The 72,089-nt window shown below is 42.5% G+C and overlaps 1 non-coding gene across 1 annotated transcript; it reads left to right on the top strand.

Annotated features, from left to right (window-relative positions):
• Positions 1–38,706: 38,706 nt before the first annotated feature.
• On the top strand, positions 38,707–38,778 carry TRNAV-CAC (transfer RNA valine (anticodon CAC)). Its single transcript has one exon. It is a non-coding gene; the product is annotated as a tRNA-Val (tRNA).
• Positions 38,779–72,089: the final 33,311 nt, after the last annotated feature.

Genomic DNA, 72,089 nt, shown 5'->3' with positions numbered 1-72,089 from the left:
GTGCGGCCTGGGTGTCGCCTGGGTGTTGCGGCCTGGGTGTGCGGCCTGGGTGTGCGCCTGGGTGTCGCCTGGGTGTGACGGCGGCCTGGGTGTGCGCTGGGGTCGCCTGTGTGTGCAGCCTGGGTGTGCGGCTGGGTGTGCGCCTGGGTGCGCCTGGGTGTGCAGCCTGGGTGTGCGGCCTGGTGTGTGCGCCTGGGGTCGCCTGTGTGTGCAGCCTGGGTGTGCGGCCTGGGTGTGCGTCCTGGGTGTCGCCTGGGTGTGCAGCCTGGGTGTGCGGCCTGGGTGCGGCCTGGGTGTTGCGGCCTGGGTGTGCGGCCTGGGGTGCGGCCTGTGTGTGCAGCCTGGGTGTGCGGCCTGGTGTGCGCCTGGGTGTGCGCCTGGGTCGCTGGGTGTGCAGCCTGGGTGTGCGGCCTGGTGTGTGCGGCCTGGGTGTGCGGCCTGGTGTGTGGCGCCTGTGTGTGCGGCCTGGGTCGCCTGGGTGTCGGCCTGGGTGTGCGGCCTGGGTGTGCGGCCTGGGTGTGCGGTCCTGGGGTCGCCTGTGTGTGAGCCTGGTGTGCAGCCTGGGTGTGCGGCCTGGGTGTCGCCTGGTGTCGGCCTGTGTGTGCGGCCTGGGGTGCTGGTGTGCGGCCTGGGGTGTGCGGCCTGTGTGTGCAGCCTGTGTGTGCAGCCTGGGTGTGCGGCCTGGGGTCGCCTGGGTGTTCGGCCTGGGTGTGCGGCCTGGGTGTGCGGCCTGGGGTCGCCTGTGTGTGTGGCCTGGGTGTGCGGCCTGGGTGTGAGGCCTGTGTGTGCAGCCTGGGTGTGCGGCCTGGGTGTGCGGCCTGGGGTCGCCTGTGTGTGCAGCCTGGGTGTGTGGCCTGGGTGTGCGGCCTGGGTGTGCGGCCTGTGTGTGCAGCCTGGGTGTGCGGCCTGGGGTCGCCTGGGTGTTCGGCCTGGGTGTGCGGCCTGGGTGTGCGGCCTGGGGTCGCCTGGGTGTTCGGCCTGGGTGTGCTGGGTGTTCGGCCTGGGTGTGCGGCCTGGGGTCGCCTGGGTGTTCGGCCTGGTGTGCTGGGTGTTCGGCCTGGGTGTGCGGCCTGGGTGTGCGGCCTGGGGTCGCCTGTGTGTGTGGCCTGGGTGTGCGGCCTGGGTGTGCGGCCTGGGTGTGCGCCTGGTGTGTGCCTGCGGCCTGGGTCGCCTGGGTGTTCGGCCTGGGTGTGCGGCCTGGGTGTGCGGCCTGGGTCGCCTGGGTGTTCGGCCTGGGTGTGCAGCCTGGGTGTGCGGCCTGGGGTCGCCTGGGTGTTCGGCCTGGGTGTGCGGCCTGCGTGTGCAGCCTGGGTGTGCGGCCTGGGGTCGCCTGTGTTTGCAGCCTGGGTGTGCAGCCTGGGTGTGCGGCCTGGGGTCGCCTGGGTGTTCGGCCTGGGTGTGCAGCCTGGGTGTGCGGCCTGGGGTCGCCTGGGTGTTCGGCCTGGGTGTGCGGCCTGCGTGTGCAGCCTGGGTGTGCGGCCTGGGGTCGCCTGTGTTTGCAGCCTGGGTGTGCAGCCTGGGTGTGCGGCCTGGGGTCGCCTGGGTGTTCGGCCTGTGTGTGCGGCCTGTGTGTGCAGCCTGGGTGTGCGGCCTGGGGTCGCCTGTGTGTGCGGCCTGGGTGTGCGGCCTGGGTGTGCAGCCTGGGTGTGCGGCCTGGGTGTGCGGCCTGTGTGTGCGGCCTGGGGTCGCCTGTGTGTGCGGCCTGGGTGTGCGGCCTGGGTGTGCAGCCTGGGTGTGCGGCCTGGGTGTGCGGCCTGGGGTCGCCTGTGTGTGCGGCCTGGGTGTGCGGCCTGGGGTCACCTGTGTGCCTCAGCCTTCAAAAGAACACAAGACTATTGTGAATACCTGAGGGTGGCGGACTCCACATCTACAGCAATATAAATGCAGTGAAGGATGATCCTTGGAGCTATAACGAAGACAGCAGTTGTGGAAGACCGGGAATGTCACTGTATGACAAACGCAGCTGACTAACCATTGGGATTCATTCTGATTCGGTACAGACCAGTAAGTGATCTCGGGAGCTTTATTTTCTGGAGCTGTTAAAGTGCTAAGGATAAGTGCGCATATTGGTCAGAATAAGCAAGACTCTTGACTCTGCCGTCAATTTCTGCGCATGCGCACTGGAGCGTAACCATGGCAACCAAACAGCTGTCAGACCTGCGGAAACTTCAACGCAATCAGCTGGTTAAGATTAATAAAGATGAGTTGATCGACATTATACTGGCGTCTACACCAGCCAACGACGAGTTCCAACAATTAAACCAAAAACTAGAAGATGTAATGAAGGAAATGCAAGCACTTAAGACCACATTGATGTCTCCTGACAGCATCATTAACAAAAACTACACCCAGTTCAAGGCTCGAGTCGATAAGCAAGAAGAAATATTGGTCAAACAACAACAATTCTTAGAAGCTTTAGAGCGCAAGGAATGTGAAGCAAACATCGTTGTCCTGGGCGTACCTGATGAGAACGAAGCATTGGATGGTGCCACAACGGACCAGGAGAAGCTTGACAAGATATGGACCAAATTGGGCATCAGTGACATAGAGGGCACCCATCGTAGGCTGGGAAGGGAGCCACCTACTGGCGATGGTTCTATACAACGGAGGAGCCGCCCCATCTTGCTTACGCTCCGAGACATGGATCAGCGCACGAGCATCCTGAACAACGCCAATCAAATGAAGTCCGCTGGTGACAACTTTAGCCGTATTGACATCAAGAGGGATGTTCACCCGAGCATCAGGAAGGAGTGGAAGCGTTTGAGGGACATGGAAGCTGCTGAGAAGGCTCGCCCAGAGAATGTCGGGTACATCATCAGGCTGGACACCAAGGAGCGTAAGCTATATAAAGATGATGTGGTTATTGATAGTTGGAATGCACAGTTTTTTCTCTAGGTAGACCACAACAAGCAAGGTATGTAAAGATAATATCATGGAATGTTAATGCAGTATGTACAAAATTGGAGAAAGGTAATGTTCAGTCATTATTACTTGAATATGATGTTATTTGCCTTAACGAGGTGAAAACTTCTCTTCCTGTGAGTTTCCCTGGGTATGTTTCCTTTAAGAGTGCAGCAGTTGGTACTGCGGATCGTGGGGGTACAGTTGTGTGTGTGAAGAACTAGTTGGCAGATTTAGTGGCTGAAGTAGATACCAGTAATGGTGATCAGGTTTGGCTGCGTTTTCGTAACATCTAGGATGTTCTATTTGGGTTTTGTTACATACCTCCCTGTGACTCCCAATATTATTCCCATGACTTGTTTGCAGTGATTCAAGGAAAACTCACCACAAGATCTGTTGAAACTAGTTTTGTCATAGTGGGAGATATGAATACACGATTTGGTAAAAGTGTTAGAGATATATTGAATTTATTGGAACCTACTAATGTAGAAGACTTGTCATACCCATATATTCCTGATGATGTTCAGACACCTAGTGACAACGCAGAGCTTTTGTCTACCATTTGTATTGATAACACTTTATTGTAGTTAATAATCTAAAGTATCAAGACAAACATTTTCTTGGAGGAAAGACTTTCCGCAGGCGCGACATATGGGTCTCTGAGGTAGATGCGTGTGTCGTGTCTGCGAGAATACTTAACCTTATTAGAGACTTTGCGGTGTTATAGAGGAATGATCTCCCTTCAGACCACGCCCCCATCACTTTCAGTATTGCCTGTAAAGGTGTGGACCTTACCAGCTTGCTGGCCAGGGCAGAAATGTTGGGAGATCATGCCGTTCTTCAAGGTGATACCAGTAAAATGAGACTATGTAAGAAAACTATCAAGTTCAGCAGTATAAGAAAAGATCTGTTTGTAGAAAATATCCCTCATATAGATCCATTTGGAAGGTAATTTGGATATAGACAATATTGTGCAGGATTTATCCAACATGGTATATGCTTGTGCACAGAGTAGTGTGCGACAGGACGAATCAACAGTTAACAATACCAGTTTAGGCAGATGGGAAAGATTACTGAATGATGCAGATGACGCTCGAGTGTGGAGAGCAATTAATTGGAAGGGTGATTTCAGTATGGATGATTGCCAGGATAGCTCGTGTCTCAGTGACCAGGATTTTAAGACACACTTCGAGACAGTACTGAACCCTAATAATGAGACAGACATTGACGGAAACAACGAGACAACTGACGTCACTATTCCTATCCTTGATGAGCCAATTACACCTGCAGAGATACACGAACAGTCCAGGAGGATGAAGCCTGATAAAGCCAGCGGGCCTGACGGAGTTTCCCCTGGCGTATTCTCTTTGTTGCCAGTTCAGTGGTTGTGCAGTTTGGCTACTTTGTTTAATAGCGTTCTCTTACCAGGCATTTACCCTCCCTCATGGATGAGAGCCAAAGTCTTTACAGTGTTTAAGAAAAGACCCAAGTAATTACCGAGGTATAAGTGTAATCAACACTTTAGCCAAACTGTATGATATGGTTCTGTGCCGGAGGTTAAGCCTGTGGTTCAAACCTTACAGGGAACAGGCTGGATCACAGAAGCAGCGTAGCTGTATCAAACATATTGTTACACTTCGTATTCTTTCTCACACGGCCACACGTAAGAAAGTTAAATTATTTATAACCTTTATTGACTTTTCCAAAGCTTATGACTTAGTCCCGAGGCAGAAGTTGTTTACAGTGTTGCGGCATATTGGGTGTGGCGTGGTGATGTTAGCGGCGTTGAAGGCCATGTATCGTGTTACGGAGAGCCTGGTGGGTGGGGCTGTGGTAACAGCTACGCGTGGGGTTAGGCAGAGATCACCTACATCTTGTTTATTGTTCATAATATTTGTCAATGAACTCATTCGCCTAATGAAAGAAAGATGTCAACCTGAGCAACTCATAGAGTGGTTACATGTTATGGTTCTTATGGATGACACTGTGTTGTTATTAACTAGTAGACAGAATATGGTAAAAAGTTAGAAATATTACAACAATTTTGTGAAGAGTTTGGCATGGTGATCAACTGCTCTAAAACTAATTTTTTTGTAATTAACGGCAATGAGAGAGATAAGGAGCCGTTTCAGATGAATGATTTAGTCGTAGAACACTGCGTGAACTATGTCTACCTGGGGTCACCCTTCACCTGTGACGGCTCTGTGTCCTCGCTGTACGGACTCACGCTAAAAGAAAATTGTCCCATGTGTTAAAGTATGTATCATTCCTCAAGATGAATAACGACATCCCATTTATTGTTAAACGACGAGTCCTTGATGCTGCCATGATGTCGTCCTTACTGTATGGATGCGAGTCTTGGGTAGGTGCTGATATCAAACCTGTTATTAAACTGTACAATTGGGCCATAAAACAACTACTGAGGGTCAGGAAGACTACATCAAATTCGGTATGCTATGCGGAAGCTGGATATCCTTCACTCCCAGATTTGATTAAGTTTAAACAGCACAAGTTTTTCAACAGTATGTGGTCCCAAAGATCAGATATGCCAGATGATCCCCTAACACTTTCCATCCGTGTTATAACCAATACACACATGGGGAAACATATTCAAAATTTCATTGATAACCGCCCTCCTGACCTAACTTCCTTAATTAAAAATGTACATAACGCAATTGAAAATTCCAGCTCCTCAAGGTGTATTATATATAAAGAGCTCAACCCAGGTTTGTCTGTACATGACGTATACACTAAAAAACATCTGATACCAGAGTCCAACCGCATTGCATTTACGCGCTTCCGTGTAAGCGGCCACAGTTTAAGTGTTGAAACAGGTCGCTGGAATAGAAGGGGACGTGGCCGCATACCTTTTGAAGAACGTGTGTGTATTTGTGGTGGAGGTGTACAAACTGAGAGGCATATGATTGAAAATTGTTCTTTGACACAGAACATCAGACATATGTATAACTTCATAAGATTAGAGGACCTTTTTGCACCTGATTTTCCCCATGACACATGTTGTGAAATAATTTTTAAGATATTAGAAATGTATGATTAAATAACTTTAAGATAATATTCTGTGGACTACATTATCAACATTAAAAGTGGATTTAGTGATTATTGTTACTTTAGATTTAACGTTTAATTGTATTTATGTATGCTTAATGTCAATCTTATCTTGTGGTCAATAAACTATCAATCTATTTATCTATCTATCTATGTAACGTCACCTTGGCTATATTAGCAATGTGATATTTTTTTAGGTGCTATATTGTCATTTTTAATGATGCATATTTTGTCATAAGTGATACATTATCATGATAAATATAATATTCCGGTGACTATATATTGGCCTTGTGACTATATTGTTATCATGACTATAATCTCATGTTGGATATCTTGCCAAGATAACTATATTGTATTATTTACTCATAAATCTCTAAGTTCTAATAACCCAAAATTTTTTAAGTAGATAGGGTAGAAACTGATGGAAGCCATTTCTAACATTCTTGCATAACCTGACCTCTCGCCTTCCCAAAACATAGCCATCCCAGCTTGGATATTGTACTGCTGTGGTCGTCAACTAATTTGAAAAGGAAGCCATTGAATGGAGAAATTACTGAGGTAATCTCTAAAGATGATTACTGGTCTGAGAAACAAATTCAGAGAGCACTTTAGGGAAAAGAAGTTTAAGAGATCCTATACAGGTATATAAAGTTATTGTAATGGCATCCCTTTAAGCTTGATATTTTTACTTCCTGTAACTAGTTCCAACAATCAAAACAATATTCAGCATTGTGATTTAAGTGACCGACTTTAGGATGCATTTGCATCTGTCAAAAATTGTATTTAGCAAATACTTCAACTTTCAACTGACCCATTCTATATTTTTATTCATTTCATCTCAGTTTTATCACCTTTCTGTTACTGTTTAATATCAACAGTAGCCCGTCTACGTAGTTGGGGCTCTGAAGCAAAGGAAACTTTTTCTAGCCTAGGTTAGGGTAGCATCTAAACCAAACCTAAATGACCTTACCTTAGAAATATGTTCAGACAGTACCTTCTGAAAATATTTCTTAAGGTAAGGTCGTGGGGATTAGTTTAGGTGCTAACTAAACCTTGGCTAGAAAAAGTTTGCTTTAAAGCCACAACTACTTGAAAGGCCTACTTTAAGTGGTGATATTGAAATCCATTTGCTCCAGTGTGCCCCTCCGTCCGTTTGTTTTATATCCATCTAAAGATACATACATTCAATTTTTGATGTAGATTGATTTCCTATCTTAGTTTCGTCTACGGAATTCTACATCTTCAGTTCAGCACAACATTGTAGTAATAAAGGGAAAGTCACCACATTCATAAGCCGAGTACACGTAGCTTATCCCTCCTCGTTAGAGAGAAAACTTACCTGTATTTGAATTAATGAACGGGAACAGAGAAGAGAAAATTTTAATACACATTTATTATACAACTATATAACTTATATACATTGCCACATTTCCTGCACTTTCCATTACAAATTTGCTGAGGTCATAGCCTTGAAGTTACCATTACCTTACAACCTTAAGGATGGTGGCCTACAACACCTCTAGATTGATGGAGAAAACGAAAAGTTTCGTTTTACTATTAAGACCACAGAAATACGGTAATTCCACTTCACTACCACTAACTACTAGTTATTTTACTTGTTGATTTTCATGGCTAAGATCTTCATAACCTGAGCGAAGCCATACAATAATCGTCCTTATCTACTCTGAGTATTGGATAGCCACCTGATGATCAAGATTGCTGTTTTGGTTGTCCGTTTCCCTTGTTACTGCTGCGCCTCACTGCACACCTTACATGAGTGCCTTCCACAGTATTAGGGACAGCTGCCGGGCCTCACTGTAGCTACTTCTGGGACGGTTGCCAATCTTCCTCGTATTCCCTCATGACCACAGCGCCAAACCGACTCCCGCCATCAGGCCGAAACGCACAAACATTTCTGACATAATTGAAACAACCGCTTTCGCGTCAGTTTTGACACCAGGTGAATTTATACGACAATTACGTTCAAGATGCTTGGTTTTTCGTTCATGGATTGAACAGAAGCAACCAACGATGGTTGCTACTGCCCAATCCATGAAGTCCCCCCCACCACGGAAAGGTAACCAAGCTTCGGGGGGGATGGGTGTTTACCCTGACGCCAACGGAGAAACTCAGTACAATATTTTTATTATAACTTTCCTTAATCTTGAAAAATGAATCAATCAGAGGGAACAATAGCCCCAGTCATATGAAGATTGGCTAACCGAATCCTTGCGCATTGTGTAGAAAGTGATTTCTTTGAGGGTTGCTTTATGGAAGGCACGGTAGCCTCGGAAGAGTTTCATTTTTTCTTTGAAGACGAAGGAAATTATCCCCGTGAATTTATGTATGTCTTTTTGGGCGGGATAATGTTCCCATTTTTCTTCTTTCTTTGTTTTTCAACGTCCCTACGTAGATATTATGTGTCATCCACTACTGGGAGAAAGCCAGACTTCCGCCAGATTAACGTAATCCTTGGCGAGGCGAAACTAAAGTTGTCTTGGTGTTGGTTCCTCAGTGATAACCCAAACACAAACACAAACACACCTCCAGTGTCCACTCTAGGGCCGTGTTCTCCTGCAGCACCAGCAGGAAGAAAGAACTCAGGTTCCTCACCAACTGAATCTTTTGGCACGGGGAGCGTGTGTCATCTCGACACGCCTTTTAACGCCCGTACGTGGTGCGGAGTGCAGTCGGTCTGTAACGTAGGGCATGTCATGTGTTATTGGTCCCAGTCGGTCTAGAACGCTGGGCGTGACATGTTTTGGGGGTCGGTCTTGAATGGTGGGCCTGACATGTGTTGGGGGACCAAGTCGGTCTTGAATGGTGGGCCTGACGTGTGTTGGTGGGCCAAGTCGGTCTTGAATGGTGGGCCTGACAGGTCTTGAGACCTGCCATGTCTCCCTGAAGGTGGGCCTGACAAGTGGGGTGGGCTGCATTTCCTCATGGATGGTGGGTCTGGTAGTGAGTGTGGGCTGCAGTGCCACTTGAGTGGGCGAGGTCACTTGGTCAGCAGCATCAGTGGGACGGTGAGGTTTCACTTTTGAACAGCGACCGTTGACGGAGAGTGGTGTCACGTCGGCAAGAAGTGCCTTCTTGTAGGAGGCATAGCAGGAGTACTGGATGACGGCAATCCCGCGGTGGTTCTCGTAGGTCGTGTAGGACTGCATGTCGAAGCGAACGATGTCGCCGAACTGCTTGAAGAATTCCCAGACGTTCGACCTTGAGATTTTGTATGGAACGTTGACGACCCTGATGGTATACCTCTGCAGGACGGTTTTGAGAACCCCTTGCAACTGCTCGTTGGTGGGCACGATGACATGTATGTCGTCATCATCGCAGCCCAACTCATCTATATGTGGGAGTCGGGTCTCGTGTGGTGGACGGTCCAGCAAATCATCCTCATCGTGGAAAGGCAGGTAGGCCTGGTCAAGGAGGGCGACCCAGAGCACCTCCTGGTGCTCGACCACCTCCACAACTGAGCTTTTTGCAAAAACTTCCATGTTGAAGATACTATGATTACGTTGTGAACTTTACGAAGTAATCTCGGTTATCCTTGTACGTCCACAAATATAGTGAGTCATTGATATGGAAAAATATAGTTAGGTACCCCCATGCTCTAACATCCCACATAGAAACAAAAGCATAGTCGACTTCGGCGATTTTAAATGTAGAGACCATCTAAAATATTGTAGGTGGGTTAATGGTTGTTACATGGTGACCAGGGGTACAGGTGGATGGGACAGACTGGATATAGTGAAGATCGATAGATGGGACAGACAGGGTATAGTGAATATCCATAGATGGGCCAGACTGGGTACAGTGAAGATTGATAGATGGGACAGACAGGGTATAGTGAATATCCATAGATGGGAGAGACAGGGTGTAGTGAAGATGCATACATGGGACTGACAGGGTACAGTGAAGATTCGTAGATGGGACAGACAGGGTATAGTGAAGATCCATAGATGGGACAGACAGGGTATAGTGAAGATGTGTAGATGGGACACACATTATAATGAATTGATTGATGGGACAGACAGGGTATAGTGAAGATCCATAGATGGGACAGGCTGGATATAGTGAAGATCCATAGATGGGATAGATGGTATAGTGAAGATGTGTAGATGGGACACACATTATAATGAATTGATTGATGGAACAGACAGGGTATAGTGAAGATCCATAGATGGGACAGGCTGAGTGCTGGGTATAGTGAAGATCCATAGATGGGACAGAGGGTATAGTGAAGATGTGTAGATGGGACACACATTATAATGAATTGATTGATGGGACAGACAGGGTATAGTGAAGATCCATAGATGGGACAGGCTGGGTATAGTGAAGATCCATAGATGGGACAGAGGGTATAGTGAAGATGTGTAGATGGGACACACATTATAATGAATTGATTGATGGAACAGACAGGGTATAGTGAAGATTGATAGACGGGACAGACAGGGCATAGAGAAGATCCATAGATGGGACAGGCTCGGTAGAATGAAGATCGATAGATAGGACAGACAGGGTATAGTGAAGATCGATAGATGGGACAGACAGGTTATAGTGAAGATCGATAGATGGGACAGACAGGTTATAGTGAAGATCGATAGATTGGGACAGACAGGGTATAGTGAAGATCGATAGATGGGGACAGACAAGTTATAGTGAAGATCGATAGATTGGGACAGACAGGGTATAGTGAAGATCGATAGATGGGGACAGTGTATATTGAAAATAAATAGATGGGACAGATTGGTTATAGTGATCGATAGATGGGACAGACTGGGTATATTGGCGATCGATAGATGGAAATATTGGCACGAACAAACAATAGCCAGGTGGTCCTGAGTAGCAGTTTTCTGTTACTTGCAGGCCAGAACTTAATGATGGTGAGAGATAATGGTGCCTCCCTCTGTAGTGAGCATGATGGTGAGAGGTAATGGTGTCTTTCTCTGTAGTGAACATGATGGTGAGAGATAATGGTGTCTCCCTCTTTAGTGAATATGATGGTGAGAGATAATGGTGTCTCCCTCTGTAGTGAACATGATGGTGAGAGATAATGGTGTCTCCCTCTGTAGTGAACATGATGGTGAGAGAAAATGGCGTCTCCCTCTGTAGTGAACATGACGGTGAGAGATAATGGTGTCTCTCTCTGTAGTGAACATGATGGTGAGAGATAATGGTGTCTCTCTCTGTAGTGAACATGACGGTGAGAGATAATGGTGTCTGTGATTCGGTACTTAGAACTCACATGAGATTAATCAGATATATGATTATGAGCAGAAAAAGATGTTATCTATGTGTGATATGCAAGAGGAGGAAAACTACTCCCACACATCACATTTTACACACATTTCCACAGGACAAAGAGACGTAAGGGGTTTTGCTGTGATGGAATTGGTAAGACATTCATAAATATAAACGTAGGATGGGATAAATCTAAGAGAAGTAAATAACAAACAACCACATTTTTCTACAAACTCAACAAAGGCGAATTTTTTAGATATCAAGAAGTACATACCATATTTCCCCAATACCTACAGTTTTGTAATTAAAGAAAAAAATATTCTTGAACTTACTTATTGACGAGTCACTTATGCTAGTTAACTTTGTTTTCAAGCTCATTATTGTTAGAGTATTTCCCATCATCTCTTATCTGCATAATTACTTCATCAGGATCATTAGGCTTACGTGGACCAATTACAGGTTATGTATGTAAATATGTTGCTTTAATGTTAAAGAATGAAATATGTCCTGGTTGATATGGCATGATTGTTGATGAAACCGTCCAGTTGATTTGGTCCCTAACATTGTGTTTAATGTTACCTGTATATGTTATTGCTCATAGTTGTCTCAAGTCGTGCGTACAATACTTTACCCTTGGGAAAAACATGAAAAACAAGTTTTTGATTATTTTCTTTTCTCTTTTTTCAAACTGAAAACTCGCTGTAAAGTTTTCGTCAACAAACAGACAGCTAGACAGCACAAAGGTAATTAGTACCACCAGCTGTTGACAACGTGCACAATTAAGCCGCCATTGCTCACGCGAGATTACTCCTGCTTTCCTGTTTTTCTTATATAGTCTTTGTATCGCTACACACAAACATATACACACACACACACACACACACACACACACACACACACGCACACACACACACACACACACACCATTATATTTCCACTACAAGCTACATTACACTCTCCACTAGAGGCAATTCTGCCCAGTGTACACCCTCTACCGTATCCTGCCATCATCACTATATTGATGTTTCATCTTCACTACACTGGTGCTTCAACTTCACTCTGTTAATCTATCATCTAGGATATTAAATCAATGAGGAAACGAGAGTCTGCTATATTTTTGTGTGGCTTCACTATATTGTTCCAAGTGCTGGTCTATGAAAGTTTACTTCAAGTAAATCACTCATCTCACCAGATCGCAGAAATGACTCACGTCCGCGCTGCCCATCGGTACCCTGGCAAGGAATCCTTCCTTGAATTTTTCGAGGCTCACATCCAGCAAACCGGGGCTGTTAAAGATTGTATAAGCCGAACTGAGCTATATTTGCGATACTGTGAATTCTGCGAAGGGTTCGGGTACGAGAAAGCTGCCGTCCTGAACGTCGGGAGAACACTGGGACGGTGGGGCATCAAGGCAGATCGCAGACTTGGAGGACGTAACGGCCGCCACCAGGAGTACGCCTACACCAGAATTGCCTGGTTGTCCAGCAGTGAGGGCCTGGCCCAGGGAGGAAAGCGGTGCCTTCCAGAATGCCAAAGGCCTTCCAGGAAGAGATCACGTCTGGATATCGAACCCGTGCACGAGAGAGTAGTGGTGAAGATCCAGACTCGGCATCAAGATGATGATGACCTGTGCGAAGGCGGACCCAGCAAGGAAACTGGTGTAGTTGACACAGGAGCAGCCGCCATCCCCATCAATGTTTCTTTGGCTCCCACCAAACAACGGGGCAAAGTGATGCCTACCACTGAATTGGTGACCTTGATCCCCTACTTCTATGGGGATGAATCAGGCCTGGTGGATCCCGACGTACTCGTACTGGTCGTCGATGAAGACCCTGATGTGTCCGTCGCTGCAACTGGAGGATCAGCAGCACCTGCAGCAGCAGCCGACCCTAAAGCTGAAGCGGCCGTGTTGAAGATTAAAGTCCACACCACCAACATTCATCCCTGAAATTCCTTGAACCTTAAGTTCCCGTCGTTGAGACTGGAAAAGCTGCTCCTCCTCCAGCAGTCGACCCTGTTATACCCGGTCCTCAGAAGACACTTCCTATGGCAAAAGTTCTCATTCAGTTGCAAATTATTGACAAACTATTGTACGAATGAAGCGGTTACCATAAAGGATCAAATCGTTAGGAAAAGTTCCTAACATTTATGAGTCCCATCCATAGGGATGAAAAAAAATATAAGAAAAATACATCCATTCTGTTGGGTGCCATAAACATGGCACAAATGGACCCTAAGTCGAACTGCTGACCTCCTAGTGGTAGGGTCCGGGCAACTTTGAGGGAACATTAACCTTCAAAGGCTAACAGCAGTCGCACAAAAACAATAAAGATTAATCATTATTAGTCATTTACAATAATCACAGACGATGGTTATAGCCTCGCCCACTTATCATCTCATTCGCTGTGAACGAAATCATAGGCGACTCTGATTGCACCTACTTCTATCAGTTTGCCTATTTATATAACCTTTTATCTGTCTATCGTCCCTGTTCGATGGTTTTCTGTGTCATGTAAATCTCAGTCATTGAAATGTCCTGAGATCAATGTCGAAGAAGTGAACAAAAGAAATCTAGTTTGGACTGAAATACTTAGCCCCGTTTTTGCACATTTTCTCACCATTTATCCACTATTCACTCCTTTTAAGGATCTACGAAGTAACTTCAGAGTTGTATTACAAAGATATGAAACATGTCACCAACTCACTGTTTTGTGAATATTTCTTGCTATATTACATCTGTCAGTTTCTAAATGCAATCATCGGATGATTATGGTTGTGTCTACACACTCCCGCCATCTGGCCAACCTTGTACATATGATCATTTAAACTCTGACATTTTAACAAATTGTTGCAAAACGACTCCATGAAACGCGAACTTAAAATTCATCCATTTAACTCCCTCATTCATTAACGAACATTTAAACATCATCATTTGAACGTAAATCTTCCAGCTGCATTATGTCAACAAAGTCCTTTTAGATATGTCATTAGATTAGGTTAGGTTAGGTTAGGTTAGGTTTTGATTAACCTTGTCAATTAAACACTTTAATACTACCATGCAACAGTGAACTTTTACACACCGTCATATTGCAGCTGTTGTATGAAATGCTTCACATAACTAAAGAATTTTAAAGTGAATTATTTTAACGATATTCTTGGAATTCTGCACTTTAAGATGAACCTTTAAATTCTGACTGTAGAGGTACACATGGCCTTTAAATTCCACCGGAGCAATGGAAGTCTGTACAATTAATTTAGCTCTGCCACTGAACGCGAACTTTTAGATTTAGCTGGGCGGCCTCTTATTCCCTGGCTGCCATTCATACTTTGTCCTTTTAAACTGTGTTTATATCGCTCTCATTCACTCTTAATTTCGATCGTCTCTGATATTTCAGTCGTAAAATTTGTTCATGTTGCCATGTTGCTTTAGTTAAGGTTTATGGTTAAACCTAAAGATTCTACAGTGTCTACAGTGACGGAGCCACCTGTATGTTGTACCAGACAACCAGTAATGTATGGTGACTGACGTGTACAGTGACGGAGCCACCTGTATGTTGTACCAGACAACCGGTAATGTATGATGACTGAGGTCTACAGAGAGGGAGCCACCTGTATGTTGTACCAGACAACCAGTAATGTATGGTGACTGACGTCTACAGTGACAGCGTAGGACTCACGCACACTACCGTTGATTTTTCATTAGCTATTTGTTATTATCATTTTACTGTGAGTTACATAGATGCATGTTGCCACGGGCTCACTGTTCCCACGGGCTACTGTTAATCAGGATGTTTGAACACGTAAGAGCTGATCTGTTGTTTGAACACGTAAGATCTGATCTGTTGTTTGAACTCGTAGTTGAATGGGTGTTGACGGACTCCAATATAACCCCTACCAGTGTGACCTAAGGGGACACACTGGCCAGCATCGTCACACTGTTCACTAGAATGTGTCGTAGTGTGTCATAAGACTATACCTCAGAGTACTACAGATGGATGTACACGTTTTTTTGTAATAAATCTACAAAGGCCGCCTGATCTTCATTGAGGACCACAGACGAAGACCTGATTTTCTTCCTATCAACTCAACCTTACAGAGAAGGATTGGAGGAGGGTCATAGGTCTTGGGTGGGGTCAACCTTGGTGCTTCATTGTCAATCAAGCAAAATAAGTGAGATGATTATCGAAGAAAGATAGATTTTTATGTGTTGATTTTAAAGATCAGTGACCTATGAGTAAGGTCATAAGTTTTGCTTGATTTAGAAAAGGTATAAACCGTCATGACATTAATTAGTTCTTGATACTCATGACTTAACCAAACCAATCTGTTGCATTTGGACATCAATGATAAGGATATTTCAGTGTGTTTATGTTAATCTGTACTACTCGCCGCTCAATGCAATTCATTTAATCAAGGGCATAAATTTCAGGATGAGTAATGCAATCTATTGGTCACTGATACATGTAATACAAAATGATTTTCAAACTTCAAAGGATTATAAGAACGTATGCAAAGTGAAATTATGGATTCTGATCTCCTTGATCTACTGTTGATAAAATTTGTAAACAATTCACTTTCTTACCCACATAATAACGAAATAATGAAAGTTACGCCAAAATAAATATTTCATGCAGTTTCAAGGAGAAACAGACTAGCTCAACTAAATACTTTAAACAACGTGGCAACATGAGGAAAAGAGAAAAGCTTTGGAATTGTTTTACATCTTGTGCGACAATGTTACTTCACAATAAGAGTATTCTCTTAAACAGGGTCATCTTGGGGCTGAGAGAGGCCATTCCTTCCAAATTACAGTTTGGAAACAACACACAAATATATAAGATCATTCCTTTCAAATTACCGTTTGCAAACTACACCGAAATATATAAGTACGACTGGAAAATTTAGGTAGGCTAAGCATTAACTGAAAACATCAGGGGAGACCCATTATGAAGAAGAGCAAAGTAACTTGTCAGCTTTACCTTTTACTGCAGATGATATCTGAAGAATTCATTTCAATGAGTCCTTAACCTTACAGAGATGCAGAAGTGTCTTGTTCCTCTGAAAAATATAAAGAACAAAATGCTAATCAGCAGCGTAGTTACAAGAGGATGGAGGGTAGGCCCCAGGAACCACCGACTGTTTAGGGTTTTTATGATATCCAATTCTGCCTAGCTCCTAGGTTGCCATCCAGTCAATTTGGCCATGATAATCTTGGCAAATCTATCCCCAAGGGTCCCAAATATCTAAACGCCAGTGGTAAATAGCACCTCGACTTAACTCAAAATATCACATACTGTTTACTTGACACTTATAGAGCCTAGCTTTCATGTGGTAATCAATAAGATTTGAAAAAAGAACTTTGTCTAAATACAACACAAACACTTTAAACAGCTAATGTTAGAAATGAAAAGAAAATTACTAATTAATGATAACAAATATAAACAAACCTGTAACTTTTATTCTGTCCCTTAGCATCATGCATGTCTGTTCAAACAAAACAAACTGAACAAAAATAATTCTTTATGAACGTCTCGATTAACTAGAATTTCCCAAGAAACAATAACATATAAGAGAAGTTTTAGTCTGCAAACAAAACAAATACTTAAAACATCTAACACAAAAGTAAAAAATAGATATCATAAATGATCATAAATTAAAGCCAGTAACTATCAATAGCTGTCGCTTACACTCACGACTGGCTGACCCGTACCATATTTTGGTCTTCCGCTTCACGTACAAATCTTGACCTATAACAATTCTAAATTACAATTGCTATAATTTTCTTTAATCATTACATTACAATTTTCTTATGTTAATGATTAGTATAACAAACACAAACAAAAACTGTAGAACTATCAGAAGACAAATTTCAGGCAACTATGAACAGGCGGGAAGGTTTGATCATTTCTCTCCTGCTCCTGCCTCTCTCTCCGTCTCCCATATGGCCTTCTCATACACCAAGATGATATATATATATATATATATATATATATATATATATATATATATATATATATATATATACATATCTGGCCAATTCCCTGATCAACTTTGTTAACGTAGGTTGCATAAAACATACAAAATCACTAACCTCATTACAGGTTACTATATTATAAGACATAATTTCATAGATTTTTGTTTATACTCCATAGATTTGAGACACTTTAAAAGTCTAGCTTGTATACTAAGATTTTCATCCTCTGAGCGAAGCCATACAATAATCGTCCTTATCTACTCTGAGCATTGGATATCCTCCTGATGATCAAGATTGCTGTTTTGGTTGTCCGTTTCCCTTGTTACTGCTTCGCCTCACTGCACACCTTACATGAGTGCCTTCCACAGTATTAGGGACAGCTGCTGGGCCTCACTGTAGCTACTTCTGGGACGGTTGCCAATCTTCCTCGTATTCCCTCATGACCACAGCGCCAAACCGACTCCCGCCATCAGGCCGAAACGCACAAACATTTCTGACAAAATTGAGACAACCGCTTTCGCGTCAGTTTTGACACCAAGTGAATTTATACGACAATTACGTTCAAGATGCTTGGTTTTTCGTTCATGGATTGAACAGAAGCAACCAACGATGGTTGCTACTGCCCAATCCATGAAGTCCCCCCCACCACGGAAAGGTAACCAAGCTTCGGGGGGGATGGGTGTTTACCCTGACGCCAACGGAGAAACTCAATACAATATTTTTATTATAACTTTCCTTAATCTTGAAAAATGAATCAATCAGAGGGAAGAATAGCCCCAGTCATATGAAGATTGGCTAACCGAATCCTTGCGCATTGTGTAGAAAGTGATTTCTTTGAGGGTTGCTTTATGGAAGGCACGGTAGCGTCATAAGAGTTTCATTTTTTCTTTGAAGACGAAGGAAATTATCCCCGTGAATTTATGTATTTTTTTTTTTTGGGGGGGGGGGATAATGTTCCCATTTTTTTTCTTTCTTTCTTTTTCAACGTCCCTACGTAGATATTATGTGTCATCCACTACTGGGAGTAAGCCAGATTTCCGCCAGATTAACGTAATCCTTGGCGAGGCGAAACTCAAGTTGTCTTGGTGTTGGTCCCTCAGTAATAACCCAAACACAAACACAAACACAACTCCAGTGACCACTCTAGGCCCGTGTTCTCCTGCAGCACCAGCAGGAAGAAAGAACTCAGGTTCCTCACCAACTGAATCTTTTGGCACGGGGAGCGTGTGTCATCTCGACACGCCTTTTAACGCCCGTACGTGGTGCGGAGTGCAGTCGGTCTGTAACGTAGGGCGTGTCATGTGTTATTGGTCCCAGTCGGTCTAGAACGCTGGGCCTGACATGTGTTGGGGGACCAAGTCGGTCTTGAATGCTGGGCCTGACGTGTGTTGGTGGACCAAGTCGGTCTTGAATGGTGGGCCTGACAGGTCTTGAGACCTGCCATGTCTCCCTGAAGGTGGGCCTGACAAGTGGGGTGGGCTGCATTTCCTCATGGATGGTGGGTCTGGTAGGGAGTGTGGGCTGCAGTGCCACTTGAGTGGGCGAGGTCACTTGGTCAGCAGCATCAGTGGGACGGTGAGGTTTCACTTTTGCACAGCGACCGTTGACGGAGAGTGGTGTCACGTCGGCAAGAAGTGCCTTCTTGTAGGAGGCATAGCAGGAGTACTGGATGACGGCAATCCCGCGGTGGTTCTCGTAGGTCGTGTAGGACTGCATGTCGAAGCGAACGATGTCGCCGAACTGCCTGAAGAATTCCCAGACGTTCGACCTTGAGATTTTGTATGGAACGTTGACGACCCTGATGGTATACCGCTGCAGGACGGTTTTGAGAACCCCTTGCAACTGCTCGTTGGTGGGCACGATGACATGTATGTCGTCATCATCGCAGCCCAACTCATCTATATGTGGGAGTCGGGTCTCGTGTGGTGGACGGTCCAGCAAATCATCCTCATCGTGGAAAGGCAGGTAGGCCTGGTCAAGGAGGGCGACCCAGAGCACCTCCTGGTGCTCGACCACCTCCACAACTGAGCTTTTTGCAAAAACTTCCATGTTGAAGATACTATGATTACGTTGTGCACTTTACGAAGTAACCTCGGTTATCCTTGTACGTCCACAAATATAGTGAGTCATTGATATGGAAAAATATAGTAAGGTACCCCCATGCTCTAATATCCTACATAGCAACAAAAGCATAGTCGACTTCGGCGATTTTTAATGTAGAGACCATCTAAAATATTGTAGGTGGGTTAATGGTTGTTACATGGTGACCAGGGGTACAAGTGGATGGGACAGACTGGATATGGTGAAGATCGATAGATGGGACAGACAGGGTATAGTGAATATCCATAGATGGGACAGACTGGGTACAGTGAAGATTGATAGATGGTACAGACAGGGTATAGTGAATATCCATGGATGGGAGAGACTGGGTACAGTGAAGATTGATAGATGGGACAGACAGGGTATAGTGAATATCCATAGATGGGAGAGACAGGGTGTAGTGAAGATGCATACATGGGACTGAGAGGATACAGTGAAGATTCGTAGATGGGACAGACAGGGTATAGTGAAGATGTGTAGATGGCATTCACATTGTAATGAATTGATTGATGGGACAGACAGGGTATAGTGAAGATTAATAGATGGGACAGGCTGGGTATAATGAAGATCCATAGATGGGACAGATGGTATAGCGAAGATGTGTAGACGAGACACACAATATAATGGATTGATGGGGCAGACAGGGTATAGTGAAGATCCATAGATGAGACAAGCTGGGTGCTGGGTATAGTGAAGATCCATAGATGGTACAGGCTGGGTGCTGGGTATAGTGAAGATCCATAGATGGGACAGAGGGTATAGTGAAGATGCGTAGACGGGACTCTCATTATAATGAATTGACTGATGGGACAGACAGGGTATAATGAAGATTGATAAATGGAAATGTTGGCACAAACAAACAATGGCCAATGATATGTTAAGGATAAAGACAACATAAACCACATACATCGATTGTGAGGATGGAATCAGGGATGAAACGTCTATAACTAGAAAGGTTAAAGATACAAAGATGGTGAAATACCTTGACCCGGGATCAGTAGCACCTGTGGCAATGGACACACCTTTGTAATGCTTGATCACTTACAACTGATCAACTTTAATACGAAAGTCTTAGGTATTGTCCCTCAGGAAAACTTTTTATAAATATTTATAAAACACATATATATGTTAGATATACACTATCTCTAGAATATATCTTTACCTGGGACGTGTAACACTTGTGTGGATAGACACATTTTGTAATGCATGATCCATTACACGAAATGAACTTCACTAACGAAGAGTTATACAACGCGTTGTTGGAGAACATTAATCAAATACCTATACAGAATTTTTATGTTAGATAAGAGGCATTTATTACAAGTGAACATAAGAAATGATGAAAGAAAAGGACGTAGATGTAGATGTTTTATTAAGAGATGAAATATTCCTGCCTTAAATGGTCTCTCTTATAATTGATTTTCTGTTAGATACAAACATGCTAATGTAATCTGTTCCTTATGATCATAAATGTTTATGTTTTTAAAACGTTTTTATCATGTCTTAAGGATTCTGGCTTACAGACCTTGGTACTGAACAACCATTATAATGCAACACAGTACATATTTATCATAAACGAATTATTTATCACAATAACCATTATGTTTGTACTAGATTCTTTAAGTCCTCAATCACGTTTGTTAATATATAAGAAATTCTTTCTCCACATCTCAATGCATAACATATATCTACACGTGTGGAAATATATGTATATGTTTTTATATTTTTTTCCTCATCTTTTCTAATCAACCTACAAGGTATATGTCTAAAGAAAATACTGGATAAAATCCTAAGTTATGTGTGTGTGTGTGTGTGTGTGTGTGTGTGTGTGTGTGTATGTGTGAGCACACATAGTAAAGGTTAAGGGACGGAACAACACGAGTGTACAACTCTCTCCCGTAATACATAAATACTAATCACACACACACACACACACACACACACACACACACACACAGAGCGGCGCCAGGCTGGAGGCGGGGCATCGTGACGTCACAGGCAAGTCCCTCCCCCCGCCAGATCCAAACATGTGTTGTGTCTGGTGATGGCGGTTCAAGATTTCCCACATTTATATTGATCTTTACATTATCATCCACTCCCAAAGTCACCTGGCATTCTTGTGTTTCAACAACAGACGTGATATATGCAACACCAGGCAAACATTGTACCATTATCTGATAGGTTAATTGGTGCAGAATCAAGAACCAGTGAATTTCATCGCCGCCATAAGTAAGTAAGGAAGGTGACTTTAATGATGATAAATACGACCTGGTATGGCTGTGTCTACACACTACCGCCATCTGGTCAACATTGTACATATGATCATTTAAACTCTGACATTTAAACACAATTTTTCAAAATTCCTCCCACAAACGCGAACTTAAAATCCATCCATTCAACTCCGTCATTTATTCAGGAACATTTAAGCGTCAGTATTCGAGCGTTATCATTTCAGCTGCGTTATTTGATCAGAGACTTTTAAACTAAATTATATAAAGACAAACATTGAAAGTATGTCATTTAAACGAAAATTTGTGCAAAGCGTCATTTAAACTTAAACTTTTGATCCCGTCAATAACTTTAAAATTCTCTCAAACAACTGCGAACTTTTAAACTCCGTCAAATTGCAGCTGTTTTAGGAAATGTCTCATTTAATTGAAAAAAATTATAGTCACTTAATTCAACGATATCCTTTGAAGTCTGTCTTTATATAATGAACCATCAAACTCCATCTCTGGAAATAAACATAAGCTTTAGTTCAGTTACTGGAAAGGAAGTTTGTACATTCTATTGAAGTCCACCACTTAACGCGAACTTTTAAATGCTTCCATTTCCTGGGCCATTCATTCCCTGGCTACCATTCATAATATGGCCTTTTAAACTCTGTGTCTACGATGTTCTGTTCACCGTTGTCCACAGTATCGAGATAGCACCAGGAACATAAGATAATGCTTCATACCCTCACATACATTCCTTACCTGTCATATGTAATGCAACGAAAGCACAGCCCACAGTCCAGAACCAGGCCCTACAACCCTGTCCGTGGTTTACCCCATTTGATTCATATGTCCTGCTTCAGTTCACTGATAGCAGGTCGTCCCCTGTAAATCACATCGCCCTAGTTCACTTTATCCTATACACGCCTCTCACGTGACCTTGAGCATATTCAGGCCCTGATCACTTAAACTCTTGTTCACTTCCTCCATCCATCTCCAATATGGCCGCCCTATTCTTGTCCTCTACACTTCTGACACATGTATCCTCCTTTAACCTCCCCTCACTCACTCTCTCCAAATGTCTAAACCATTTCAGTACACCTTCTTCAGCTCTGTCAACCATGTTCTATTTATCATGACACATCTCTCTTACCCTATCATTACTTACTGGATCAACCCGCGTCACACCACATGTTGTCCTCAGACATTTCATATTCAACACATTCACTCCATCATCAAATCTTCCTCATACTGTCTCTACCTTCACCGCCGACTGACATCACTCTTCAAGGTCAGGAATGTCTATACCATCTTTATTGTACCTGAGCCGCGCCCCAGCCAGGTCCTCCTGACTAACTAGAGCCACACACACACAGGCACCACCAGCTGGACACAACACACACAATCCTCCTGGGTCCATCTCACACCACCTACCAAGATGTGCTCATCTGGCTGACCCCGTCCACCCCACCAACACCACCCCTGACCCCCATCACCCCCGGCACAATGACCTCTCTCTCTCTCTCTCTCTCTCTCTCTCTCTCTCTCTCTCTCTCTCTCTCTCTCTCTCTCTCTCTCTCTCTCTCTCTCTCTCTCTCCTCATCCCCACGGACCGCCGTTCGTCAGTACACTCGACTTGTACCAATCACAGCTGGAACACAGAGATATAAGACCAGTCCTATACCTATTATTGTGAACGTCATCAACAATCCAGGAACAAGTACACAAGCTAAGCAAGTAAACTGCTGCTCAGTTTTCCACTTATCGACTTAGTTAAGACAAACAAAATATTACCAGGTGTACCACAGTGTTGTGTGCCCGACTGACTCAGTAACATCATTACTGGAACTCCACCAGAGTCTGTGTTGTCGCTTACCCCTCCGGAGCCACAGCCGACCGACCCCACATAAATAGCAATTGATAGTTTGAGGAAAATAATGATTCCTGCCTTAAAGGTCAATAGTGAGGAATGGTCGGTCTTCAAGATTATTGCTCTGATGTTAACAAACATGGCCAAGTGAATCTGGTCATTTGTAGTGAAACGTTAATTCTATTATGGAAGTGAGCAATGGAAGGAGTGATGCAGATTGATCAGGTGGAGGAAGTAGGTGAGGTAAGGTGTGGTGATCAGTCACACCATTTACATGTTGGTCACAGGAAGAGTTTAGTAAACACTATCGTCTCTCACAAGAATGAACCAGGTTTGTTCTGGAGAAGATAAGAGGGAGGGAGGCTGCCTAGATGGAAGAGGTCAATTATGGTAAGATTACTGGAATGATTGACATTATTATATCTGATGTAGGAATAATGAGCCTCATAGTTTGCCTGATCTTCGTAACGTTCATCACGATCACTTTATGTAATAACTCACAATGATATATAATCTCCACATCTCACTCCCTCACTCATACTCTAGTTCTTTAATATAACACCAGTGCAAAACATAATGGCTCACTAACCAAAGATATTAGCGCCGTGTGCCTTAATTACTAATTCATCCTCATTCTTAATAAAAATAACAAGAACATTCATCTACCGAGGCTTCTAATGAATCTAATAGTCTATCAATGATGACATTTATATTGATCTTCCTTCAACCTTCTGAAATGTTAATCTTCTTTCATGTGTGACCTTAAAATCAGTTCAGGTTTTGCCACACTAAAATCTTCAATTCATCAACTTGTTATTTTCAACTACTTTCCCATTCCAACTGAGTGGAGCAAGACAACCCTTTTTTATTGAAGGATAAGTTATGAAGGTTCACTTCTCTACCTCTCGTCCCAAGCCTCTCTCTCCTGTCCTGCCTGACTCTCATCCCAAGCCTCTCTCTCCTGTCCAGCCTGACTCTCGTCCCAAGCCTCTCTCTCCTGTCCTGCCTGACTCTCGTCCCAAGCCTCTCTCTCCTGTCCAGCCTGACTCTCGTCCCAAGCCTCTCTCTCCTGTCCTGCCTGACTCTCATCCCAAGCCTCTCTCTCCTGTCCAGCCTGACTCTCGTCCCAAGCCTCTCTCTCCTGTCCAGCCTGACTCTCGTCCCAAGCCTCTCTCTCCTGTCCTGCCTGACTCTCATCCCAAGCCTCCTCCGCCTGTCCTTCCTTTTTCACATAAAGTCTCTCTCTGTTTCAAATCCTCACTTTCCTCACAAACCTATCTCATGTTCAGACTCCCTCATCCCAAGCCTCTCTCTCTGGTACAACCCAACCCTCATCCCAAGCCTCTCTCTCTGGTACAACCCAACCCTCATCCCAAGCCTCTCTCTCTGGTACAACCCAACCCTCATCCTAAGCCTCTCTCTCCTTCAAAGCCTCACTCTCCAGCCAAACATCTTGTGTTCAGCCTCTCTCATCCCGAGCTTTTCTCTCCTACAAAGCCTCACTCTCATCCCAGGCCTGCCTCTCCCTCCCTCTGCACCAGCGGTATTTCAACATTTTCAGTGTTGCAGGTCCACATGAATTTGGGGAAGAATTAGAAAAATTATGGAACTCTTTATAATGTGTCCCATTTTCTGAACGTTGCTTCAGATCTTACAGTTGCATGTGCCGGGCTACCACAATAACCGCCACCTGATTGCCACTCTCCTGGAGGAGGAGGAAGAAGCCGATGTTGTGATAGTAAACATCACATGATGCATCACTAATGGTCATAAGATCAAACATTATGGCTACACATCCCGACAATCACCAGACTGTGTGTGGCACAGCACGAAGGACGGAGTCGCCCGCCAGTCTTGTACGAAGCACAATACAATATCTCGCTACTTCCTGCCGCTTTCAGTACTTTCTATCAGTCAAGATACTCACACTACGTACGTACGTACATCGTTCTATTATCCTTTGTACATCTTCACAACTGGCGTTTTGCACCTTATCTGAATGAGTCAGATCAAATGGTTATCAAGGATACAGAACACATAACACTTGGTCACTGTCTTTTTTCTTTCATACTCTATCTTTCATATTTGTTTGCCATTTCCCGCAAGAACAAGGTAGCGTCAGGAATAAGTGAATGAATCCTAGAGGGAAACTTAGCTGGGCTCCTTCCTCTATTCCTTCATTTGAAAAGTAATACAGAAGGGGAAGATTTCCAACCCCCCCAGTTCCCAACCCTCAGTCGCCTTCCACGATATGCAGAAGATACGTATGCAGATAAATAGACAGACAGGCAGACAGACAGACAGACAGACAGACAGACAGACACACACACACACACACACACACACACACACACACACGGAGTATCGCCGAGAATGGATAAAGGCAAGCAAGGTAAGAATATGTACATGTGTATATATATTCCTATGAGTCCACATGGAAAATGAAACACGATAAGTTCCCAAGTGCACTTTCGTGTAATAATCACATCATCGGGGGAGACACAAGAGAGAAATATAACAGTCAGTTGATATACATCGAAGAGACGTAGCTAGGACGCCATATGGTAAACATGTGATTGTCCAAGACAGACAACGAGTGTATCATAAACTTATCATTTTGCAAATTCTATCAACAGCAAAGTTATCTAATTTGTATAGACCATCACTAATATTAAGATTATAATTCTTTGTGTATTTAATAAAGGAAGATTCAATGATTTTTCTCGTGGTAATAGAGTCAGAGTTAATAACTGAGATGGCATTACTCCAGTCATTACAATGATCATAGTTTTTAACGTGATTAAACAAGGCATTTGATTTTTGTCCCGTTCTTATACTATATTTATGTTGCTTAAGTCTAACAGAAAGATCCTTACCAGTCTGCCCAACATAAAATTCATCACAGAGAGAGAGAGAGAGAGAGAGAGAGAGAGAGAGAGAGAGAGAGAGAGAGAGAGAGAGAGAGAGAGAGAGAGAGAGAGAGAGAGAGAGAGAGAGACTGCACAACCATATTGCCTCCATATGTACTGAGACTCACAACAGCGATACGCCTTACTTGTATATGGTTCATTCAGACCAGACGAGCTTAGCCCACCTGGACAGACGTGAGATGAGACGCGGAATATGACGGTAACATTACCATGTCACGACAGCCACCGACCCACCGGTGCACCACGGATCAGGCGATGCAGAGACGGGCAGCATGATGACGACCCTGGCTGCACCTGGACACTGGGGACGTCCAACATGATGACGACCCTGGCTGCACCTGGACACTGGGGACGTCCAACATGATGACGACCCTGGCTGCACCTGGACACTGGGGACGTGCAACATGATGACGACCCTGGCTGCACCTGGACACTGGGGACGTCCAACATGATGACGACCTTGGCTGCACCTGGACACTGGGGACGTCCAACAACAGCAGATAATAATGTGGACGAGTCTGCCTCCGCTCGTCAACCACCACCTTACGCTGAAGCCTCATAATGACTGGATGGAGGAAGGTATGGCGATACACCGTCTGTTTACACTTCATGTTTCTCTCGGTTATAAAACTAAAACAAGAAAATAATACTAAGTTTTAGTATTTGTATTGTATGACTACAGTTAACCCTTGTGTTAGTAATACAGTGGCCGGAGTGGCTACTGTGACGTTGATGTAATATCCATTTGATAAATCTCTATCTAAATATGACCTTCAGTCATAAAGACTGCACCACAAACCTTTCATTGCCTTGAAATCTTAAGAGAATCAATGTTAACCTTTGTATGTTTTATATATGATCCAGTGACTTTAACCCCAGCCACCGTTGTACACAGTCATATCCCTGATATGTGGACACCTGGAACGTTGTAGATAATTTATCATGAAGGTCCCAGTACTGTGTCCACGCCACACCCACTCCAACAAAGGGCACCTGTGGACGACGATGACGAAGGGAGGCTCTTCAAGCAAACCTCATCATAAGTTTACAAGGACGATCTCTTTGTGTTTTCTGTCATCTACTAAGGAATATTTGTCAAGCGTTTGGTATGTCCACAACTGTTTTATACCTTCGGAGTTATATTTTGGGGGATAAAGTGTGTCGATCACCGCAGACAAAATTGAGGATACAACATACAATAGAGAATTTGTCTCTGATGATGCTCTTGCCTCCTCTGACGTCCACATGTTATCCACATAAACACAGTACGTTACTACAGTACATACAGTAATATCAGTCGTAACAACACTATGTATGTAGTCGTGATTACCGTAACATGTGAGTGGCAAGATTGGATGACGTAACGTAACAATATCAGACTTCATCATTCTCAATAATTTAGGTGGATCATGGAAAATTTGGCGTTGCTTCATGTTTTATCAGATGATAAAATGATGGCTGGCCTAATGACCTTCACAAGTCAGTGGTCATTAAATCCCACACAGCAACCAACCACTCAGGATGACCAGGAGGGAGCCACCTGGTGCAGACCAAGTGTACCAGCCTGGTGGAGAGGGTCAACTGCTCCACCTCAGGATAAGAGCTGCTCAAGTTCTGTAGTGAGGGACACTCCAAGTGGCATGTGAAACTACCAGTCTTAGTTATAAACTACCGCCAGCCCACCCGGCCGGTGGGTGGCTGTGGCCAACATGAACCCAGGGGCTACACACACACACACACACACACACACACACACACACACACACACACACACACACCGCCCACTGACCTGACCATCGGCCGGTGGGTGGGTGGCTGTGGCCAACATGAACCCAGGGGCCACACACACACACACACACACACACACACACCGCCCACTGACCTGACTACCGGCCGGTGGGTGGCTGTGGCCAACATGAACCCAGGGACTACACACACACACACACACACACACACACACACACACACACACACACACACGCACACACACACACACACATACACACAACCGCCCACTGACCTGACCACCACCACTGTGACCTGACCACGTGTGCCATGTAGCTCATCCTTGGACAACATTAATCAAATACCTAGACAGAATTTTTATGTTACATAAAAGACATTTCTTGATAGGAAACATAAGAAATGATGACGAAAGATAAGGGACGCTATTAGAGGTAAATATTTTGTTAAAATATGAAATACTCTTCCTCAAACTAGCTCCCTGTACTGTATTTTATTTTACATACCCAGAGGAAAATATATTGTATGGTTAATCACTATAAAGGTTCATGTTTAACAGGTTTTCTATTTCTGATAGTATTTCACTGATTCAGGTTTAAGAACCTTGGTTCTGAACAACCATTATAATGCAACACAATACATATTTACCATAAATAAATCATTTATCACAATAACCATTATGTTTGGACCAGATTCTTTAAGTCCTCAATCACGTTTGTTAATATATAAGGAATTTTACCGCCACATTTCAATACATAACATATATCTACACGTGTGTAAATATATGTATGTTTTTATAAATTTTTCTTTGGCTTTTATAATCAAGGTGTAAGATATCCGTCTGAAGTAAATACTAGATAATATTATATGTTATGTGTGTGTGTGTGTGTGTGTGTGTGTGTGTGTGTGTGTGTGTGTGTGTGAGCGCACACAGGAGTGAAAACATATTTTACACTAACAAGGTTAAGAGACGGGGCAACACGAGTGTACAAATCCTTCCTCAAAAGACTCACGTGATAATGATTAAAGTAGTACACACACACACACACACACACACACACACACACACACACACACACAGAGCGGCGCCAGGCTGGAGGCGGGGCATCGTGACGTCACAGGCAAGTCCCTCCCCCCGCCAGATCCAAACATGTGTTGTGTCTGGTGATGGCGGTTCAAGATTTCCCACATTTATATTGATCTTTACATTATCATCCACTCCCAAAGTCACCTGGCATTCTTGTGTTTCAACAACAGACGTGATATATGCAACACCAGGCAAACATTGTACCATTATCTGATAGGTTAATTGGTGCAGAATCAAGAACCAGTGAATTTCATCGCCGCCATAAGTAAGTAAGGAAGGTGACTTTAATGATGATAAATACGACCTGGTATGGCTGTGTCTACACACTACCGCCATCTGGTCAACATTGTACATATGATCATTTAAACTCTGACATTTAAACACAATTTTTCAAAATTCCTCCCACAAACGCGAACTTAAAATCCATCCATTCAACTCCGTCATTTATTCAGGAACATTTAAGCGTCAGTATTCGAGCGTTATCATTTCAGCTGCGTTATTTGATCAGAGACTTTTAAACTAAATTATATAAAGACAAACATTGAAAGTATGTCATTTAAACGAAAATTTGTGCAAAGCGTCATTTAAACTTAAACTTTTGATCCCGTCAATAACTTTAAAATTCTCTCAAACAACTGCGAACTTTTAAACTCCGTCAAATTGCAGCTGTTTTAGGAAATGTCTCATTTAATTGAAAAAAATTATAGTCACTTAATTCAACGATATCCTTTGAAGTCTGTCTTTATATAATGAACCATCAAACTCCGTCTCTGGAAATAAACATAAGCTTTAGTTCAGTTACTGGAAAGGAAGTTTGTACATTCTATTGAAGTCCACCACTTAACGCGAACTTTTAAATGCTTCCATTTCCTGGGCCATTCATTCCCTGGCTACCATTCATAATATGGCCTTTTAAACTCTGTGTCTACGATGTTCTGTTCACCGTTGTCCACAGTATCGAGATAGCACCAGGAACATAAGATAATGCTTCATACCCTCACATACATTCCTTACCTGTCATATGTAATGCAACGAAAGCACAGCCCACAGTCCAGAACCAGGCCCTACAACCCTGTCCGTGGTTTACCCCATTTGATTCATATGTCCTGCTTCAGTTCACTGATAGCAGGTCGTCCCCTGTAAATCACATCGCCCCTAGTTCACTTTATCCTATACACGCCTCTCACGTGACCTTGAGCATATTCAGGCCCTGATCACTTAAACTCTTGTTCACTTCCTCCATCCATCTCCAATATGGCCGCCCTATTCTTGTCCTCTACACTTCTGACACATGTATCCTCCTTTAACCTCCCCTCACTCACTCTCTCCAAATGTCTAAACCATTTCAGTACACCTTCTTCAGCTCTGTCAACCATGTTCTATTTATCATGACACATCTCTCTTACCCTATCATTACTTACTGGATCAACCCGCGTCACACCACATGTTGTCCTCAGACATTTCATATTCAACACATTCACTCCATCATCAAATCTTCCTCATACTGTCTCTACCTTCACCGCCGACTGACATCACTCTTCAAGCTCAGGAATGTCTATACCATCTTTATTGTACCTGAGCCGCGCCCCAGCCAGGTCCTCCTGACTAACTAGAGCCACACACACACAGGCACCACCAGCTGGACACAACACACACAATCCTCCTGGGTCCATCTCACACCACCTACCAAGATGTGCTCATCTGGCTGACCCCGTCCACCCCACCAACACCACCCCAGACCCCCATCACCCCCCGGCACAATGACCTCTCTCTCTCTCTCTCTCTCTCTCTCTCTCTCTCTCTCTCTCTCTCTCTCTCTCTCTCTCTCTCTCTCTCTCTCTCTCTCCTCATCCCCACGGACCGCCGTTCGTCAGTACACTCGACTTGTACCAATCACAGCTGGAACACAGAGATATAAGACCAGTCCTATACCTATTATTGTGAACGTCATCAACAATCCAGGAACAAGTACACAAGCTAAGCAAGTAAACTGCTGCTCAGTTTTCCACTTATCGACTTAGTTAAGACAAACAAAATATTACCAGGTGTACCACAGTGTTGTGTGCCCGACTGACTCAGTAACATCATTACTGGAACTCCACCAGAGTCTGTGTTGTCGCTTACCCCTCCGGAGCCACAGCCGACCGACCCCACATAAATAGCAATTGATAGTTTGAGGAAAATAATGATTCCTGCCTTAAAGGTCAATAGTGAGGAATGGTCGGTCTTCAAGATTATTGCTCTGATGTTAACAAACATGGCCAAGTGAATCTGGTCATTTGTAGTGAAACGTTAATTCTATTATGGAAGTGAGCAATGGAAGGAGTGATGCAGATTGATCAGGTGGAGGAAGTAGGTGAGGTAAGGTGTGGTGATCAGTCACACCATTTACATGTTGGTCACAGGAAGAGTTTAGTAAACACTATCGTCTCTCACAAGAATGAACCAGGTTTGTTCTGGAGAAGATAAGAGGGGAGGGAGGCTGCCTAGATGGAAGAGGTCAATTATGGTAAGATTACTGGAATGATTGACATTATTATATCTGATGTAGGAATAATGAGCCTCATAGTTTGCCTGATCTTCGTAACGTTCATCACGATCACTTTATGTAATAACTCACAATGATATATAATCTCCACATCTCACTCCCTCACTCATACTCTAGTTCTTTAATATAACACCAGTGCAAAACATAATGGCTCACTAACCAAAGATATTAGCGCCGTGTGCCTTAATTACTAATTCATCCTCATTCTTAATAAAAATAACAAGAACATTCATCTACCGAGGCTTCTAATGAATCTAATAGTCTATCAATGATGACATTTATATTGATCTTCCTTCAACCTTCTGAAATGTTAATCTTCTTTCATGTGTGACCTTAAAATCAGTTCAGGTTTTGCCACACTAAAATCTTCAATTCATCAACTTGTTATTTTCAACTACTTTCCCATTCCAACTGAGTGGAGCAAGACAACCCTTTTTTATTGAAGGATAAGTTATGAAGGTTCACTTCTCTACCTCTCGTCCCAAGCCTCTCTCTCCTGTCCTGCCTGACTCTCATCCCAAGCCTCTCTCTCCTGTCCAGCCTGACTCTCGTCCCAAGCCTCTCTCTCCTGTCCTGCCTGACTCTCGTCCCAAGCCTCTCTCTCCTGTCCAGCCTGACTCTCGTCCCAAGCCTCTCTCTCCTGTCCTGCCTGACTCTCATCCCAAGCCTCTCTCTCCTGTCCAGCCTGACTCTCGTCCCAAGCCTCTCTCTCCTGTCCAGCCTGACTCTCGTCCCAAGCCTCTCTCTCCTGTCCTGCCTGACTCTCATCCCAAGCCTCCTCCGCCTGTCCTTCCTTTTTCACATAAAGTCTCTCTCTGTTTCAAATCCTCACTTTCCTCACAAACCTATCTCATGTTCAGACTCCCTCATCCCAAGCCTCTCTCTCTGGTACAACCCAACCCTCATCCCAAGCCTCTCTCTCTGGTACAACCCAACCCTCATCCCAAGCCTCTCTCTCTGGTACAACCCAACCCTCATCCTAAGCCTCTCTCTCCTTCAAAGCCTCACTCTCCAGCCAAACATCTTGTGTTCAGCCTCTCTCATCCCGAGCTTTTCTCTCCTACAAAGCCTCACTCTCATCCCAGGCCTGCCTCTCCCTCCCTCTGCACCAGCGGTATTTCAACATTTTCAGTGTTGCAGGTCCACATGAATTTGGGGAAGAATTAGAGAAATTATGGAACTCTTTATAATGTGTCCCATTTTCTGAACGTTGCTTCAGAATCTTACAGTTGCATGTGCCGGGCTACCACAATAACCGCCACCTGATTGCCACTCTCCTGGAGGAGGAGGAAGAAGCCGATGTTGTGATAGTAAACATCACATGATGCATCACTAATGGTCATAAGATCAAACATTATGGCTACACATCCCGACAATCACCAGACTGTGTGTGGCACAGCACGAAGGACGGAGTCGCCCGCCAGTCTTGTACGAAGCACAATACAATATCTCGCTACTTCCTGCCGCTTTCAGTACTTTCTATCAGTCAAGATACTCACACTACGTACGTACGTACATCGTTCTATTATCCTTTGTACATCTTCACTACTGGCGTTTTGCACCTTATCTGAATGAGTCAGATCAAATGGTTATCAAGGACACAGAACACATAACACTTGGCCACTGTCTTTTTTCTTTCATACTCTATTTTTCATATTTGTTTGCCATTTCCCGCAAGAACAAGGTAGCGTCAGGGATAAGTGAATGAATCCTAGAGGGAAACTTAGCTGGGCTCCTTCCTCTATTCCTTCATTTGAAAAGTAATACAGAAGGGGAAGATTTCCAACCCCCCCAGTTCCCAACCCTCAGTCGCCTTCCACGATATGCAGAAGATACGTATGCAGATAAATAGACAGACAGGCAGACAGACAGACAGACAGACAGACAGACACACACACACACACACACACACACACACACACACACACACACGCGGAGTATCGCCGAGAATGGATAAAGGCAAGCAAGGTAAGAATATGTACATGTGCATATATATTCCTATGAGTCCACATGGAAAATGAAACACGATAAGTTCCCAAGTGCACTTTCGTGTAATAATCACATCATCGGGGGAGACACAAGAGAGAAATATAACAGTCAGTTGATGTACATCGAAGAGACGTAGCTAGGACGCCATATGGTAAACATGTGATTGTCCAAGACAGACAACGAGTGTATCATAAACTTATCATTTTGCAAATTCTGTCAACAGCAAAGTTATCTAATTTGTATAGACCATCACTAATATTAAGATTATAATTCTTTGTGTATCTAATAAAAGAAGATTCAATGATTTTTCTCGTGGTAATAGAGTCAGAGTTAATAACTGAGATGGCATTACTCTAGTCAGTACAATGATCATAGTTTTTAACGTGATTAAACAAGGCATTTGATTTTTGTCCCGTTCTTATACTATATTTATGTTGCTTAAGTCTAACAGAAAGATCCTTACCAGTCTGCCCAACATAAAATTCATCACAGAGAGAGAGAGAGAGAGAGAGAGAGAGAGAGAGAGAGAGAGAGAGAGAGAGAGAGAGAGAGAGAGAGAGAGAGAGAGAGAGAGAGAGAGACTGCACAACCATATTGCCTCCATATGTACTGAGACTCACAACAGCGATACGCCTTACTTGTATATGGTTCATTCAGACCAGACGAGCTTAGCCCACCTGGACAGACGTGAGATGAGACGCGGAATATGACGGTAACATTACCATGTCACGACAGCCACCGACCCACCGGTGCACCACGGATCAGGCGATGCAGAGACGGGCAGCATGATGACGACCCTGGCTGCACCTGGACACTGGGGACGTCCAACATGATGACGACCCTGGCTGCACCTGGACACTGGGGACGTCCAACATGATGACGACCCTGGCTGCACCTGGACACTGGGGACGTCCAACATGATGACGACCCTGGCTGCACCTGGACACTGGGGACGTCCAACATGATGACGACCCTGGCTGCACCTGGACACTGGGGACGTCCAACAGCAGCAGATAATAATGTGGACGAGTCTGCCTCCGCTCGTCAACCACCACCTTACGCTGAAGCCTCATAATGACTGGATGGAGGAAGGTATGGCGATACACCGTCTGTTTACACTTCATGTTTCTCTCGGTTATAAAACTAAAACAAGAAAATAATACTAAGTTTTAGTATTTGTATTGTATGACTACAGTTAACCCTTGTGTTAGTAATACAGTGGCCGGAGTGGCTACTGTGACGTTGATGTAATATCCATTTGATAAATCTCTATCTAAATATGACCTTCAGTCATAAAGACTGCACCACAAACCTTTCATTGCCTTGAAATCTTAAGAGAATCAATGTTAACCTTTGTATGTTTTATATATGATCCAGTGACTTTAACCCCAGCCACCGTTGTACACAGTCATATCCCTGATATGTGGACACCTGGAACGTTGTAGATAATTTATCATGAAGGTCCCAGTACTGTGTCCACGCCACACCCACTCCAACAAAGGGCGCCTGTGGACGACGATGACGTAGGGAGGCTCTTCAAGCAAACCTCATCATAAGTTTACAAGGACGATCTCTTTGTGTTTTCTGTCATCTACTAAGGAATATTTGTCAAGCGTTTGGTATGTCCACAACTGTTTTATACCTTCGGAGTTATATTTTGGGGGATAAAGTGTGTCGATCACCGCAGACAAAATTGAGGATACAACATAGAATAGAGAATTTGTCTCTGATGATGCTCTTGCCTCCTCTGACGTCCACATGTTATCCACATAAACACAGTACGTTACTACAGTACATACAGTAATATCAGTCGTAACAACACTATGTATGTAGTCGTGATTACCGTAACATGTGAGTGGCAAGATTGGATGACGTAACGTAACAATATCAGACTTCATCATTCTCAATAGTTTAGGTGGATCATGTAATATTTGACGTTGCTTCATGTTTTATCAGATGATAAAATGATGGCTGGCCTAATGACCTTCACAAGTCAGTGGTCATTAAATCCCACACAGCAACCAACCACTCAGGATGACCAGGAGGGAGCCACCTGGTGCAGACCAAGTGTACCAGCCTGGTGGAGAGGGTCAACTGCTCCACCTCAGGATAAGAGCTGCTCAAGTTCTGTAGTGAGGGACACTCCAAGTGGCATGTGAAACTACCAGTCTTAGTTATAAACTACCGCCAGCCCACCCGGCCGGTGGGTGGCTGTGGCCAACATGAACCCAGGGGCTACACACACACACACACACACACACACACACACACACACACACACACACACACCGCCCACTGACCTGACCATCGGCCGGTGGGTGGGTGGCTGTGGCCAACATGAACCCAGGGGCCACACACACACACACACACACACACACACACCGCCCACTGACCTGACTACCGGCCGGTGGGTGGCTGTGGCCAACATGAACCCAGGGACTACACACACACACACACACACACACACACACACACACACACACACACACGCACACACACACACACACATACACACACCGCCCACTGACCTGACCACCACCACTGTGACCTGACCACGTGTGCCATGTAGCTCATCCTTGGACAACATTAATCAAATACCTAGACAGAATTTTTATGTTACATAAAAGACATTTCTTGATAGGAAACATAAGAAATGATGACGAAAGATAAGGGACGCTATTAGAGGTAAATATTTTGTTAAAATATGAAATACTCTTCCTCAAACTAGCTCCCTGTACTGTATTTTATTTTACATACCCAGAGGAAAATATATTGTATGGTTAATCACTATAAAGGTTCATGTTTAACAGGTTTTCTATTTCTGATAGTATTTCACTGATTCAGGTTTAAGAACCTTGGTTCTGAACAACCATTATAATGCAACACAATACATATTTACCATAAATAAATCATTTATCACAATAACCATTATGTTTGGACCAGATTCTTTAAGTCCTCAATCACGTTTGTTAATATATAAGGAATTTTACCGCCACATTTCAATACATAACATATATCTACACGTGTGTAAATATATGTATGTTTTTATAAATTTTTCTTTGGCTTTTATAATCAAGGTGTAAGATATCCGTCTGAAGTAAATACTAGATAATATTATATGTTATGTGTGTGTGTGTGTGTGTGTGTGTGTGTGTGTGTGTGTGTGTGTGTGTGAGCGCACACAGGAGTGAAAACATATTTTACACTAACAAGGTTAAGAGACGGGGCAACACGAGTGTACAAATCCTTCCTCAAAAGACTCACGTGATAATGATTAAAGTAGTACACACACACACACACACACACACACACACACACACACACACACACACAGAGCGGCGCCAGGCTGGAGGCGGGGCATCGTGACGTCACAGGCAAGTCCCTCCCCCCGCCAGATCCAAACATGTGTTGTGTCTGGTGATGGCGGTTCAAGATTTCCCACATTTATATTGATCTTTACATTATCATCCACTCCCAAAGTCACCTGGCATTCTTGTGTTTCAACAACAGACGTGATATATGCAACACCAGGCAAACATTGTACCATTATCTGATAGGTTAATTGGTGCAGAATCAAGAACCAGTGAATTTCATCGCCGCCATAAGTAAGTAAGGAAGGTGACTTTAATGATGATAAATACGACCTGGTATGGCTGTGTCTACACACTACCGCCATCTGGTCAACATTGTACATACCAACCTTTAAACTGTGACATTCAACCACAAGGTTTAAGGTCGATCATGAAAACGCGAACTTAAAATCTATCCATTTAAATCTACCATTCATCAATCAACATTTAAGCGTCAGTATTCGAGCGTTATCATTTCAGCTGCGTTATTTTGCCAGAGTCCTTTAAGATACGTCATATAAACACAAAACTTGAATGTACGTTAAGCTTGTGCAAACCATCATTGAATCTCAAACTTTTGAATTATAATTGTAATGAAACTGCGAACTTTTAACTCTGTCAAATTACAGCTATTGTACAAAATGATTTACTTAATTGACAAATTTTAATGTCAGTTAATTTAACGATATCCTTTGTGGTTCATCTTCGAAACACAAATCTTTAAACTTTGTTTCTAGAACTGAACACAACCATTACGTTTCATAACTGGAATGGAAATTTGAATAATCTATCAAAATTCGTCATATAACGCGAACTTTTAAATCCTTCCATTCAGTTGGGCCGTTACTTGCCTGGCTCCTGCCATTCATAATATGTCCTTTTATATTGTATGTTGACTACGCTCTCATTCATTCGTCATTTGGATCGTCTCACTGATATTCCATTCATAAACTTCATTCCTAAAGCTTATTTTTGACCGCCATGTTGCTTTAAGGTTTATAATTCTTTGTGTATTTAATGATAGAAGATTCAATGATATTTCTTGTGATACTGGAATTAGAGTTAATAATGCCATCTCAGTTTTTAACTCTAACTCAAGTACCACGAAAAATATAATTGAATCTTCTATTACTGAATACACAAAGAATTATAATCTTAATATTAGTGATGGTCTATACAAATTGGATAACTTTAATGTTGATAAAATTTGTAAACAATTCACCTTCTTGTCCACATAATAAGTTTATGATACGCTTGTTGTCTGTCTTGGACAATCACATGTTTACCATATGGCGTCCTAGCTACGTTTCTTCGTTGTATATCAACTGACTGTTATATTTCTCTCTTGTGTCTCCCCTGATGATGTGAGTTTTACACGAAAGTGCACTTGGGAACTTAGCGTGTTTATTTTCCCTGTGAACTCATAAGAATATACTTGATCACGTGCAAAATTGCGATCCTTTTCAATATATATATATATATATATATATATATATATATATATATATATATATATATATATATATATATATATATATATCCTTCAGTATGTTTACTTTCGATACTGAGGAACAAAAGAAGGAGCCAAACAAGTAAATTTCGTCAAAGACATCTCTCTTTTCTTAACGCTGCCTCGCAAAGATTTTCATTAATTCAAATTGAAGAAACAGACGTATTTTTCTATTGTCTGGTTAGCTCAGTGGTAGAGCGTGAGTCTCACACACTCAAGGTCGTGGGTTCGAGACCCACACCAGACATATTTTTTGTCTTTATCTTTTTTCATTTTGTCCGCATCACATGTGTGCAACATTCAGTATGTTCGTCCAACGTTATAGTGAAGATCTTCACAATAAATTGAGGTTTTCGACCTTATCTGAAAGGGTCAGGTCCACCAAGACGTCCTTGAAATCTTCCAGAAGCTTCTGGCGATCCTCCTCCAACTGCTGGGCACATCAGAGTTAACATGGGCCGGACATCGGTTGTGGAACGACTTAATCTGCTTCCGGTAGTTAGTAGGGATGATAATGAGGGCTCTGACCTCATACCAGGTCAGCTTAGTTCCAGTCTATTGCTTAGTTCCAGTCTATTGCTTAGTTCCAGTCTATTGCAACGAAAATAAAAAAGTAAAACATTTCTTTGTGGAAAATTGAGAGGAAAACACGACAGGAACATGGAGATTAACCCTGTGGTTATTTTGCCGGCAAGTCGGCAACGGTCGGTCAAACACTATTTTGCCGTGCTAATCTCAGTACTTCATATAATACTATGTCACAAAATATGTTCTTGGGGGCGTAGCTCAGTGGTAGAGCATTCGCTTGGCATGCGAGAGGACCCGGGTTCAAACCCCGGCGCCTCCATTTTTTATTTGGGAAATTCATTGTTTTCAGTCTTGTGTGTGTGTGTATATATATATCATATATATATATATATATATATATATATATATATATATATATATATATATATATATATATATATATATATATATCGTTCGATCAGTCAAGTTAAGCAACGTTGGGTCTGGTCAGTACTTGGATGGGTGACCGTCTGGGAACACCAGATGCTGTTATCCCTGGGGATAGGGAAGAAAGTATACTTGCCACGTATTCCCTGCGTGTCGTACAAGGCGACTAAAAGGGTAGGGAGCTGAAGGCCGGAAATCCTTTACTCTCATTTTCAATTTTTCAAAAGACGGAACGGAGAAGATATAAAGATATTGTAAAGATGTAATTAATATAAGATATAAGAATGAATGGAAGATATGTATGTAGCTGAAACAAGGAGTAATGAAGATTAAGGTGCAATGAAAATTATTCTGTAGTGAAGATAAATATATAAGTTGAGATTTTGTATTGAACATCAAGAAGTAATGATAATGATGAGACTGTAGTGAAGATGAGGGTTTAGTTAGGGAGACGTGACCTTTGCCTTTCCAATGATAATAAGGAGGTAACACAATGAGGAACACAAACTTTACAAAGCTACGTTCAAGTCAGACTTTGAGCTAAGTTCGGTAAACAGAAAGATGATGTTAAGATGAGAGTGTAGTGAAGAAGAGTATAGTGATGATAAGGATATTGTCAAGATAGGTTGTAGTGAAGATACGAATGTAGTGAAGATACCAATGTAGTAGAGATAAGGGTTATAAAAGATTAAAGTTTATATGAAATGATTATGTAGTGAAGATAAAAATTATTTTTAGTGAACATCAGAGAGTACAATGGTATGGTAGAAGTAACTGTGTAGTGAAGAAGAGGGTATAGTGAAGATATAATTTAGTGTAATGGATCATGCATTACAAAGTTGTGTCTATCCACACAAGTGTTACACGTCCCAGGTAAAGATATATTCTAGAGATAGTGTATATCTAACATATATATGTGTTTTATAGATATTTATAAAAAGATTTCCTGGGGGACAATACCTAAGACTTTCGTATTAAAGTTGATCAGTTGTAAATGATCAAGCATTACAAAGGTGTGTCCATTGCCACAGTTGCTACTGATCCCAGGTAAAGGTATTTTACAATTTTTGTTTCCTTAACCCTTCTAGTTATCTATGCTTCATCTCTGGCTTGATCCTTGCAAGTGACATTTATGTGTGTAATTCTCTTTATTCTTATCATATAATCAGTCAGTTGAGGTGCAGAACACGCTTTTCTTCCTGGTCACTCCACTCTGTCACATACTATTATTCAGAAGGTGTTACCGGGCTCAACCCGTAAGTCGTTACACCGGAAATGACAAGTAACCTTGGGGAAAGGCTGTATCATCGACCAGGGAAGGGAAGAAATAGCACAGTCTCATCGACAACCTTTTTGCTTCATAGATATGTGCCATCATCCCCTGCTCCTGTGTGGAGTGCAGCAGCCACCAAGGTGTAGGAGCGCCATCAAAGGTGTGCTGGTGATGTGTGGTAATAATAATACGAAGGTGTAGGAGCGCCATCAAAGGTGTGCTGGTGATGTGTGGTAATAATAATACGAAGGTGTAGGAGCGCCATCAAAGGTGTGCTGGTGATGTGTGGTAATAATAATAATACTGTTCACACCATCACCTGGGCTGAGACTCAGGACCTGTTACCCTCCTCCTGAGAAGGACTATTTTTGTGTCCCTACTCATCACACTCTCGACCTTCTTACTATCTTCAAACGATCGGAAATAAAGGCAGATCGTAACTCCGTTAATGAGGTAATAAATTCCCTACGATGAAAAGATATTGTGTTTAGGATTATGAAGAGCAAGGAATAGACCCAGATGAGCCAGTGTCCGGGCGTGGCCACTCCTCCATATTGTGTCCCCGGTAGCCACTTGGCCAGCGCTACTGTGTGTCGACTCCCTATTGGTGGACCGCTGCTGCTTGCGATTTATGATTGGTCCTCTGCGGCCCAATGATTTCTGTGCTACGCCTCCGCGGTAGCTGATTGGTCATCGATTGTGAGGATGGAATCAGGGATGAAACATGTATAACTAGAAAGGTTAAAGATACAAAGATGGTGAAATACCTTGACCCGGGATCAGTAGCACCTGTGGCAATGGACACACCTTTGTAATGCTTGATCACTTACAACTGATCAACTTTAATACGAAAGTCTTAGGTATTGTCCCTCAGGAAAACTTTTTATAAATATTTATAAAACACATATATATGTTAGATATACACTATCTCTAGAATATATCTTTACCTGGGACGTGTAACACTTGTGTGGATAGACACATTTTGTAATGCATGATCCATTACACGAAATGAACTTCACTAACGAAGAGTTATACAACGGGTCGTTGGAAAACATTAATCAAATACCTATACAGAATTTTCATGTTAGATAAAAGACATTCTTGATAGTAAACATAAGAAATGATGACGAAAGATAAAGGACGTAGAGGTAAATATTTTGTTGAGATGAAATACTCCTGCCTTATAAACTAGCTCCTTGTCTTGCATTTTCTCTTAGACATCCACATGAGAATGCATTCTGTTCGTTTAATCATAAATGCTGATGTTTCTAACACATCTTTATTATTTCTTATATAATCTTAAGGACTCAGGCTAATATCTTGGTTCTGAACAACCTTTATAATGCAACACAATACACATTTATCATCAACAAATCATTTATCACAATAACCATTATGTTTGGACCAGAATCTTTAAGTCTTCAATCACGTTTGTTAATATATAAGAAAACTTTCCGGCACTGACGAGTGGCTCCGTGGTGACGTGGTTAGCACATGTCTTGTAAACAGTTGGTCCGGGTTCGATTCCCGGCGGGGCCTTTGTTTCCATAATTTTTTGTGATCGTAAATACTCGTAGGTAGGCTCTCTCTCTCTCTCTCTCTCTCTCTCTCTCTCTCTCTCTCTCTCTCTCTCTCTCTCTCTCTCTCTCTCTCTCTCTCTCTCTCTCTCTTTATCAGCCGACAGGTAAGTTGATATGTGCTGGGTGGGTGGGTGGGTGGGTGAGTGGGTGGGTGGGGTGCAGAGTGGCTCGCCGTCATATGGGAAGATCTTCATCGCTCTCACTCAGTCACGCAATCTACATTCATAGTGGCTGGCTGGGGAGAGAGAGAGAGAGAGAGAGAGAGAGAGAGAGAGAGAGAGAGAGAGAGAGAGAGAGAGAGCTCTGTTTTATGAGTTCATCTAACGAGATTTTGCCAAAAGGCAGGGCAAGCGCGTAACGCTCTCCGCAGAAAAATATATTGTCACGAAGAAAAAGATCAAAGTGGTGGGAGTAAGGTGTTGTGATGTGTTATGTCTGGGAAGGAAAGGTTGTATGTTTGTGGAGTGAGAGCCAGCAGACAACGTCTGGGTGAGACAGGAAGGTAAGAAAGCTGCCTGAGTCAGAGGAGTGGTAATCAACAGCCACTAAAATGCCTGGAAACTGTAGTGACGTAAGTGACATGGGGGGGCCTGCATGGGTCTGCTGGTGGTGGCGGGGTTGTCGTCAGAGACCAAATATAAATGTTGATGTTGCATGACATTAAGGTGAGGCTGTTGTGTGGTGTGGCGGGAAAGGTAGTATAATATTGGAAGCTGGTAATGTGGTATCGTACTCAGGCATGAAGCTCTGAAAGATCTGTGTGGCTGAACACGACGGCGCGACCTTCAGGTATTATGATGGCGTGACCTTTGACCTGACCATTAAGGTTATACGTGCATGTATGTACGTAACCGTAAGTATGTTTTCCTTTGTCATTATGTGTTTCTAGTATACATTTGACCAGCTGGTGATCTCAATGGTGTCTGTGCTAAGGCCTGGCGTAAACATTTGGACCTACCAGCATAAAAGAAAGTTCTGGAGGCAAGTGTAGAGAAGGAAATTCTTGTGAATATGTCATGTGTGCTTCCATCATGCAGACCACAATGTTGTTGGGTCAGGCTGGAGGTTTGGAGTGGCAAAGGAGAAACTGGACTTGATGACTTGTGTAAGGGAACGAGAGACTGACGTGGTAAAATGATTAAGATATTAGTATGTAATTACTTATCTTTCTCTTCCCTTGAAAAAATGTTTCTCCTTTGTAAGGCGCCAGTGTTTAGAATTTAGATTTTTGACTTGCCAGCCAGTTTGCATCTATATAGACTTCATATTTAAGTTCAAGATGGTGATCAATACAGCTGCACCCTGAGCCACCGACTCTCGCTCCACTTACAAGAAGGTGGAATCAAACATCATCATGAACAAAAGCATGGAACGAGACTAACGAGGGAGATTATAATGAATAACATCAAAATCATTACTAGTTGTAGTGATCGCAGGAGACTACACAGATTAGAAGCCATTCACATAAGAGAGGAAGCCCCTGTCATCCACATCCAGACAAGCATTACCACAGACATATAGCTCTTTGATGGCCCATGAATAAGACGTGGAGCTAATACAGTGCCAAATCTCCGATATGTGATTAATTACTGTGTTGTTACAAACATTCCATCATACAAAGGAATGTAAAGGTATTCATACAGCAGTGGACCATTGGGTCACTTCGAGGTTAATGGTGATAGTGGAAGATATCAGGAACTCACACATTAGTGTAGTGGAAGATATCAGGAACTCACACATTAGTGTAGTGGAAGATATCAGGAACTCACACATTAGTGTAGTGGAAGACATACAGATAATCTAAAGATAAACCTGTATATTGTCAGTGTGACTAATGATGAGACGCAAATAATGTTAGTCTTGAACTTGAAGGGAAATATTTATCAAGTTTATTGTGAAACTTATCTATAATGTTGCTTCCAACCACTCTAACTGGTAAGTTATTCTATGATAACAATCACATTGAAGATAAAGTACTTCACCTCATCTGAGGTCAAACGTTTGCCCACCAGTTTGTGTTCATTACTACGAGTGACATCAGACGTGACGTCATTCGTAGATAGATATCTATACCTCATAGTGATTTTTGTTGGTTATACAGACAGTTAGTTTCGCTCTATTTCCAATGAACTTAACTTTAAAGTAAAGTACACACAGTAAAAAAGTATCTTCCCGGATGTGTCCGATGAATTTAGAAATGATCAATACGACTCGTGTTGTCTGGGTAGGGTTGGTGAGTGTGAATGTAGACATGTTTCCTCATAATTATGGCAACTCATCTTTGTTGTTAATTCCATCGAAATACGAAATTCATATACAATTCAGTATTACAATTTGTCCCTGTATTGGTACGGGGTCATATCATACGATCATGATGAAATTGGTTCATAGTTAGACCTGCCAAGTCTCCTCAAATATGGAATGTTTCTAATTGTTGTATTCACCAGGTCTCCATATGAGTGGTCTGTACCATGACAGGTCTATGCTAGGTCTATGCTTGGTACGGGCCCTCACCTCAACCCGGCTCTTTATCTGATCTTGACTAACAGGTAGTTTGTTGTTAGGGAGGCTGGCTGCCTGGCTGGCACAGGGCTTTACAATATGACGGATCTCTTTGTACCAGGTAAACATACATGTGTATTATTGGAGTGATCAGAATATCTCCTTTATGACCAAACAATTTCATGGTAGTATTTCGTATATCGTCAATGTAATGTTGGTATATTTGAAAACATATGAACAGTCATTAAGCCTGAATCCATAGTATATGTCCAACATTAAAGTTATATACATGTTGACTTTTATCATTACCAGTATAACATTGGTGAACTAATGGTCTTCAACCTGTATACACAAGCTGAACCATCTGGATTTGTTCATTATTTCTGTTATAAAGACTCAGGTACGTTATCCAAGGTATCGATTAGTATTTTCTTTAGAAGGATCACTTAAACTTGGAACAAAAAGATAATAAATCAAGAACCATATGTATATATATAAACATGGAGATATATGTATCTACTTGAGTCAGACGAATGAGTTATATACTTAAGAATGTGACTGACAACATAAAGAATAATGTACAAACATGATAGTTGATGTGATAAAGGATTTATAACAAATATGTAGTGTGTTGCATCAAAATGGTTCTTAAGAACGAAGGCCTTTTAGCCAGTAAAGATGATAAGAAATTGAAAAGAGGTGTTAAAAGCATCATAATTATAAGCCCCAGAATATATTATCCTCTGGATATATAAAATAAAATCCAACGGAGAATAACTAGGTTAAAACAGGATTCATTCAGCATTTAAGAAACTATGTACTTTCCCTCTCCTTATCTCCTGTCATCATTTCTTATGTTTACTTCCAACAAATGTCTTGTATATCATATGAAAATTCGTTATAGGTATTTGGTGAATATTGTCCAGCGACGCGTTGTATAACTCTGTGGTCAAAGTTCATCCGTGGAGTAGATCATATATTACAAAGTTGTGTCTCTCCACACAGATGTTACACGTCCCAGGTTAAGATATTACCTTGATATGGCGTTTATCTAACATAGATATGTCTTCTATAAAGATTTGTAAACACGTTCTCCTGCGGGTCGATACCTAACGCTTTCGTATTAATCATTCGTAACTGACCAAGCATTACAAAGCTGTGTCACTTCCCACATTCTGTTTCATTAATCATTCTAACTATATTTGTTTCATCATTGATTTGATCCTTACAATAGATATTTATGTTTGTAATTTTCTTTAACATATCATTAGTCAGTTGAATTGCACAATACGCTTGTCAACCTGGCCAGTCTACTGTTTTGGTCATGAGATATTATTCACAAGGTGTAACAGGACTCCATCCGTCAGCTGTGTCACCACCAGTGACAAGTCATCCTTAGCAAGGCTGTGTCATCCACAAAGGACGGAGAGAAATAGTACAGTCTCGTCGGAAATGTTCTTGCTTAAAGATGATTACCTTCCCCTGCTCCTGTGTAGAGTGCAGCAGCCACGAAGGTGTGCTGGTGATGTGTGGTAATAATAATAATACTGTTCACACCATCAACCACAACCATTTCTCAGGTTTGTCTGTCCTACTTGTCGTCGCTGCACGTAACTCTGTCATTGCATATGTCTTCCTTGAACGTACATCTTCCTATATTTCACTGTCCCAACTATTTAGACAATAATATGTTGAAAGGATTGTTAGGTGACTTTAAAGTGAAGCATATAAAGGATTAGTGACCTAATGACCTTCTATAGGTCGCTGTCCGTTAGAATGCACCATTCGTCTTACGAACAGGGTGAGAGCGTGTACGGTCTCAGAATTATCTTGAACCTCTGGGAAAACTGTTCAAGATGATTCGATTGATGGTTATAACATGACCTTTACCACAGGTATGACCCTTGCAATCAACAGGGGTGAAAACCTTACTTATATGGGCCAAATATTTAGTGAGCGTGTGTATGACCTTACAAATATCCTCAACACGTGAAGGTGTTCAAGTATTTTTGGTCGGTGATCATGACTAACTTGTTGACTTTATTAACCCTGGCAGTGGATGAGCCACAAGCCCAAATAACCAACCAACCTGGCGATTATTTTAGATGTCTTGCTTGACTGACAATGTAGCACCTGGGTTGAGCCCAAGGACTTGTTACCCTCCTCCTTTCAGTCTGTTTTTCTATCTCTTCTTCACAACACTCCCGAGAACCCTCCAGCAAACTCCACCACACTCACCTTCCTCCCAAACCCTTCCCTCTACGTCGTCAGTAATGAAGACAGACATTCATAGCTTCATATGCAGCTACCTGCCGGACCTGGGCGATCATTTTATGTTGAACTTATGGTTCACATTCTGGCTTCATGACCACAAGCTGATAGCCCTTAAATCCAACAACATATATACATCCTGTTATACAACTGATGTTACTGTCTGACGTATGTATGGTGCGGCTTGATGACCTTACCTGCTGATGGTCAAACATGTCATCATGTGATTTGTATGTTTTGTTGTGTGGCAAAGATTCTGTTGTAGATATCTTTAATAACCTTTACCAGTTACTATCCAGTATAGTGAAGGATAGACAGACTTACGTGTTACAGACTCCGTATGATAAGCACTTGACGAGTCTCGACACAAACATTTATCTGTTGGGTAAGATCAGAGAACGAGTCGTCCAGTGGCAGAACATAAACCTACAACATGTAACAACAACAACAACAACAACAACAAACAACTGTTATGTGAAGATCTAGTTATTCAAAGTGAGATGATCACAAGGAAGTTAGGGATATAGAAGAGTAGGAGTGAGGTATAACCTGGAGGCCCAGCCACCGTGGCTGGTGCTATATAGAGCAGTGAGGGCTAACACCATATCTTAACCCCTGGTGATGTGTGAGCTTATAAACACTGGTGGTATTTATGGCGGCCACCAGGAAGTAATGTTCACCAGGTATTGCTCTGCTCTACACTGATCCAACAACTACAAGGATAATGTTGTTATAACCTTCTTGATCATGCTGGTTATAGAAGTATTATAGATACATGTTGGTGACACAAGGATAATGTTGTTATAACCTTCTTGATCATGCTGGTTATAGAAGTATTATAGATACATGTTGGTGACACAAGGATAATGTTGTTATAACCTTCTTGATCATGCTGGTTATAGAAGTATTATAGATACATGTTGGTGATACAAGGATAATGTTGTTATAACCTTCTTGATCATGCTGGTTATAGAAGTATTATAGATACATGTTGGTGACACAAGGATAATGTTGTTATAACCTTCTTGATCATGCTGGTTATAGAAGTATTATAGATACATGTTGGTGACACAAGGATAATGTTGTTATAACCTTCTTGATCATGCTGGTTATAGAAGCATTATAGATACATGTTGGTGACACAAGGATAATACTGTTATAACCTTCTTGATCATGCTGGTTATAGAAGTATTATAGATACATGTTGGTGACACATCATAATGATGGTCTCGTCTGGTGTCCACATAACCACAGTACTTTACTACAGTACATACAGTAATATCAGTCGTAACAACACTATGTATGTAGTCGTGATTACCGTAACATGTGAGTGGCAAGATTGGATGACGTAACGTAACAATATCAGACTTCATCATTCTCAATAGTTTAGGTGGATCATGTAATATTTTACGTTGCTTCATGTTGTATCAGATGATCAAATGATGGCTGACCTAATGACCTTCACCAGTCAGTGGTCATTAAATCCCACACAGCAACCAACCACTCAGGATGACCAGGAGGGAGCCACCTGGTGCAGACCAAGTGTACCAGCCTGGTGGAGAGGGTCAACTGCTCCACCTCAGGATAAGAGCTGCTCAAGTTCTGTAGTGAGGGACACTCCAAGTGGCATGTGAAACTACCAGTCTTAGTTATAAACTACCGCCAGCCCACCCGGCCGGTGGGTGGGTGGCTGTGGCCAACATGAACCCAGGGGCTACACACACACACACACACACACACACACACACACACACCGCCCACTGACCTGACCACCGGCCGGTGGGTGGCTGTGGCCAACATGAACCCAGGGGCTACACACACACACACACACACACACACACACACCGCCCACTGACCTGACCACCGGCCGGTGGGTGGCTGTGGCCAACATGAACCCAGGGGCTACACACACACACACACACACACACACCGCCCACTGACCTGACCACCGGCCGGTGGGTGGCTGTAGCCAACATGAACCCAGGGGCCACACACACACACACACACACACACACACACACACACACACACACAGAGCGGCGCCAGGCTGGAGGCGGGGCATCGTGACGTCACAGGCAAGTCCCTCCCCCCGCCAGATCCAAACATGTGTTGTGTCTGGTGATGGCGGTTCAAGATTTCCCACATTTATATTGATCTTTACATTATCATCCACTCCCAAAGTCACCTGGCATTCTTGTGTTTCAACAACAGACGTGATATATGCAACACCAGGCAAACATTGTACCATTATCTGATAGGTTAATTGGTGCAGAATCAAGAACCAGTGAATTTCATCGCCGCCATAAGTAAGTAAGGAAGGTGACTTTAATGATGATAAATACGACCTGGTATGGCTGTGTCTACACACTACCGCCATCTGGCCAACCTGGTACATATGATCATTTAAACTCTGACATTTTAACAAATTGTTGCAAAACGACTCCATGAAACGCGAACTTAATATTCATCCATTTAACTCCCTCATTCATTAACGAACATATGAACATCATCATTTGAACGTAAACCTTCCAGCTGCATTATGTCAACAAAGTCCTTTTAGATACGTCATATAAACACAAACATTGAAAATACGTCAGTTAAACAAAAACTTGTGCAAATCGTCATTACAACTCGAACTTTTAACCTCGTCAATTAAACAGTTTAATTCTGCCAAGCAACAGCGAACTTTTAAACACCGTCAAATTGCAGTTGTTGTATGAAATGCTTCACATAATTGAAAAATTTTAAAGTAAATTATTTTACCGATATTCTTTGAGTTCTGCACTTTAAAGATGAACCTTTAAATTCTGTCTCTAGAGGTAAACAGAACCTTTAAATTCCACCAGAACAATGGAAGTTTGTAAAATTGATTTAACTCTGCCACTAAACGCGAACTTTTAAATTTAGCTGGGCGGCCTCTTATGCCCTGGCTGCCAATCATACTTTGTCCTTTTAAACTCTATTTACATCGCTCTCATTCACTCTTAATTTCGATCGTCTCTGATATTTCAGTCATAAAATTTGTTCATGTTGTCATATTGCTTTAGTTAATGTTTATGGTTAAACCTAAAGAATCTAGTGTTTACAGTGACGGAGCCACCTGTATGTTGTACCAGACAACCAGTAATGTATGGTGACTGACGTCTACAGTGACGGAGCCACCTGTATGTTGTACCAGACAACCAGTAATGTATGGTGACTGACGTCTACAGTGACGGAGCCACCTGTATGTTGTACCACACAACCAGTAATGTATGGTGACTGACGTCTACAGTGACGGTGCCACCTGTATGTTGTACCAGACAACCAGTAATGTATGGTGACTGACGTCTACAGTGACGGAGCCACCTGTATGTTGTACCAGACAACAAGTAATGTATGGTGACTGACGTCTACAGTGACGGAGCCACCTGTATGTTGTACCAGACAACCAGTAATGTATGGTGACTGACGTCTACAGTGACGGTGCCACCTGTATGTTGTACCAGACAACAAGTAATGTATGGTGACTGACGTCTACAGTGACGGAGCCACCTGTATGTTGTACCAGACAACCAGTAATGTATGATGACTGACGTCTACAGTGACGGTGCCACCTGTATGTTGTACCAGACAACCAGTAATGTATGGTGACTGACGTCTACAGTGACGGAGCCACCTGTATGTTGTACCAGACAACCAGTAATGTATGGTGACTGACGTCTACAGTGACGGAGCCACCTGTATGTTGTACCAGACAACCAGTAATGTATGGTGACTGACGTCTACAGTGACGGTGCCACCTGTATGTTGTACCAGACAACCAGTAATGTATGGTGACTGACGTCTACAGTGACGGAGCCACCTGTATGTTGTACCACACAACCAGTAATGTATGGTGACTGACGTCTACAGTGACGGAGCCACCTGTATGTTGTACCAGACAACCAGTAATGTATGGTGACTGACGTCTACAGTGACGGAGCCACCTGTATGTTGTACCAGACAACCAGTAATGTATGGTGACTGACGTCTACAGTGACGGAGCCACCTGTATGTTGTACCAGACAACCAGTAATGTATGGTGACTGACGTCTACAGTGACGGAGCCACCTGTATGTTGTACCAGACAACCAGTAATGTATGGTGACTGACGTCTACAGTGACGGAGCCACCTGTATGTTGTACCAGACAACCAGTAATGTATGGTGACTGACGTCTACAGTGACGGAGCCACCTGTATGTTGTACCAGACAACCAGTAATGTATGGTGACTGACGTCTACAGTGACGGAGCCACCTGTATGTTGTACCAGACAACCAGTAATGTATGGTGACTGACGTCTACAGTGACGGAGCCACCTGTATGTTGTACCAGACAACCCGTAATGTATGGTGACTGACGTCTACGTGACGGAGCCACCTGTATGTTGTACCAGACAACAGTAATGATGGTGACTGACGTCTCAGTGAGGAGCCACCTGTATGTTGTACCACACAACCAGTAATGTATGGTGACTGACGTCTACAGTGACGGAGCCACCTGTATGTTGTACCAGCAACAAGTAATGTATGTGACTGACGTCTCAGTGACGGAGCCCCTGTATTGTCGTCCATGACAAACGTTGAATATATGGTTGCGAACGTTAATCATGTGTATCGGAACCTGTATGTATCGAACCGTTGTGAATCATGATGTATCGGAACCGTTGTGAATCATGATGTAAATGTGAAATGTGATCGACCTTCATGATGGTATCGGAACCGTTGTGAATCATGATGGTATCGGAACCGTTGTGAATCATGATGGTATCGGAACCGTTGTGAATCATGATGGTATCGGAACCGTTGTGAATCATGATGGTATCGGAACCGTTGTGAATCATGATGGTATCGGAACCGTTGTGAATCATGATGGTATCGGAACCGTTGTGAATCATGATGGTATCGGAACCGTTGTGAATCATGATGGTATCGGAACCGTTGTGAATCATGATGGTATCGGAACCGTTGTAAATCTCGATCTTGTGACTCATAGTGAGTGAACCCAAGTGCCTCGGTGTGGTGACATAGCTGTTCTGGTGAGGGTGGAGGTGACGGCTGCTGACTTACCAGTGAATTATTATCCATGGCATCATTTTTGAAGGGTTTAATCACATTCAGTCATAACTCCCGCACTTGGTTGGTAGTTAACACTAATCTATTTCACAATTTTGGGTTGTTTGAAGTCTACCTATTTGACGGATTATATTGTTACACTCGATAGTAGCCGCTACTTGGACACGGGACCTGGCATCCCTTTCCTTGTGAGTGTTGCATAATGAAGTAGTTATTTGGGAATAGATCGATAATAGAGAAACTTGGCAACTTAAACTTGAATATCTTTAGTTTTACGTGCTAATATACCGCCGCCCGCACTCATTTTGGCAACGCTGGCGACTCGTGATAGCTTAGACCCGGCGGATCCACTTCCTCCCCGGCGGGCTTGAAGCTGCAACTCGAGCTGCCATATTAGGTGACAATTTTATTTCACTGTGGATATTTATTTTTATGATATTGTCTTCTACTTGTTATATTAGATAATCATCATGATACAGATGTTAAGCCCAGAAAAATAATACTGTGTACGCACAGTTAAAAGGCTAAAACGATATCAGTTTAAATACTAACGTAATAATTTGTCGGCAACAATAGCATCAACCAATGACGTGTCCCTGTCACCTAGCCAGCCTGGGGGGAAGTGGAATCGGCCGGTTATGTTAGCAGTGTTGCCATAATGACTGCGGTATAGCTATAGGTAATGATAGACTTTACGTTTATCTTGCACAACAACACAGAGCCAGGCGGGTAGCAGAGTAAGTGTTTACCTTTCAAAGGTTTCTGGGAATCGAGACTAAATACTGGAGAGTGAGTTTATATTCCTCATACATAAGTATTAAAGGATCCATGATCACTATACCCAGTCTGTCCCATCTATCGATCAATATACTCAGTCTCTCCCATCTATCGATCACTATACCCATTGTCTCATTTATCAATCTTCACTATACCCTGTCCCATCTACCGATCTTCACTGTACCCAGTCTGTCCCATCTACCGAACTTCACTATACCATCTCTGTTCCATCTACCGATCTTCACTATACCCAGTCTGTCCCATCTACCAAACTTCACTATACCCTGTCCCATCTATCGATATTTACTATACCCAGGCTCTCCCATCTACCTATCTCGACCATACCCTGTCTGTCCCATCTATCGATCAACACTATACCCTGTCTGTCCCATCTACCTATCTTTACTATACCATGTCTCTTCCATCAATCAATCTTCTCTGTACCCTGTCTATCGAATCTACCGATCTTCACTATACTCAGTCTGTCCCATCTATGGGTCTTCACTATACCCTGTCTGTCCCATCTACAAATCTTCACTGTACCCTGTTAGTCCCATCTAAGCAATTTCACTACACCCTGTCTCTCCCATCTATGGATATTCACTATACCCTGTCTGTCCCATCTATCAATCTTCACTGTACTCAGTCTGTCCCATCTACGGATATTCACTATACCCTGTCTGTCCCATCTATCGATCTTAACTATATCATGTCTGTCCCATCCACCTGTACCCTTGGTCACCATGTAACAACCATTAACCCACCTACAATATTTTAGATGGTCTCTACATTTAAAATCGCCAAAGTCGACTATGCTTTTGTTTCTATGTGGGATATTAGAGCATGGGGGTACCTTACTATATTTTTCCATATCAATGACTCACTATATTTGTGGACGTACAAGGATAACCGAGATTACTTCGTAAAGTTCACAACGTAATCATAGTATCTTCAACATGGAAGATTTTGCAAAAAGCTCAGTTGTGGAGGTGGTCGAGCAGCAGCAGGTGCTCTGGGTCGCCCTCCTTGACCAGGCCTACCTGCCTTTCCACGATGAGGGTGATTTGCTGGACCGTCCACCACACGAGACCCGATTCCCACATATAGATGAGTTGGGCTGCGATGATGACGACATACATGTCATCGTGCCCACCAACGAGCAGTTGCAAGGGGTTCTCAAAACCGTCCTGCAGCGGTATAGCATCAGGGTCGTCAACGTTCCATACAAAATCTCAAGGACGAACGTCTGGGAATTCTTCAAGCAGTTCGGCGACATCGTTCGCTTCGACATGCAGTCCTACACGACCTACGAGAACCACCGCGGGATTGCCGTCATCCAGTACTCCTGCTATGCCTCCTACAAGAAGGCACTTCTTGCCGACGTGACACCAATCTCCGTCAACGGTCGCTGTGCAAAAGTGAAACCTCACCGTCCCACTGATGCTGCTGACCAAGTGACCTCGCCCACTCAAGTGGCACTGCAGCCCACACTCCCTACCAGACCCACCATCCATGAGGAAATGCAGCCCACCCCACTTGTCAGGCCCACCTTCAGGGAGACATGGCAGGTCTCAAGACCTGTCAGGCCCACCATTCAAGACCGACTTGGTCCCCCAACACACGTCAGGCCCACCATTCAAGACCGACTTGGTCCCCCAACACATGTCAGGCCCAGCGTTCTAGACCGACTGGGACCAATAACACATGACACGCCCTACGTTACAGACCGACTGCACTCCGCACCACGTACGGGCGTTAAAAGGCGTGTCGAGATGACACACGCTCCCCGTGCCAAAAGATTCAGTTGGTGAGGAACCTGAGTTCTTTCTTCCTGCTGGTGCTGCAGGAGAACACGGCCCTAGAGTGGACACTGGAGTTGTGTTTGTGTTTGTGTTTGTGTTTGGGTTACCAATGAGGAACCAACACCAAGACAACTTTAGTTTGGCCAAGGATTACGTTAATCTGGCGGAAGTCTGGCTTTCTCCCAGTAGTGGATGACATAATATCAACGAAGAAAAAAAAATGGGAACATTGTCCCGGACAAAAAAAATACATAAATTCACGGGGATAATTTCCTTCGTCTTCAAAGAAAAAATGAAACTCTTCCGTCGCTACCGTGCCTTCCATACAGCAACCCTCAAAGAAATCACTTTCTACTCAATGCGCAAGGATTCGGTTAGCCAATCTTCATATGACTGGGGCTATTCTTCCCTGTGATTGATTCATTTTTCAAGATTAAGGAAAGTTATAATAAAAATATTGTATTGAGTTTCTCCGTTGGCGTCAGGGTAAACACCCATCCCCCCCGAAGCTTGGTTACCTTTCCGTGGTGGGGGGGACTTCATGGATTGGGCAGTAGGCAACCATCGTTGGTTGCTTCTGTTCAATCCATGAACGAAAAACCAAGCATCTTGAACGTAATTGTCGTATAAATTCACCTGGTGTCAAAACTGACGCGAAAGCGGTTGTCTCAATTTTGTCAGAAATGTTTGTGCGTTTCGGCCTGATGGCGGGAGTCGGTTTGGCGCTGTGGTCATGAGGGAATACGAGGAAGATTGGCAACCGTCCCAGAAGTAGCTACAGTGAGGCCCAGCAGCTGTCCCTAATACTGTGGAAGGCACTCATGTAAGGTGTGCAGTGAGGCGCAGCAGTAACAAGGGAAACGGACAACCAAAACAGCAGTCTTGATCATCAGGAGGCTATCCAATACTCAGAGTAGATAAGGACGATTATTGTATGGCTTCGCTCAGAGGATGAAAATCTTAGCCGTGAAAATCAACAAGTAAATTAACTAGTAGTTAGTGGTAGTGAAGTGGAATTACCGTATTTCTGTGGTCTTAATAGTAAAACGAAACTCTTCGTTTCCTCCATCAATCTAGAGGTGTTGTATCTTCATATCACCTTACATCCTTAAAGTTGTAAGGTAATGGTAACTACAAGGCTATGACCTCAGTAAATTTGTGATGGAAAGTGCAGGAAATGTGGTAATGTATATAATATAAATTATATAGTTGTATAATAAATGTGTGTTAAAATTTTGTCTTCTCTGTTCCCGTTCATTAATTCAAATACAGGTAAGTTTTCTCTCTAACGAGGTGGGATAAGCTGCGTGCACTCGGCTTGTAAATGTGGTGACTTTCCCTTCATTACCACAATGTTGTGCTGAACTGAAGATGTAGAATTCCGTAGACGAAACTAAGATAGGAAATCAATCTACATCAAAAATTGAACGTATGCATCTTTAGATGGACATAAAACAAACGGACGGAGGGTCACACTGGAGCAAATGAATTTCAATATCCCCACTTAAAGTAGGCCTTTCAACTAGTTGTGGCTTTAAAACAAACTTTTTCTAGCCAAGGTTTAGTTAGCACCTAAACTAATCCCCACGACCTTACCTTAAGAAATATTTTCAGAAGGTACTGTCTGATCATATTTCTAAGGTAAGGTCATTTAGGTTTGGTTTAGATGCTACCCTAACCTAGGCTAGAAAAAGTTTCCTTTGCTTCAGAGCCCCAACTACGTAGACGGGCTACTGTTGATATTAAACAGTAACAGAAAGGTGATAAAACTGAGATGAAATGAATAAAAATATAGAATGGGTCAGTTGAAAGTTGAAGTATTTGCTAAATATTATTTTTGACAGATCCAAATGCATCCTAAAGTCAGTCACTTAAATCACAATGCTGAATATTGTTTTAATTGTTGGAACTAGTTACAGGAAATAAAAATATCAAGCTTAAAGGGATGGCATTACAATAACTTTATATACCTGTATAGGATCTCTTAAACTTCTTTTTCCTAAAGCTGAATGGATTTAAGTCGTTTAATCTGCTCTCTGAATTTGTTTCTCAGACCAGTAATCATCTTTGGAGATTACCTAAGTAATTTCTCCATTCAATGTCTTCCTATGGCTATGTTTTGGGAGGGCGAGAGGTCAGGTTATGCAAGAATGTTAGAAATGGCTTCCATCAGTTTCCACCCTATCTACTCTAAAAATTTTGGGTTATTAGAACTTAAAGATTTATGAGTAAATAATACTGAAAGTTGGTTTAAAGTTGCCTGACCCAACATAACAACACCTTGGTAATGGTGACCTGATGAAGGATACTGAACCTAACCTAACCTATATTAACACCTGACTAGTGATTATATGATCAAGGATGCCTTAGCTATCCTAACTTTAACGTTAAGCTCTATCTCACTTTCCTTAACCTTCATTTTAAGGATAACATCAAAAGGGAAAACTCTTTAACATCGACGATAATATATTCTATGTACTCAAGTGATTAAAGTGGGTGGAGCCGTCCCAACATTACTTAGTAAAGATGGGCCTGGATAAGCAACACAAACGTATTAGGCTTTTATGATTTCTTTTTATCTTCTGTTTGATTTTGATGGAGAACAAATTTCGTTATAACTTGAAAACTTATTGCCCTCTAGATGTAATTTAATTTACTAATTTCTCAATGGAATAAATACAAAGGTTTTCACCACTATTCAGCATTTTATCTTTCTTTAATAAGCACCTCTTTTGTACTTATGATACACTCCTGCCATTTTATTGATATCTGCACACACACACACACACACACACACACACACACACACACACACACACACACACATATGTATATTCCTATGAGTCCACGGGGAAAATGAAACACGAAAAGCTCCCAAGTGCACTTTCGTGTAATAATCACATCATCAGGGGAGACACAAGAGAGAAATATAACAGTCAGTTGATATACATCGAGGAGGCGAAACTAGGACGCCTTTTGGGAAACAAGTGATTATCCAAAACATACAACGAGCGTTCATAAACTTATCATTTTACAAATCTTATCAACAATAAAGTTTTCTAATTTGTATAGCCCATCACTAATATTAAATTTATAATTCTTTGTGTATTTAAAAACAGAAGATTCAATGATATTTCTCTTGGCAATAGAGTTAGAGTTAATAACTGAAATGGCGTTACTCCAGTCAATACAATGATCATAGTTTTTAACATGATTAAACAAGGCATTTGATTCTTGTTCCATTCTTATACTATATTTATGTTGCTTAAGTATTACAGAAAGTTCTTTACCAGTCTGACCAACATAAAATGTCTTGTTTAATCATTCTAAAAACTCTGAATATTGTATTGACTGGAGTAACGCCATCTCAGTTATTAACTCTACCTCTATTACCCTGAGAAATATGATTGAATCTTCTATTATTAAATACACAAATAATTATAATCTTAATATTAGTGATGGTCGATACAAATTAGATAACTTTATTGTTGAGAAGATTTGTAAAATGATAAGTTTATGAACGTTCGTTGTATGTATTCCCACTTCCCACTTCCCTCATCCACAAGAGACTGCATACTTGCACATCTTTCCAAAAATTTTGCATTCACCTCCCAAACAGCCTCATCCATAAACAAATTAAACAACCATGGAGATATCACACACCCCTGCCGCAAACCAATATTCACTGAAAACTAATCACTTTCCTCTCTTCCCACACGTACACATGCCTTACATCCTCGATTAAAAGTTTTCAATGCTTCTAACAACTTACCTCCCACACCATATATTCTTAATACCTTCCACAGAGCATCCCTATCAACTCAGTCATATGCCTTCTCCAGATCCATAAATGCTACATACAAATCCATTTGCTTTTCTAAGTACTTTTCACATACATTCTTCAAAGCAAACACCTGATCCACACATCCTCTACCACTTCTGAAACCACAATGCTCTTCCCCAATCTAATGCTCTGTACTTGCCTTCACCCTCTCAATCAATACCCTCCCATATAATTTCCCAGGAATACTCAACTAACTTATACCTCTGTAATTTGAGCGCTCACTTTTACCTCCTTTGCCTTTGTACAATGGCACTATGCAAGCATTCGCCAGTCCTCAGGTACCTCACCATGAGTCATACATACATCAAATAACCTTACCAACCAGTCAACAATACAGTTACCCTCTTTTTTAATAAATTCCACTGCAATACCATCCAAATCCGCTGCCTTGCCGGCTTTCATCTTCTGCAAAGCTTTTACTACCTCTTCTCTGTTTACCAAATCATTTTCCGTAACCCTCTCACAATGCACACCACCTCGATCAAAACACCTTATATCTGCCACTCTATCATCAAACACATTCAACAAACCTTTAAGATACTCACTCCATCTCCTCACATCACCACTACTTGTTATCACCTCCCCATTAGCCCCCTTCACTGAAGTTCCCATTTGTTCCCTTGTCTTACGTACTTTATTTACCTCCTTCCAAAACATCTTCTTATTCTCCCTAAAATTTAATGATACTCTCTCACCCCAACTCTCATTTGCCCTCTTTTTCACATCTTGCACCTTTCTCTTGACCTGCCTCTTTCTTATATACGTCTCCCACTCATTTGCATTTTTTCCCACAAAAATCGTCCTAATGCCTCTCTCTTCTCTTTCACTAATACTCCTACATCTTCTTCCCACCACTCACTTCCCTTTCTAATCTGCCCACTCCCACGCTTCTCATGTCACAAGCATCTTTTGCGTAAGCCATCACTGCTTCCCTAAATACATCCCATTCCTCCCCCACTCCCCTTACCTCCTTTGTTCTCACCTTTTTCCATTCTGTACTCAGTCTCTCCCGGTACTTCTTCACACAAGTTTCCTTCCCAAGCTCACTTACTCTCACCATTCTCTTCACCTCAACATTCTTCTTTTCGGAAAGCCTCTACAAATATTCACCTTCGCCTCAACAAGATAATGATCAGACATCCCTCCAGTTGCACCTCTCAGCACATTAACATCCAAAAGTCTCTTTTTAGCGCGCCTATCAATTAACTTATTGAATACATATTGTTCTGGAGTTAGATTTTTCCTTAAATCAGGAAGTGCTGCTGCAACTACCTTTTGAACATCCCATGTGGCCGCAGGGTATTCTATATTAAACACCTTCTCGTCGACGACAATATAACATATATACTATGAACAAAAATATGAGTGCAGTAGACAATGAAATGATTAAAATTCCAGATATATGAGAAGCGTACTTAAAAGGTACAAAAGCCAGAACATATATTGCAGAATCTAGATCGTTCTGAACCATAGATGGAAGATGTTGGATTTTTACTTCATCGTTGATTGGTAAGTTGATGTTTTGGGGGATTCGTCCTGAACTCGGGATAGTTCTATCAATTTATCCCAAATAATTATCATGAGTGCCGAACAATTTGAAACTGGAAATGATGAGAGTACATTGTTGTCCAAACTGAATGTGTCTCCCAGAAACAAATAAGATTTAGGATGATTAGGTGGGCAATGAATAAAAACATTTTGTGGGTCTGGGAAAAACAGTGCGTGATACTGGTCCATACTTTCAATCCAAGGTTCATTAACAACCATTTCTTCAAAGGAACAAGAATGAAGAACATTTTGTTGATACCCAAAAAGTAGTTGGTACTCACATGAATTTGTTTGTAAATTATGAAAAACCATGGTATTGGGGGGTGGGGGGCAAATCAAGTTGTCAAGCAATGGTTTATGGTTGTTCCTCCCACACAAGTCCCATAGGAGGAGAAACCGGTGAAAATAACTCGCGAGGTGGAGCAACACATGCGGGCTATCAAACAGCTCGAGTCTCTTGGTGTACTGAGTTTAATAACAGCGGTGAACCCAAACATCTGTTTCGCCTGCCGACGTGGCAAACCCGCAGGCAACAATGACGTGTCAGGCACAGCTTATTTGTGCACCGACCTATGAACAAACATATAATCTATACCCAAATTAATGTCATATATAATGATAAATCAAATATCAACACCCTTTAAAGTCTCAATACAAATAATCTTGGTAATCCCATTCTCCCTCACAAACCGAGTGAACCAAGTTCCAACCCCTGGCGTCAACATCATTCAAACCCCTGGCGCTAACAATGGCACAATGCTAAATCATCCAAGGAGGGATGTGCAATCAATGATGAATATATATCATATAAGAGAAAGTTTATGTTATCACAAGGACGATAGTCTTTTGCAACTCTTTTGTATAATTAAAAGGGAATGGTATTACGTTCACAAGGCTGTAAGTATTGGAGTCAGTGAATGGTATGTGGATAATGACCGCTTCGAGGATCACGTCAACCGTTAGTAAGGAGTAATAACTGGCCACGTGATGCAGAGGGAGAGCTGGGGTGTAACCGAATTTCGTCATTGCTTGTTTAATGATACGTGTGAGGTCCGAGAAGGGAAAAAATGATGGTACGACAACTTGGTTTACCAGATTATTAACATATTCCAATAAGCCACTGAAATAATGTGCATGACAAGTGATCTGGGCATATAAACTATCAACATATGTGGAAATAGTCACTATAGCATATATGGGATTAAGAGACTTTGACAGTAGTGCTACATGTTGTGTCAAGTTATTAACAGTTAACGTTATGTCATTCAAATATTTAGAATGTTGTTTTAAGATCTTAGCTTTAGCCTTAATATACCTGTTGTTCAGAAGTTGTTGAAATTGTAAGGATCTAATCTGATTCCTAACTGAATTAAGTTCTTCCTGAGTAGCAATACCAAACAAATATAATTGGAGGGATCCTACAACATTAAACAGACCTCTTTTGCTTCTCCTCTGCGTTTTTGTGTTCATCCTGGTATTAGTATTTACTGGATATTCAATGTCTTGTATTATGTCATACAGAATCACACAGGTACTATTCAGTTTCCAGGTCCACTGGCTTAACAAAGTTGGAGGAGGAGCAACACTAGAGTTTCTGATGGACGGACTGGTGTAAATCTTGAGTAGGGTAGACCGTCAGCGAGGTACGGCCTCCATTAGTTTTACTAAATTATCGTAAGTGTAGGGTAGACCCTCCAGGCCCAGCTTAACTGAGACTGTGTCCCTCACGAGGTGGACCTCGCGGGGAGTCGTGAGAAGGGCGCCTGGTACTGCCATGGTGTCATATACAGGAAGACACCATAAGGACACAAGAAGGAAGAACCTGTAAAATGATCAACTTGCAACTTCTTAAAGGCGAGGTCTTAATGAATACTGATGTGTCTGTGGTAGTGTTGTGAGGGTGGTCGGTTCTGGTGTGGGGACAGTCTGAACAGTGGTAGAAGTTGGTTGGGTGACAATGTTTGGGGTTTGAGGAGTGTTGTCTGTTGTGGGACCGGGATGATCATGTTCAAAATACTGTAAACTTTCAAGTGGTCCTCATGTTCTTTACGAATGTCACCTGTATTTAGATGTCGAACCCTAAACTTATGTCCCTTTAAATGAGCTAAGACTCTATAAGGGCCAGAAAATTATGGGTCAAGTTTAGGAACCTCACTTCTTGAGTTCAATTCCTGCACCATTACCAAGAGTCCGGGAGCTACGTACCTTTGATGGTTTCGCGGATTTATCAGCCTGGTTCGTGAAGGTTGTAGTGGCTTCACCTAGATTTTCCTTGATCCTTTGATGAATCAATTGAGTCGTGCGATATTTTTCCGCTACAACTGATTTCTGGACCGCTGGACATGAAGGAGGGGACGCTATTATGTCATACGGCAACACTTTATCAAAACCGTGTAAGGCGTGGAAGGATGTGTCTCCAATTGACTTATGATATGCAGAGTTTAATGAACATTGGATATCAGACAGGTACTCACTCCATTCATCATGATCGAAATTAATGTTGGTGGGAAGACACTGGAGGATCTTACGGTTCAACCTTTCTACCAGGCCATTCGAGGCTGGGTGTTATACTTATGTTATACCTTATGTTATACTTATGTTACTTATGTTATACCATTTACAGAGTTCCTCTAATAATGAGTTATTAAATTCCCCACCATTATCTGTGACTAAAATCTTCGGCGCATTATGTCTGTCTAAGATATGTTTTTTGAACGCCTTAGCGACCGTGGCTACGTCTTTATTTTGAACTGGAACTAATTCACAATATCTCGTGAAGGCATCAGTAATTACGTATGTGTAGCCTGCCATGGACCTAGGAAAACCTCCTAATATGTCCATATGAACTCTTTCCCATGGGTATGAAGGCAAAGGATATTTCAACACAGTCTGCGGGGTAGTTGGACTTCCCTTGTGTGCCTTACATGTTTGGCACCTCCAAATATGATCTGTAATGTTTTTATGTATCTTGGCCAAAAATACCTCAAACGAGTTTGCTTATAGCATCTATCTGCGCCTGGGTGTGCGGCCTGGGTTGAATCATGTGCTAACTTCAAGAAATCCTGTACTAATGCTGTTGGAATTATTGTTTGTTTAACAACACGGGCGAGCACTCCTAATTTCGCGTCCCTGCACAAGACTCCCCCACTGTGCTAAATACAATTCTCTGACTGGGACAATTCTATGACAGGACCCCAGACTGGGTCATCCCGTTGATGCTATCTCAACCTCTCTACATCAAAATCTACAAGGCTATCATTTACAGTGACTGCACCCACTCTGCGGGAAAGCGCGTCTGCAACTACATTGGATGAGCCAGAAACAAAACGAAAATCTGGGTCAAATTTTTGTGTAGTTAAAAATCATCTCTGAAACTTTCCTGTAGGTTCTTGTCTTTGAAAAATACCTAACAGTGCTCTGCGATCTGTATAAACTGTAATAGGGTAACCATATATGTATTCCTTAAAATGCTTGAGTGCCCAAACATCTGTAAGGCCTTCTAACTCAGTTACTGAGTATTTCGATTCCGTCTTTGAACATGAATGGCTCGCATAGGCTATGGGAAAAAGTCGATCCTTATATGACTCCTGCAAAAGTACAGCTCCAAGACCCTGTTTACAAGAATCTGTGTGCAAAATGAAGGGTTTCTCAAAGTTTGGAAATCGAAGGATAGGCGCCTCGATCAAGTGTTGCTTGAATAAGTTAAACGCATTGTCTTGTGCTGTAGACCACTGGAATGTAACTCCCTGTTTCAGAAGTGAAGTGAGTGGGTTTGCTAAAGGGAGGAAGGATATGACCTTGTCTGTTGTGGAAGGGACTGGTCATTCTACAATTGTTTTGACTTTACGTGCATTAGGTGGAATACCGTTTTCATCAACGGTGTGACCTAAGTAATTAATTCTTGTTTGTAGAAAGGAACATTTGGATAACTTGACTTTTAGGTTTGCATCCTTAAGTCGTAGAAATACTCTCTCAAGACTTTTGAAATGAGAAGCAATATCTGGAGACATGACAATTATATCATCAAGATAAACCAATACTTCTTTGCCCAACATGTGACGACAAATGTTAGTCATTAACCTTGAGAAGGTGATCACCGGTGAGGAATGAAGACCGAAGTGCATGATGCATATGAACTGCCAATGACCATCTGGCGTACTGAACACAGTCAGGGGACGGCTTTCCTCTGACAAGGGAATCTGCCAAAATCCGCTCAATAAATCCAAAGTTGAAAATACCTTATTGTTACCGAGGCTATGAAGAAGCTCTGATACCACTGGTAATGAGAAACCATCTTTCAAAGTGACCTTGTTGTTGAGTTTTCTAAAATCTATGACTGGTTTAAAAGTTCCGTCCTTTTTCGGAAAGATCAGAAGTGGTAAATTTCATGGTGATCGTGATTCCTCTATAACCTTATCTTTCAACATGTCCTGAACAAGTTTGTTTGCTATGTCTCTGTGTGCGTGGGTGTGGCAATCGATAGGCTGGGACGTCAATGGGGCGTGTGTTTTTCTCTAAGTTAATAGTGTGAACATCCAAATGAGTTCTACCGAGTGGTTCTCCTGATAAGGCAATAGTAGACCTATACTGGTTAAGTAAGTCTGTTAACTGGTCAACATGTTTGGTTAATCCTACCTTGGATATCATGTCAGGGGTGATGGTGGGGAGCTGACTCGAGCCGTGCACTGCTGAGTCAGGGGTAGGAGGAGTAGGTGGTGGTGGGTTAATGGAATGTGAGACTAGTCGGCTGTTAAACTCATGCAACTCCTTGTCTTGAATTCCGGACTTCAAAACGGAGAATTCCACAAGCTTGTCCCCTCTACGGAGATGGACAGGAGTGGGGTCCCGTATTGGCAATGTATATGGTGACCTCTCCATCTGCGGTCTCATGAATAGAGGCATCCATCGATAGTCCTTTGACAGTTAGTGATAAAGATTCAGCAACTACTCTTAGTGCCAGATCACCCTGACTATGTCTAAGTCCATGATCAGTCATCCATGTTCGAGAAAGTGAGAGAGGAACCTTCGTTAATGTGTCACTATGCAGAGTCATGTTGGTTCTCAGTTTACCAGGACAATGATGAGTAGAAAAGTAAAAAGGATGCGTATTGTCTACCGTGAAGTAGGACGTGGGAGCAGATGTATTAATGACTCTGACTGAGTGAGAACTCTTCTCTGACAATGGCAGGAACGTATGATCAACATAAACCACATGATAAATAGGGCAGATCTTATGTTGTGCCACACATAGAGTGGCGTCCTAGTAACAAGTTAGCAGGAAACGTTACACCACGAACAATGTAAGGGGTTACGGTAATGACCGAGTCGCCTATGTGAATGTTCATTTTAATAGTGCCCCTTACGTCGAGATTTTCATTTGAGATACTTTGAAGGGATGGGTAAAAGTCCGAGCATTGAACAAGTTGAGTGCGCTCCATTAATAGTTGAATAAAATCACAATGAATGACATCTGCTTCCGCGCCGCTGTCTAGAAAGATTGTGATTGGCTTATCGTGGAAAGAACCCACTAAATCGAAACTTGTAATGTGAGAAAATGGCGAAGAACGAAAATGTCTTAAGAGTTCCTTATGTGATGGAGTCTTGTCATGAGCGAGAGATTGTCATTGTTGATAATGACATGATGAACCTGTGTTAGGTGACGTCTGCCTAGCTAATGCTCGGCATTCCGCTGTGTCTAGCGTTCTTATGATATGAACACCTGTCTGGTGTTGTGGGGCGCGAGCGGGTGAAGGTCAGATTGGTGTGTGACTGCAGGAAATTATGACACAGTCTGCAGCATTGTGACGACCGAGGTTGTGATGCCATGGGTCGTTGACTGCGTTTGTTGTTCTGGTCGAGGCTCACGTGAGAAAGAGTCCCATGTGTAAGTACAAACATTCGCTTTATGTCCTGGTTGGCCACACCGGAAACACGTCACCTTATGTGAGTGTTTGTCATCACTGCATCGCTTTAAGTGGCCGTGAGAGGAATGATTGTGTTGATCACTAGAATGTTTCCTCATACATTGGGAAGCCGACACCCTCCCTAGTGTCTTGGTGTTGTGATATCCACCTTTCTTTTTAGTGTAACTCAATACTTTCGTTACTGACCATGATGGGTCGATGTCTTCATCAAGTAACCGCCGAGCTACGTCTGGAGGTCAGGTCCTTGAGGATGAAGAGTGTGTGTAATAAACGCATGAGTGTTTGCACCTGAGTTTCAGGCTTCATCATGGCCGACATCCAGGGTCAGGATTCATAATCCTGCCTAAATAATCTCATTCTGCCATGTAAGGTACTCCAGTGATCAGGGATTGACATATCATCCGTGTATGTAGTGTTAAGAGCACGTAAAAGGACGGTTAGTAGATTATCTGAGAATGATTCCTCAGAACCTAATTTAAACAACGTTTTAAATTCCTCCCAAGATGTACAGTTTTGAACATCCTCTGAGTCATAAACAACCCTAGCGTAATTGTTAGGCTTGGTGAAATCAATGAGATTTTCAGCAGCCGATATAAGCGCTTTGTCTCCTGACTCACCATTATGTTCAACATTGTCCTCTACGTTCCTAATCCACCGATCAAAATTTGATAGTTTACCATCAAATAACTCGTGTGGTTCCCTAGCTTGTTTTAGTGTGAAAACTGTTTTTTGTGAAGTATCTGATTGTCCTGAGTTTTCGTGAGGTGGAGGGGAAGGTGGGTGTGGGTGTGGTAGTGTATGAGAAGGTTTCTGTGGGTCATCTGTGTCACCAGAATCTGTCAAAACAACTTTGTGCGACGTCGCCATTTTAGAAGGCTGGTTCCGTTTATAATAAGAGATTCTAGGTAATTTCCTAAGTACATATGAACCTTTACGATTACCGCATGGAATATCTTCAGACATGTAATACAATCAGACTTAAAGTGTTTAAGTAATAAACCTCTCTAAAAATCAGAATACAATGAACACTATTGTCCTAATCCAAAATACCTAACCTGAATATTATTGAAAATACTGCACCGAAATAAAGGCAATAAAAAGTATGGGATAACAACATATTAATACAAGATTCTGCATGCGAAAGTAATCATCACTAAAATCAACAGTATCAATGTATGAAAACATAAGAATATATGCAAGAAAAACCCTTAGATTAATTTGTTAAGCTACAAGGACGAGTAGTCATATTACCCAAAAGTATATATATATACATATGTCTATATTGATAGACTAGGGACTAGTAACACACAAAAGGAGCATACCTCACAGAGTGAACCATTTTGACACAGTTCTTATCTGAATGGGAGATTCGCTCACTTAGACGTCTCGGGTGTGGTGTAGCGAGGTGAAGATGTGTGCAGAGGAGCGGCTCGCTAGCAGGAAAGTTGAGTGAGCAACCAGGGCCGGACCACGCGATGCTGACGTCTGGGATGTCGCCACGGCTGCTGATGGTGCGTCTCTAGAGCGGTCGACAGGATGACCTCCACGTTGGTGTTGGCAGGATCGCTGACCTTGCTGGAGACGCGTGGATGTGATGACCACACTCCACGGTGGAGGCGCTGTGTTCCCTTGCAAGTGACACAGTGTCAGCAATGCAATATAGACGTATCTTCACTGCCTGGAGATACGGGTGATGGAGAACGTAGTCGGCCGTGGATTCCGCCCTAAACGTCCAGTAGAGCGAGCGCCAAGACTGTCAGGTAGGCTTGTATGACTGCTGGGACCACCAGGCGTAGAAATATGAAGTAGATGTGACGGTCGTCTGTGGTCACGTAGGTTCTTACTTCGCTGCCACCATTTGTAAGGTTGAATTGTCAGGAATGAATACAGGTCTTCTTCGTGGATGGTAGTCAATGAAGATCAGTCGGCCTTTGTAGATTTATTACAAAAGAATATGTACGTACATCTGTAGTACTCTGGGCTATAGTCTTATGACACACTACGACACACTCTAGTGAACAGTGTGACGATGCTGGCCAGTGTGTTCCCTCAGGTCACACTGGCAGGGGTTATATGGGAGTCCGTCAACACCCATTCAACAACGTGTTCAAATAACAGATCAGATCTTACGTGTTCAAACATCCTGAGTAACAGTAGCCCGTGGGAACAGTGGGCCCGTGGGAACATGCATCTAACTCTATGTAACTTACAGTAAAATGATAACAACAAATACCTAATGAAAAATTAATGATAAATGTGCGTGAGTCTTACAATGGCCAGGTGGTCCTGAGTAGCAGTTCTCTGTTACTTGCAGGCCAGAACTTAATGATGGTGAGAGATAATGGTGTCTCCCTCTGTAGTGAACATGATGGTAAGAGATAATGGTGTCTCCCTATATAGTGAACATGATGGTGAGAGAAAATGGTGTCTTCCTCTGTAGTGAACATGACGGTGAGAGTTAATGGTGTCTCCCTCTGTAGGGAACATGACGGTGAGAGATAATGGTGTCTCTCTCTGTAGTGAACATGATACTTAGAGATAATGGTGTCTCTCTCTGTAGTGAACATGACGGTGAGAGATAATGGTGTCTCTCTCTGTAGTGAACATGACGGTGAGAGATAATGGTGTCTGTGATTTGGAGCTTAGAACTCACATGAGATTAATCAGATATATGATTATGAGCAGAAAAAGATGTTATCTGTGTGTGATATGCAGGAGGAGGAAAACTACTCCCACACATCACATTTTACACACATTTCCACAGGACAAAGAGACGTAAGGGGTATTGCTGTGATGGAATTGGTAAGACATTCATAAATATAAACGTAGGATGGGATAAATCTAAGACAAGTAGATAACAAACAACCACATTTTTCTACAAACTCAACAAAGACAAAGGCGAATTTTTCAGATATCAAGAAGTACATACCATATTTCCCCAATACCTACAGTTTTGTAATCAAAGAAAAAACTATTCTTGAGCTTACTTGTTGACGAGTCACTTATGCTAGTTAACTTTGTTTTCAAGCTCATCATTGTTAGAGTATCTCCCATCATCTCTTATCTGCATAATTACCTCATCAGGATCATTAGGCTTACGTGGACCAATTACAGGTTATGTATGTAAATATGTTGCTTTAATGTTAAAGAATGAAATATGTCCTGGTTGATATGGCATGATTGTTGATGAAACCGTCCAGTTGATTTGGTCCCTAACATTGTGTTTAATGTTACCTATATATGTTATTGCTCATAGTTGTCTGAAGTCGTGCGTACAAGACTTTATCCTTGGGAAAAACATGAAAAACAAGTTTTGGATTATTTTCTTTTCTCTTTTTTCAAACTGGAAACTCGCTGTAAAGTTTTCGTCAACAAACAGACAGCCAGACAGCACAAGGGTAATTAGTACCACCAGCTGTTGACAACGTGCACAATTAAAGCAGCCATTGCTCACGCGAGATTACTCCTGTTTTCCTGTCTTTCTTATATAGTCTTTGTATCACTACGTAAACACACCCACACACACACACACACACACACACACACACGCACACACCATTATATTTCCACTACAAGCTACATTACACTCTCCACTAGAGGGAATTCTGCCCAGTGTACACCCTCTACCGTAACCTGCCATCTTCACTATATTGATGTTTCATCTTCACTACACTAGTGCTTCAACTTCACTATGTTAATCTATCATCTAGGATATCAGATCAATGAGGAAACGAGAGTCGACTATATTTTTGTGTGGCTTCACTATATTTTTGCAAGTGCTGGTCTATGAAAGTTTACTTCGTCAAGTAAATCACTCATCTCACCAGATAGCAGAAATGACTCACGTCCGCGCTGCCCATCGGTACCCTGGCAAGGAATCCTTCCTTGAATTTTTCGAGGCTCACATCCAGCAAACCGGGGCTGTTAAAGATTGTATAAGCCGAACTGAGCTATATTTGCGATACTGTGAATTCTGCGAAGGGTTCGGGTACGAGAAAGCTGCCGTCCTGAACGTCGGCAGAACACTGGGACGGTGGGGCATCAAGGCAGATCGCAGACTTGGAGGACGCAACGGCCGCCACCAGGAGTACGCCTACACCAGAATTGCCTGGTTGTCCAGCAGTGAGGGCCTGGCCCAGGGAGGAAAGCGGTGCCTTCCAGAATGCCAAAGGCCTTCCAGGAAGAGATCACGCCTGGATATCGAACCCGTGCACGAGAGAGTAGTGGTGAAGATCCAGACTCGGCATCAAGATGATGATGACCTGTGCGAAGGCGGACCCAGCAAGGAAACTGGTGTAGTTGACACAGGAGCAGCCGCCATCCCCATCAATGTTTCTTTGGCTCCCACCAAACAACTGGGCAAAGTGATGCCTACCACTGAATTGGTGACCTTGATCCCCTACTTCTATGGGGATGAATCAGGCCTGGTGGATCCCGACGTACTCGTACTGGTCGTCGATGAAGACCCTGATGTGTCCGTCGCTGCAACTGGAGGATCAGCAGCACCTGCAGCAGCAGCCGACCCTAAAGCTGAAGCGGCTGTGTTGAAGATTAAAGTCCACACCACCAACATTCATCCCTGAAATTCCTTGAACCTTAAGTTCCCGTCGTTGAGATTGGAGAATCTCCTCCTTCTCCAGGAGTCGAACCTGTTATACCCGGTCCTCAGAAAACACTTCCTATGGCAAAAGTTCTCATTGAGTTGCAAATCATTGTCAAACTATTGTACGAATGAAGCGGTTATCATAAAGGATTAAATCCTTTAAAGGAAAAGTTCCTACCATTTATCAGTCCCATCTACTGGGATGAAAAAAAAGAAAATAAAAAAGATACATCCATTCTGTTGGGGGCCATAAACATGGCCCAAATGGACCCTAAGTCGAACTGCTGACCTCCTAGTGGTAGGGTCCGGGCAACTTTGAGGGAACATTAACCCTCAAAGGCTAACAGCAGTCGCACAAGAGCAATAAAAATTAATCATTATTAGTCATTTACAATAATCACAGACGATGGTTATAGCCTCGCCCATTTCTCATCTCATTCGCTGTGAACGAAATCATAGGCGACTCTGATTGTACCTACATGTATCAGTTTTCCTATTTATTCAACCATCTATCTATCTGTCTATCGTCCTTGTTTGAAGGCTTTCTATATCATGTAAATCTTAGCCATTGAAATGTCCTGAGATCAATGTCGAAGAAGTGAACAAAAGAAATCTAGTTTGGACTGAAATACTTAGCCCCGTTTTTGCACATTTTCTCACCATTTATCCACCATTCACTCCTTTTAAGGATCCACGAAGTAACTTCAGAGTTGTATTACAAAGATATGAAACATGTCACCAACTCACTGTTTTGTTCATATTTCTTGCTATATTACATCTGTCAGTTTCTAAATGCAATCATCGGATGATTATGGTCGTGTCGACACACTCCCGCCATCTGGCCAACCTTGTACATATGATCATTTAAACTCTGACATTTTAACAAATTGTTGCAAAACGACTCCATGAAACGCGAACTTAAAATTCATCCATTTAACTCCCTCATTCATTAACGAACATTTAAACATCATCATTTGAACGTAAATCTTCCAGCTGCATTATGTCAACAAAGTCCTTTTAGATATGTCATTAGATTAGGTTAGGTTAGGTTAGGTCAGGTTTTGATTAACCTTGTCAATTAAACACTTTAATACTACCATGCAACAGTAAACTTTTACACACCGTCATATTGCATCTGTTGTATGAAATGCTTCACATAACTAAAGAATTTTAAAGTGAATTATTTTAACGATATTCTTGGAATTCTGCACTTTAAGATGAACCTTTAAATTCTGACTGTAGAGGTACACATGGCCTTTAAATTCCACCGGAGCAATGGAAGTCTGTACAATTAATTTAGCTCTGCCACTGAACGCGAACTTTTAGATTTAGCGGGGCGGCCTCTTATTCCCTGGCTGCCATTCATACTTTGTCCTTTTAAACT

The sequence above is a fragment of the Panulirus ornatus genome, chromosome 58, assembly GCF_036320965.1.
Source record: "Panulirus ornatus isolate Po-2019 chromosome 58, ASM3632096v1, whole genome shotgun sequence".
NCBI classification, from domain to species: domain Eukaryota; kingdom Metazoa; phylum Arthropoda; class Malacostraca; order Decapoda; family Palinuridae; genus Panulirus; species Panulirus ornatus.
This window is presented reverse-complemented; position numbering and strand designations above follow the sequence as displayed.